At 36.1% G+C, this 72,089-nt stretch overlaps 3 protein-coding genes, 1 long non-coding RNA gene and 1 other non-coding gene across 9 annotated transcripts; 3 read left to right on the forward strand and 2 right to left on the reverse strand.

The window, feature by feature from the left end:
* Positions 1-2,358: 2,358 nt before the first annotated feature.
* LOC110938617 lies at positions 2,359-5,253 on the reverse strand. Of its 4 annotated transcripts, none has more exons than XR_004894237.1 (6): positions 4,884-5,253; positions 4,580-4,687; positions 3,790-3,971; positions 3,613-3,689; positions 2,696-3,532; positions 2,359-2,590 (listed from the first exon to the last, which is right to left on the reverse strand). It is a non-coding gene; the product is annotated as an uncharacterized LOC110938617 (long non-coding RNA). The 4 variants fall into 4 exon arrangements; XR_002591530.2 differs by having other exon boundaries at positions 2,696-2,977; positions 3,060-3,532; positions 4,580-5,253; XR_004894234.1 differs by having other exon boundaries at positions 4,580-5,253.
* A 22,418-nt stretch (positions 5,254-27,671) lies between these two features.
* On the forward strand, positions 27,672-29,394 carry LOC110940130 (BRCT domain-containing protein At4g02110). Of its 2 annotated transcripts, XM_035990684.1 has the most exons (3): positions 27,672-27,961; positions 28,433-28,648; positions 28,748-29,394. In XM_035990684.1, the coding sequence occupies exons 2-3, from the start codon at positions 28,505-28,507 to the stop codon at positions 29,279-29,281; spliced, it is 678 nt and encodes a 225-aa protein (XP_035846577.1). In that variant the 5' UTR covers positions 27,672-27,961; positions 28,433-28,504; the 3' UTR covers positions 29,282-29,394. The 2 variants fall into 2 exon arrangements, with proteins under 2 accessions (XP_035846577.1, XP_022037380.1); XM_022181688.2 differs by lacking the exon at positions 27,672-27,961 and having other exon boundaries at positions 28,345-28,648.
* A 5,251-nt stretch (positions 29,395-34,645) lies between these two features.
* Positions 34,646-34,731, forward strand: LOC118492597. Its single transcript, XR_004894603.1, has one exon. It is a non-coding gene; the product is annotated as a small nucleolar RNA SNORD25 (small nucleolar RNA).
* A 5,617-nt stretch (positions 34,732-40,348) lies between these two features.
* LOC110942766 (chitin biosynthesis protein CHS5-like) lies at positions 40,349-53,360 on the forward strand. The gene is made up of 8 exons (XM_022184531.1): positions 40,349-40,493; positions 48,468-48,570; positions 48,682-48,882; positions 48,994-49,073; positions 52,306-52,471; positions 52,581-52,665; positions 53,005-53,123; positions 53,234-53,360. Exons 1-8 carry the CDS (start codon positions 40,349-40,351, stop codon positions 53,358-53,360), a joined length of 1,026 nt encoding a protein of 341 aa, XP_022040223.1.
* An 8,895-nt stretch (positions 53,361-62,255) lies between these two features.
* LOC110938620 lies at positions 62,256-62,971 on the reverse strand. Its single transcript, XM_022180825.2, has 2 exons — positions 62,831-62,971; positions 62,256-62,688 (listed from the first exon to the last, which is right to left on the reverse strand). Exons 1-2 carry the CDS (start codon positions 62,912-62,914, stop codon positions 62,278-62,280), a joined length of 495 nt encoding a protein of 164 aa, XP_022036517.1. The 5' UTR covers positions 62,915-62,971; the 3' UTR covers positions 62,256-62,277.
* Positions 62,972-72,089: the final 9,118 nt, after the last annotated feature.

Consider the following 72,089-nt stretch of genomic DNA (forward strand, 5'->3'; position numbering starts at 1 on the left):
GCTTAACACATGTTATGGGTCTGTCTCTGTAAATCAAGCAACCCAACAAAAAAAAAAACAATTATTGTTAAGATCAAAAGCCCCAAACCAACAAAAAAACCCGTTCAAAATCTCATCCTAAAGTTTTGGATTTATTTAAATCCATCAAGCTTGTCAATTGAATATCTTTATGGGTTTGTTTCTATAAATTAACACACGTTATATAAGATTCTAACAGGGGGCTTAACACATGTTATGGGTCTGAGTCTGTGAATCAAGCAACCAAAAAAAAAAAAACACTTACTGTTCAGATCATAAACCCAAACAAGCAACCCAAACCAACATAAGAACAGCTACTGTTAAGATCAAAAGCCCCTAACAAGCAACCAAACCAACAAAAAAAACTCGTTCAAAATTTCATCCTAAAGTTTTTGATTTATTTAAAATACATGAACATTAACCATGGATACCCCATTAACCATTACTAAAACACTTTCAGCACATAAAAACATATTAACAACCATTTCAACAAAAAATCAAGTGTGAAATGATATTTCAAGAACACTTACCGGATCTATACCCGTCCGATGAACACGAAGAAGGGTCTTCAAACCTTCTTCTCTCACACACACTTGAACATTCAAATCTCTCTCTCTCTAAAAAAATAAAGATTATAGATGAACATGATGAAGATTGTTGTTTCTCTCTCTAAAACATCAACTTTCTCTCTCTAAAAACATTTATCTTGTCATCGTTCTCTCTCTAAAGGTTATTGTTTCTCTAATCAACAACACCTGAACACGAAGAAGGGTCTTCAAACCGTCCGGATAAGCTTTTATGGTTGTGGCTATGGTTGTCTTCAAGATCAGGGAAGAAGAAATGGGAAAGAGAAAGAGGAAAGAGAAAGAGGTAAGAGAAAGAGAAGCTTTTATGATGATTTGATGTTTATGTTACCTACCGAAAATGCCATTGGATGGTACAAGTTGGCAGTCTTTGTATTTCCTTTTATTTTTATTAACACCAAAATAATCATGGCCTTTGATCAACTTAGATGTAAGCTAATCAATGGTTCAGAACGGGTTTCCATAGTTTTCTTAAAAAGAAGGGGTTTCTTATCTAACCAAGCCCTATATATATATATATATATATATATATATATATATATATATATATTAAGGTGATGGTGATGGTGATGGTGATAAAATATGACTTTAGACGGTTTTCGTCACAAAAGTTGACCCGAAAACATTAAGAATTGTCAAGTTTGGGTGATTTTTAAGCAAATATATTTAATAATATTTTAATGACTAAAATGCAGTAAGTGTATATATTTTAATGTGATAAGGTGTTTATTTGGTAAAAAAAGGCAAATTTTAAACAATAAACGTTGTCGTTAAGGCGAAAACGGTGAAACCAGAAAAATAGACGTCAAAAACGTCAAGTTTACAAGTTCTAAGCTATATATATATATATATATAGGGGGAGGTTCATTTGAGAAGAAAAATTAATTGAGAAGAAAAAGAATAAAGGGTAAAATTGTAAAACATTAAATACTTTTTTCCATCTTATTTATTATTATCTTTGACTAATTAATTAGTCATAAAGACTATCATCCTCCACAATAAAAAATTTGCCTACACGCATCAAAATTTATTCTACACATTTCAAAATTTATCCTACATGTATTGAAATGTATCCTACACATATTGAAATTTATTATACACAACTCGTAATTTATCCTACACATCTCATAACTTATCCTACATTCTAAATTATTATTTTTTTAAATATATTTTTTTTGAAAATAAGTTACAAATTTAATGTAGTTAATTAAAGAGGAAGGCTACTAATTAATGATCTATTTAAATTTACCAATATGCCCTTACAATAATATTAAATACAAATATTAAATGAACCAAAATAAAGCATTCTTATTGGTTAAAAATTCTTCTTTCTTCTTCTTACAAAAAATTTCTTCTCATTTGAACTCTCCACTATATATATAAGTATATATATATATCAGTATATATATATCAGTAATATAAGTATTTGAGACTAAAATTGAAGATTTATAAGTAATTTTTATTAGTATAGCAATTTAAAAGACGAATTTTAAGATTAAGTATTTATCAACTTGTAGTTGAAATGGATTTTATGAGGCATAAGTCTAAAATTTTCATTTTTAGTATTATATACATATGTGTGTATGTATATATGTAGAGTAGGGATATTAAGAGACACTTACTATATCTGAGAAGCATTCTAAACCACATATTTTCTCTAACTCAATTTTTTTTTTTAAATTTCTAGTCACGTTTTTAGGAGTTTTTCTTTTGAATATATACATATACTAGGTTATAACCCAGAAATTTTTCGGGTAGGAAAATTTAATTTACAACAAATAAAAGTATAAAAATAACACTTTTAACATCTAAAGTATCATCTTTCCCTTTTCTCTACCATAAATTTTTAATTCGGTTTCTTAAACTTTTTCTTGTTGTAAAGAGCCATAATGAAAACCGTCTTTTTAGCTGACATCCCGTCCATTTCAGTCAAAAGTTGATTCAACACCCTATCAGTTGCACCTCCCGCATCTCCTTGACTACTTCCTCTGTGTAAGCAAAACAATAAAGTCAACAAAATGTAAAATTTTGTGAAAACTAACTTATTTTGAATGGGTTCGCTATATTATTATGAATAATATTATGATACAGACCTAGGTAGCAATAGAGTTGAGCTCATCGAAAAACAGAACACAAGGGGCGGACCCACGGGCCTTATCGAAGATCTCACGAATATTAGCTTCACTTTCACCGAACCACATGGTTATCAATTCTGGTCCCTTGATGCTAATGAAGTTAGCTTGGCATTCATTGGTTATAGCCTTGGCTAGAAGTGTTTTACCACACCCGGGTGGCCTGTAAAACAGAACTCCTTTAGATGGTGACATACCGAATTTCCCGAATTTTTCAGGGTGTTCAACCGGATATTGCACAATCTGCATGACAGATTAATAGATTTTAGATCACCGATCATTTATAAAAATAAAAATTTATCAAACAAATAAATAAGAATACTACCTCTTGGAGCTCTCGTTTAGCGTTACTCGTACCAAAGGCGGTTTGAAAATGCTCATTCGTAACCGCCATCGAATTAAGAATCTCAGCATCAATCGACTCATCTTCTAAATCGATCACATCCATATTCTCACGAATACACTGACAATACACAAAGCCGCCAGGTCAGCACTGACATATCCATGTGTCTCTTTCGAAATCTTCTCCAAGTCCACATCTTCAGCCAGCTTCATGTTCTTTGTATGAATGCGGAGCACCTCGAGCCAACACCGATTTCGATTTCACGGTGAAACTTGCCGAATCATCTCAGAGCTGGGTCAATGCTGTTGGGACGGTTGGTTACACCCATAATAATAATGTGAGCACGGGATTTCAACCCGTCCATCAGAATCAAAACTTGTGAGACGATTCTTCATTCAACTTCTCTGTGACGCATTCCTTTCAAATTAACCTTTCGGGAGTCACCATCTTCACCCCTACTAAAATTTAAAACCAAAATAACAGATGCAGAAAATGTTTAGGAAATTTTAAAACCAAAAACAATACAATTATTTACCATTTATGTTAACAGATAAACTTCTCCTGAATTTGAGGAAGATGGATGCTTTACGGTTCTCCCTCTTCGTACCAGATCTGCAAAGCAAAAGAAGATGTTGCCTAAATGTCATATTATATAATGCATACACCAGGGAAATAACCCAAAATCAAATGACAAAAGGATAGATCTGGTTACCGGAATCTAGCCAAACCCCCAGCCATGACCGGTTTCCACCACGGCTGCTGCCAGCTTCACCCCAACCACCAGCACGGTTGTAAACCACAACCAGTAATCCCCTTTACTTTTCCTTATGTTGACGTCGCACCGTTGTTTTCCTTAAATGGACTCACGATAATAGCCATGGCAAAGGTCAAATTCTGAAACAACCGGAAAAGTGATGTTACGTCGCCGGGAATCCACAAATCGAACCACATCAACCAACGACGCCAATATTGACATCGTCGGTGACGCAAACAACCACCGTCGTTGCCGTAAGATGAAGAGGTTAAAAAGCATCTAAATATCATTCACTACAAGAGAAGGATGCTAATATCAGTCATTTTACATGACCCCAAATGAACTGCCCCGAATCACAAAGATACCAATATCATTTGCGAATGACTACTGTGTATAATTACTCAATACATAATTATACGTACTATATCTAATTACCCAATGACCACATGTCGATAAACAGGACCGAATCATAAAAAGATACTTATGATCGATCCTGTGCGAGGAACTTATAGGTAAAAAAAGATTAATAATTTAAAAAATTCGAATAGAGTTAGCTTAGTAAAAAGGTTACTTGAAGTATGTACATACGAACGATCCTGTGCAGACATGGCCAATGAATCTAACTGGAAACGCCAAATCGTGCCTGACCATACAACCTCCCAGGGACTAATTTTTGTTTTATTTCAAAGAAAAGAACAAAAATTAATAATGAACAAATAATAAATGACAGTATAGGCGTATTTCAGACCTTTAGCCAATCTTCTAACATAACATCTCTTCTTGTCCTTCTTTAGAGATCCTCTGCTTGAGGATTCCACAACGGCACCTTAGTCCATATCCAACTTAGCTTGCATTTCTAACATCAGTTAACACAGAATTTTGATATAAACACATCAAATCTAGATTTAAAACAGCACTTATGCCTCCACAGTGGCCAAAGTCACCACTGATTTCACAAGACCGAATCAAGAGTTGTAAAAGAATGTTCACAAGAGTAGAGATATAACCCTAAAGCCATATCAAAAATCACATTCAAAGCCAAAATTGGTTACCGATGATTTGTAACGAAAGAGAGAGTGGTTGGACCCTATCGGGTTTCTGGCCAGGTAATCGTCGACGACGTTAGGGTTCCTTCACCAAACAGCCGTCGGAAAGCACCAAAATAGAGGGGAAAAAATGGTTCGGGTGAAGGATCGAACATGTACTGCCATATAACAATTAAGTTCATCACCTTCTTTCCCTCCTTAGACGTCCTATTACTCTCGAAATGTGCCACCACATCGTCCAAAGAACCGCAGTTTTGTGAACATCAGGATATTAGTCCATATGCATACCTGTGACCATACTTGCCTCGGTACCTGACAGTATCCAGACAAATAATACAAATATACAAACCACCATACACTTTCGTATGTTTCTCAAATGCAGCAGCCACTTCTCTTGTTTTATTAAAACAAATATCAGCAAAAGGATCAGGCAAGTAGAGTAAAAGGTGATCAAAATGGGTAATTTTGATTGCAAGACAAAATAGGCCAAACTAAGTTAACCCACAACACTTTTATGTCCAATTCATTTTACTAAAATACTTGGTGCTTGATATAATTACAAAAACTATCTTTATAATAATAATCTATATTTTATCTCACTCTTTAGACATGTTAAAAATCAAATATAACCCAAAATGATCCATTTGTAAGTAAAAGGTTCAGTCAAAATTGTTTAATTTGATAGAAAGTCAGAATGCATTATGTTGTTTTAACCAACAATACTATTTGTTATATTTTTTTCTTCTCAAATAAGTATGAGAAATGATAATAAAGACTATAGTATTACAACAATAATATGACTTTATATGCAATAATTTGAGAGTTAATCCAAACCATTCAACACGTAACTATATTGTACCCATTTGAAGTGTTAATGATATTGCATAATCCAAACTGAAACATTATTAATAAGCAAATGCATGGTCAAAAAGAGATCATTTAAATAGCAAATCAAAGTGGGCGTGGATCCATTTAAAAAAATGATTTAAAAGGTTGTATCCATTAAAAGTATAGGCGTACAAAATCCGGTTTGGGTCCAAACTGGTTCAGTTTGTAAATAGGCCATGTTTATTTTTGTTTGGTGTAAAACCAATTTGCCAAACCGGTTCGAGTTATAACCGGTTTTAGGGTTGAAAACCCCAACCGACCCAAACCGATTAGGGTTGGGATCAAAACCGCTTTTAGCGTTTAAACCAGTGTTTTTAGGCGGGCTCAAACTGATTCAGGTTGGAACCGATTTTTAACACAAAAACCTAAACCTATACCAAACCATCGGGTCAGGTTGGACCCAACCCCTTTTTTTGTACACCACTAGATAAAAGCACGTTGGCCGACTTTCAACCCACTTGACCCATTCTGCTATAACTATTTTTTATAATCATGCCCATTTGACTCATGAGAGATAAAACATAAACAAGATTGGCCCATTCATAAGTTCCATAATAAATAATACAACTCACCTTTGTTACTGAGATTGCATTTTACAATGATAGCAGATGGAAATTTTAATCCCGAGTGAAACTTGCGATTTTCTTTCTTTGCGATCAATGCTAAAGAGCTCTACCAGCATATCAAAAATACAGGAGTAGAATATGCTCTTGTAAAAAAATTAAATTTCAACGTTTTTTAGTCAAACCTACAAATTCAAGATTTTTACATATATAACAAAATATGTGGTTATATCAGCAGCATTTTGACATTATATGTAAAATAACGACTATCGGATCACAAAATTTAAAATAATAATGTTGTGATTATTATAAATATAACGGAAGTTTAGAAAACATGCCTTGTCCGAGCATTTAAGAGAGATAGTTTTAACATTAGCAGCAAACCAACCTTCGATTCTACACAAGTACCGCTGTAACACCTTGCAAGGAAGCCCCTCCAACCTATAATGTCACACCCCGGCCGCGTATAACATGCAACCGCGGCGGAAACGCCAGGGAGTGTTGGGACAGAATTAAATTGTTTCATAACCATGGCATACAAAGTTGTATTTTATTTATAAACAAGAGTGCTACATCGTTTCAAACAGGAAAACAAAGAGTTCAGAACACAATTAAACTAATTCAATCTTCATTTTTATTCTCTAAGGCACAGGTCCGCCCTAGTGTCATGATCATCATCCTATGGAATAGCTCCTGAAAACACATGTGAAAGTAGGTACGTCAGCATAAAAATGCCTGTGAGATACATAGTTTTTGTGAAAATGGGATTCATGACTTGAGTTTAAAGAAATGTTTAATAACAGTCAGTCATGAACCTTGTAATTTGTCTCGCTTTGTAAACCGTTTGAAAAACGATAATATCAGATGATATGTATAGATAAAAGTAAGGTTAAATGAATAACCTAGTAAAATGAGTTGAATAAGATAAGTTGTTTTGTAAGACAATGTTTTATGAAAAGTATGTTATTTGTATAAAATGTTATACGTCTAAACTGAAATGATTTAGATAACGCTAAGATATGTAATATTATACAAACATTTATATATAGGAAGTACCAGCGGCGTATCCACCATGTTTGCATCATATTAAATACTCCACGTTACTCAAACCATTTACCCAAACCAATCCACCATGTAAATTGTTCATGTATAAACCAAATGTCAAGTGTTATTGTGTAAACCATGTCAAACGTTTATGTTCAATGTAAACCACCAAATGTGTATGTCACTGTCAACGTGTTTATGTTCAATGTAAATCATGTAATGTGTATCCCAAAATGTATCATGTATGGTAAGCGAAATGTATCAACTTAAACCATATGTAAAATGCACAAAACAAGTCGTTGAAGTAACACGTGGTTTAAATCAACGTTATGTTCTGTGGAAAAATGCATGCTCTATTGATATTAACATTTATGCGGTATTGTAAACTATGCATACATCCAAGCCTTGAGACTGTGGCGATAAACCCTCAAACAAATTAAAGGTTTATCTAAGTTATGTATATCGAATTCGGTCATTCCTTCCAATCCTATCAAACCCACGATTTCAAAAACGGGAGTTGTCAATTCCTATGGTACCACTACCTACTAACGAACGGCGTGATCAATGTTAATGAATGTATTGTCCCATGTTAAACAAACCAAATGTCATAACAAAATGAAGGCATGTTCATGTAAATCAATGTGCCCATATGCTGAGTAAACATATGCAACAGAAATGTTCATGTAAATCAATGTGCCCATATGCTGAGTAAACATATGCAGCAGAAATGTTCATGTAAATCAATGTGTCCATATGCTGAGTAAACATATGCAACAGAAATGTTCATGTAAATCAATGTGTCCATATGCTGAGTAAACATATGCAACGGAAATGTAATGTAAATCAATGTACTAAGTACGCACACAATGGGCATACATAGCATGAAATGTAATGAAATCGTGTACTATAATGTACTAACAACATAGCAGGCATATGATGTGAAAACATGGAAAGCATGAAAGTAACAGATAGGCACATGTGTTTCACCCCAAAACAGTTTGGAAAACAGTAAAAGAGGGGTTCAATGTACTCACCTGAGATTGCTTTGGAGTTCTTGTATAATAACTAGATAATGCTAAAGATCACAGGATATCAAACGGCACCTAATAGGTAGCTATGTTAATATACCGGACCAAATCGGAAGGATCGGATAGTACGCGGGTTCGTAAACCAAACGAGTATGGAGACTCGTGTAATATGGTTTAACAAAGCCTACATACTAAAATGAAACTTAACCTAAGTGCTTACGGTCCATCACGACCCGTTTAGGTAGCTTATGCTACCCTAACACGTCGTTCGCGTAGAACGCGTTCGGAACGCCTAACATCGCGACCACAAGGTATAACCTCGGAAGGTTATAGCTATGGTCACCTAATGTGTTTGGTCGGATCCTAATGATCGACCAAATGGGTCGGGTTCGGAAGTATAAGCGATGGTTTAGATCGCTTACCTTACGACCCTATATAAGCACTAAACTAAAAGTGACGAGCTAAGCATGTTAAAACATGCTTAACTAAGTTTAGAAAACAGGTTTGGTATCAAAACAAACGGTTTTGATACTCACGAGTAGTTTGGTTACAAAATATGCAAGAATGCACATTTTGGCCGAAACTACGACTCGTCACTGAGCTTAGATAACGTGGTAATCAGTAGGTATAGTCACTACGGACTATAACCATCGTGATCACGCTCACGTTATGAAGTTCCATGAACTTCGTGTTGACCATAGGCTGGTCAATGCAGAAAGTCAACAAAACGTTGACTTTCGGACTCGAAAAGCGAATAAAAGAGCGAAAGAATACTTACGGAGGGTCCCCGAATGCTAATCTAGATCAAAATGGCTCAGGTATGAAACAAAGGTTCCAACTTAGAGCTCTTGATCAGATTGTGTGGGTTTTTGCAACAAAGGGGGGGGGGTATTTATAGGAAAAGCATAACCGTTAGGATCGTTATCGAATATCGTGCCACGATCTCGCCCGTACACTTGTCAAAAATGTGGTGGTTACTGAAAATGGCCTTTGGCCTTTGATTGGGTGAAAGGGCATTGCCCCTTGATCGAACGAAAGGCCAACTGCATTGAATGCAAACATTGAATCTGGTTTGACAGTCCCACGCGCCCCGCGTAAAGGTTGGCCTTACCTTTACGCGCCCCGCCTGAGGGTCACAGATCAGAATTTTCAATTTTGGTCCCTGCACTTCAGAAACACGTAATTTGGCCCATTTTTGGCACGTTTAAGCCTCGTTAACCTCATTTCAAGGCTCTAAGATGAAGTTAAAGTGTAGGGGACTTGAAATATGCTCAAAAATATTCCGGATGTCGGTTCGTTTGGCCGTACGATCGCGATGTTCGCTTAATTACGACGAAATGCGCATAAGCGCGAAAGACGATCCAAATGACGCGACGAATGGATTTTTCTCATGCCAAACACTAAGGCATAATATTATAATGCTTACATAAATTTTTGGATGTCCGGATGTATTCAGAACGTAAGTTATGCGCGAAAGTGCAAACTTGTGCACTTTTTGACACTTTTAGCCCCTCAATGATCCAAAAGTTTGTTTTAGCATACCAAACCCCTCAAAGCCTATTTCTAAGCTATGTAAAGGATATTTATGGTATGTTTAACTTATGGACATGTTCCGGAATGTTCGTTACAGTTCAAATTGGCATACTTTCGCAGTTTGTCAAGTTTAGCCCCTGTAAGCGAATTAACTTGTTTTTGCCATACCAAAGCCTTCAAAACTTATTTCTAAGTTATGTAAAGGTTATTTAAGGTATGTTGAGTATATGTTGATGTTCCGGAGTATTTGTCGCATTAAACTGAGTACGTTTTAGCACCAGTTAGCGTATAACTCTCTAGAAAGCGATGTAGAGTTTGAAATTGAACAAAAGTCAAAACATGAAAAATGTAAAACACAACCAAACAAACATTGGGATCAAATAACATTGTTTTATTGATAATTGAACTGTTCACAATGATTACAAGCACAAATGTTACAGTCTCCCCTACTTGTGGAAATTTCGTCCCGAAATTTATTTAGAGGAAACTCGTGGAAACAGATGCGGATATTTTGCCTTCATTTGATCTTCACGTTCCCAAGTAAACTCGGGTCCACGTTTAGATTCCCAGCGAACCTTGACCAAAGGAATGCGCTTGCGTTTAAGCCACTTGACTTCACGTTCCATTATTTCTACCGGTTTCTCAACAAATTTCAGAGTTTTATCAACACGAATCTCGTCAAGCGGTATGTGGAGGTTCTCATCAGCTAAACACCTCTTGAGATTGGACACGTGAAAAGTTGGATGAACATTTCCAAGTTCAGGGGGTAACTCAAGTCTGTAGGCAACCTTACCGATTCTTTCGACGATCTTGAATGGTCCAACGTATCTAGGTGCAAGTTTTCCTTTCTTTCCAAATCTGATCACACCTTTCCAAGGTGAGACCTTAAGTAATACACGATCACCGACTTGAAAATCCAAGGGTTTGCGTTTTAGGTCCGCGTAACTCTTCTGACGGCTTCTAGCTGTCTGAAGGTTATCACGTACTTTCTTAACCTTATCTGTTGTCTCTAAAATGAGGGCAGGTCCAGTAAGTTGAGCCTCGCCAATCTCATTCCAGCAGACTGGTGAACGACATTTTCGACCATAGAGAGCCTCGAAAGGAGCCATGTTGATGCTGGAGTGATAACTGTTGTTGTAGGAGAATTCAATCAACGGAAGATGTGAATCCCAACTACCACCAAAATCGATCACACAAGCTCTAAGCATATCCTCCAGTGTCTGGATTGTTCTTTCAGATTGACCATCCGTTTGCGGATGATAAGCTGTGCTCAAATTAAGTTGGGACCCCATAGCAGATTGCATGGTTCTCCAAAAATGAGAAGTGAAACGAGCATCTCTGTCAGAAATGATGTTCAAAGGAACACCATGTCGAGCTACAATTTCATCTACATATATTTGAGCAAGTTTGTCAGCCGAAAAATCCTCACGTATTGGCAAGAAATGCGCTGACTTGGTAAGACGATCCACGACTACCCAGATGGCATCGTGACCCTTCTTTGTGCGCGGGAGTTTAGTAATGAGATCCATAGTAATGTTTTCCCATTTCCAAACTGGGATCTCTGGTTGCTCCAATAATCCGGAAGGACGCTGATGTTCAGCCTTAACCTTAAGACAAGTAAGGCATTTGGACAAGTATAAGGCAATGTCTTTCTTCATACCAGGCCACCAATACTGTATACGAAGATCCTTATACATCTTATCTGAGCCAGGATGAATAGAATAACGAGACTTATGGGCTTCATCCATAAGCAAGGTACGAAGATTATCTTGGCTCGGGACCCACAAACGGTCCATGAAGTAATACGATCCATTGTCCTTCAGTTCAAGAGCAGGTGTTATGTGATAAGGAAATTCCTTATCCATCAAACCTTGTGAAACACAAGCTTGTTGAGCCTGAGAAATACGAGCTTGGATATCGGTTTGAATAACAGATTGGACACGTACACAATGAAGCTTAGTACGTTCCTTGCGACTCAATGCATCGGCTATGACATTCGCCTTACCAGGATGGTAGCGAATTTCGCAGTCATAGTCGTTTAGAAGTTCAACCCAACGTCTTTGCCTCATGTTGAGTTCCTTTTGATTGAAGATATGTTGAAGACTTTTGTGGTCAGTGAAAACCACACATTTTGTACCGTACAAATAGTGTCTCCAGATCTTAAGAGCGAAGACAACTGCACCCAACTCAAGATCATGAGTGGTGTAGTTTTTCTCATGTATCTTCAACTGCCTTGATGCGTATGCTATGACTTTGTTTCTTTGCATCAGGACGCAGCCAAGACCTAATTTAGATGCGTCGCAATAAACGACGAAATCATCATTGCCCTCAGGCAATGTTAGGACAGGCGCGTCGCAAAGCTTTTGTTTCAAAGTCAGAAATGCTTCCTCTTGTTTGACTCCCCAATCAAATGGCTTGTTCTTCTGAGTTAGAGCAGTTAGAGGAACTGCAATCTTTGAGAAGTTCTCAATGAAGCGGCGGTAATAACCCGCCAGACCAAGAAAAGAACGAACTTCAGTAGGAGTACTAGGTGTATCCCAATCCTTAATCGCACTGATCTTGGAGGGATCTACATGAATACCTTGTTCGTTGACAATGTGTCCCAAGAATTGAACCTCTTTAAGCCAGAATTCACACTTGGAGAATTTGGCGAAAAGCTGCTCTTTCTTTAGGAGTTCCAACGTAAGACGAAGATGTTATTCATGATCAGCTCGCGTCTTAGAATATATCAAAATGTCATCAATGAAAATGATGATGAACTTATCTAAATAAGGCTTGCAGACCCTATTCATCAAGTCCATGAAAACAGCAGGAGCATTAGTCAAACCGAATGGCATGACTGTGAACTCATAATGTCCATAACGAGTACGGAACGCTGTCTTGGGAATGTCTTCTTCATGCATACGAAGCTGATGATATCCAGATCGTAGATCAATCTTTGAAAAATAAGAAGCGCCTTGCAATTGATCAAAGAGATCATCAATGCGAGGTAGGGGATATCGATTCTTGATGGTGAGCTTGTTAAGCTCACGATAATCGATACACATCCTAAAAGATCCATCCTTCTTCTTTACAAAAAGAACGGGAGCACCCCGAGGTGAAAAGCTAGGACGGATAAAACCTTTGTCGGAGAGTTCCTGCAGCTGCTTAGACAACTCTTGCATCTCGGACGGTGCAAGATGATATGGAGCTCTGGCAATGGGATTTGCACCAGGTACGAGATCAATACGGAACTCGACTTGGCGTGCTGGAGGTAGACCAGGTAACTCTTCAGGGAAAACTTCAGAATAATCCTGAACGACAGGAATATCTGAAATAGACTTACCCTTGCCTTTATCTGCTGTAACATGTGCTAAGAAAGCCACATAGTGCTTTCGCAGATATTTCCGAGCTTTAAAACAAGACATGAGTTTGAGACCACCGGCAGGTTTCTCACCACGAACCTGTAGGATCTCGCCTGTCAACAGCGGCAGACGAACAATCTTCTCAGAACAAACTATCTCTGCGCGATGCTTAGATAACCAATCCATACCCACTATAACGTTGAAGCTTCCAAGTTGCATTGGCGTGAGGTCAATAGGAAAAATATGGTCGTTAAGGTTTAACTGGCAGTTGCGTAGAACAGAATTAAGAACAATGGGTTCACCACTGGCAACCTCTACTGTCAAAGGTTTACCTAGTTTCGTTCTAGACACGCGAAGCATTGTCTCAAAAGACAATGACACAAAGCTCTTGTCGGCACCCGAATCAAAAAGAACAGATGCTGGCTGATTATTAATAAAGAACGTACCGTTCACCACCTCGTTGTCTGCTTGTGCTTCTTGTGCATTCATGTTGAAGACTCGACCTCGAGCCTGTGCCTGATTCTGGTTTGCATTCTGGTTCTGGTTGACTAGTCTTGGACACCGATTTCTGTAGTGGGTCAGATCCCCACAGTTATAACAAGCACCTGGTGGGTAGTTTGGTCGTGCAGCCTGACCCTGTTGCTGAGCAACTTGTTGAGCAGGGTTCTGAACTGCGCGATTCTGAGCAAACCGACAAACATCGGCAAGATGACCCGACTTCCCACAGTTAGTACAGAAACGGCACTGATATTGCGGCTGATGGTGACTGTTGCATTGATTGCACAAAGGTGCACTTCCTGAATAGGGCTTCTTTGCTAGAGGCTGGTTGGGAGCTGCCTGGTTAGCTTGGGCAGTGACAGCATAGTTTTGGGAAGCCTTACGCTTCCTTGACCCCCTTGAGGAACCAGAATCCTTTCCCTTCTTGTTTTAACCTTTCTTGCTATCTTCCTTGTCAGCCGACTGTTTCTTGCCCTTGTCGCCCTTCCTGTGTAACTTATTCTTTCGAATCTGCGACTCAGTCAGTGTCGCTGATAACTCGATTGCCTGACGGAGTGTGGTAGGGTTGCTACCAGTGAGGATGTCTTGTACTGAGTCAGGTAGGCCGTCGATGTACCTTTCGATGGCCTTATCGAGTGGGGTAACCATAGTCGGGCAAAGCAGACTCAACTCTTCAAACCTATCAGTATAAGCCCTGTGCTCGCCACTATATTGCTTCAAAACATCAAATTCTTTCTCCAACGCTCGTTGTTCATGACGAGGACAAAACTCCCTCATCATAAGAGCTCTCAGTTCAGCCCATGTCTGAGCTAGAGCAACTTCTGCACCTTGATCTCTCATAACCCCATTCCACCATGTAAGAGCCCTCTTCTGAAACACGCTTGAAGAAAACTCGACCTTGCGATTATCCGGACACTGCACGTGGCGAAAAGTGTTCTCGATGCTCTCGAACCACTGAAGAAGCCCAGTTGCTCCTTCAGAACCACTGAACTTGAGTGGCTTAGCCGAGTTAAAATCCTTGTATTTTCATATACCATTGTTGTTGTTGTTGGCTTGGTTCCATTGAGCGAAGAGATTTGGGAATTGAGCAGCCATCTGCTGCGCAATAATCTCCGCCAGCTCGGCAGTAGCTATCTGGTTGTCTCGTCGAGGAGGCATTCTAGAAGAGAAAAACATGAAATGAAACGAGTGAGATGATTGGATGAAGAGAATGAGATGAAGCAAAATCAACAAAAGCAAAGATGGCGGTTATGCATCGCAAAGCAAACAAGCGACATGAAATGTCTAGTCAAAGTAAATGGGTCAGAATTAGTGTATCGCGAAGACATGCTCGCCTATAAGTGAACACTCACCCCAAGAGTTCCCAGGTAAGAGTGACTGGTCCGATTATGTGGATTTGTACGAACACTCTAGCCTTAGACAGAAAACTCAGGGTACAGGCATTCACCCTTCCAGTTCGCACGTGTTCACACTATTAAAACCCGAAAACCTTGACGAGACTTTTGAAATCCAAAGAGGTTCAAAACCATATAACAGAGGGTTCAAAACCTAGTAATCAATCATCCTCGAATAGACGATTAATTTTTTCAAAGCGGATTCGGAACCGAAGTTCCCGTTGTGGTTATCACCTAAGGGTAGGTGATGTGCATGTTTTAAACTCTAAACACAAGATAACTTGTGTTAGGGTCCTAGAAAGTTATAGTCTAGGTCAAAGCATTACTAATAACCTAATTCCCTATAACCATTGGCTCTGATACCAACTCTTCTGTCACACCCCGGCCGCGTATAACATGCAACTGCGGCGGAAACGCCGGGGAGTGTTGGGACAGAATTAAATTGTTTCATGACCATGGCATACAAAGTTGTATTTTATTTATAAACAAGAGTGCTACATCGTTTCAAACAGGAAAACAAAGAGTTCAGAACACAACTAAACTAATTCTATCTTCATTTTTATTCTCTAAGGCACAGGTCCGCCCTAGTGTCATGATCATCATCCTATGGAATAGCTCCTGAAAACACATGTGAAAGTAGGTACGTCAGCATAAAAATGCCTGTGAGATACATAGTTTTTGTGAAAATGGGATTCATGACTTGAGTTTAAAGAAATGTTTAATAACAGTCAGTCATGAACCTTGTAATTTGTCTCGCTTTGTAAACCGTTTGAAAAACGATAATATCAGATGATATGTATAGATAAAAGTAAGGTTAAATGAATAACCTAGTAAAATGAGTTGAATAAGATAAGTTGTTTTGTAAGACAATGTTTTATGAAAAGTATGTTATTTGTATAAAATGTTATACGTCTAAACTGAAATGATTTAGATAACGCTAAGATATGTAATATTATACAAACATTTATATATAGGAAGTACCAGCGGCGTATCCACCATGTTTGCATCATATTAAATACTCCACGTTACTCAAACCATTTACCCAAACCAATCCACCATGTAAATTGTTCATGTATAAACCAAATGTCAAGTGTTATTGTGTAAACCATGTCAAACGTTTATGTTCAATGTAAACCACCAAATGTGTATGTCACTGTCAACGTGTTTATGTTCAATGTAAATCATGTAATGTGTATCCCAAAATATATCATGTATGGTAAGCGAAATGTATCAACTTAAACCATATGTAAAATGCACAAAACAAGTCGTTGAAGTAACACGTGGTTTAAATCAACGTTATGTTCTGTGGAAAAATGCATGCTCTATTGATATTAACATTTATGCGGTATTGTAAACTATGCATACATCCAAGCCTTGAGACTGTGGCGATAAACCCTCAAACAAATTAAAGGTTTATCTAAGTTATGTATATCGAATTCGGTCATTCCTTCCAATCCTATCAAACCCAGGATTTCAGAAACGGGAGTTGTCAATTCCTATGGTACCACTACCTACTAATGAACGGCGTGATCAATGTTAATGAATGTATTGTCCCATGTTAAACAAACCAAATGTCATAACAAAATGAAGGCATGTTCATGTAAATCAATGTGCCCATATGCTGAGTAAACATATGCAGCAGAAATGTTCATGTAAATCAATGTGCCCATATGCTGAGTAAACATATGCAGCAGAAATGTTCATGTAAATCAATGTGTCCATATGCTGAGTAAACATATGCAACAGAAATGTTCATGTAAATCAATGTGTCCATATGCTGAGTAAACATATGCAACGGAAATGTAATGTAAATCAATGTACTAAGTACGCACACAATGGGCATACATAGCATGAAATGTAATGAAATCGTGTACTATAATGTACTAACAACATAGCAGGCATATGATGTGAAAACATGGAAAGCATGAAAGTAACAGATAGGCACATGTGTTTCACCCCAAAACAGTTTGGAAAACAGTAAAAGAGGGGTTCAATGTACTCACCTGAGATTGCTTTGGAGTTCTTGTATAATAACCAGATAATGCTAAAGATCACGGGATATCAAACGGCACCTAATAGGTAGCTATGTTAATATACCGGACCAAATCGGAAGGATCGGATAGTACGCGGGTTCGTAAACCAAACGAGTGTGGAGACTCGTGTAATATGGTTTAACAAAGCCTACATACTAAAATGAAACTTAACCTAAGTGCTTACGGTCCATCACGACCCGTTTAGGTAGCTTATGCTACCCTAACGCGTCGTTCGCGTAGAACGCGTTCGGAACGCCTAACATCGCGACCACAAGGTATAACCTCGGAAGGTTATAGCTATGGTCACCTAATGTGTTTGGTCGGATCCTAATGATCGACCAAATGGGTCGGGTTCGAAAGTATAAGCGATGGTTTAGATCGCTTACCTTACGACCCTATATAAGCACTAAACTAAAAGTGACGAGCTAAGCATGTTAAAACATGCTTAACTAAGTTTAGAAAACAGGTTTGGTATCAAAACAAACGGTTTTGATACTCACGAGTAGTTTGGTTACAAAATATGCAAGAATGCACATTTTGGCCGAAACTACGACTCGTCACTGAGCCTAGATAACGTGGTAATCAGTAGGTATAGTCACTACGGACTATAACCATCGTGATCACGCTCACGTTATGAAGTTCCATGAAATTCGTGTTGACCATAGGCTGGTCAATGCAGAAAGTCAACAAAACGTTGACTTTCGGACTCGAAAAGCAAATAAAAGAGCGAAAGAATACTTACGGAGGGTCCCCGAATGCTAATCTAGATCAAAATGGCTCAGGTATGAAACAAAGGTTCCAACTTAGAGCTCTTGATCAGATTGTGTGGGTTTTTGCAACAAAGGGGGGGGGTATTTATAGGAAAAGCATAACCGTTAGGATCGTTTATTGAATATCGTGCCACGATCTCGCCCGTACACTTGTCAAAAATGTGGTGGTTACTGAAAATGGCCTTTGGCCTTTGATTAGGTGAAAGGGCATTGCCCCTTGATCGAACGAAAGGCCAACTGCATTGAATGCAAACATTGAATCTGGTCTGACAGTCCCACGCGCCCCGCATAAAGGTTGGCCTTACCTTTACGCGCCCCGCCTGAGGGTCACAGATCAGAATTTTCAATTTTGGTCCCTGCACTTCAGAAACACGTAATTTGGCCCATTTTTGGCACGTTTAAGCCCTGTTAACCTCATTTCAAGGCTCTAAGATGAAGTTAAAGTGTAGGGGACTTGAAATATGCTCAAAAATATTCCGGATGTCGGTTCGTTTGGCCGTACGATCGCGATGTTCGCTTAATTACGACGGAATGCGCATAAGCGCGAAAGACGATCCAAATGACGTGACGAATGGATTTTTCTCATGCCAAACACTAAGGCATAATATTATAATGCTTACATAAATTTTTGGATGTCCGGATGTATTCAGAACGTAAGTTATGCGCGAAAGTGCAAACTTGTGCACTTTTTGACACTTTTAGCCCCTGAATGATCCAAAAGTTTGTTTTAGCATACCAACCCCTCAAAGCCTATTTCTAAGCTATGTAAAGGATATTTATGGTATGTTTAACTTATGGACATGTTCCGGAATGTTCGTTACAGTTCAAATTGGCATACTTTCGCAGTTTGTCAAGTTTAGTCCCTGTAAGCGAATTAACTTGTTTTTGCTATACCAAAGCCTTCAAAACTTATTTCTAAGAAAGGTTATTTAAGGTATGTTGAGTATATGTTGATGTTCCGGAGTATTTGTCGCATTAAACTGAGTACGTTTTAGCACCAGTTAGCGTATAACTCTCCAGAAAGCGATGTAGAGTTTGAAATTGAACAAAAGTCAAAACATGAAAAATGTAAAACACAACCAAACAAACATTGGGATCAAATAACATTGTTTTATTGATAATTGAACTGTTCACAATGATTACAAGCACAAATGTTACATATAAGAACAAAATAAATGCAGCCTTTGTAGCGTCATACGACAGATTTGAGAATTAGTTATTTAAATATACCTTAGTTTTGGATTTCTTTCAAACACAATTGATATTTCTTGTCGTATAGAATGTCTTCGGTGACTTCGTCCCTCACTTTATTAGTCTGCAAGATTGAAGAAAACAATAATGAATGAATGAACTTGTAAGCATGAACATATTTGTGTACATAACACGATATGCACATTATGGTTCTAAAAAGAAATTTTAAATTATGATTGGTAGCTTACAAACTAAAATAAATGTTACGAATTTATAGTAGTAGATATAGAGAAGTTGAGTGGATAAACTATAGGTGAAAGATGATGTTCTCTACATGTTGAAATGCAAAACCAGACCTGATTGCGTACAGTGACTTTTATTTCTGTATGTAAACTATGTATACACATTCTAACTCTAGGAATCTTTACAAGAAATGGCATCATTCTAATTTTGGTTAATATTTCAGTTTAGATACATATAATACAATGAGATGATGCATGATGATTGGTTTATACTAATAACACCTTTAAATTTAAGGAAATTTTAGACTCTGCAATGAGAAAACACATGAAACTCCCTTTTGAATAGGACTGGCAATTTTACACGACTACACGAATACACGACACGAACCTACACGAAGTTAACAGGTATCGTGTACCAAACAGGTAGACACGAGATTACCTGTTAATTTTCGTGTATAAATAGGTTAAATACCTGTTTACCTGTTAATACCCGTTAGTACACCATAAGAAATTAAATTAAATAAAACTCATCAGCCATGTGCGTGTGGGTTCCTTAATTCCTTTCCATTTTCATTCCTCATTCAATTAAAAAAAATAAAACCATAAACTCCCTCTGTAACTCTCAGATAGCATGTCTTGTTCGTGTTTTTGTTCGTGTTAACAGGTATTAACAGGTAATTTTCGCGTATAATAGTCGAATAGTCGTGTTAACAAATATTAACAGGTAATTTTCGTGTATATCGTGTCGTGTTCGTGTTCGTGTTTGAAAAAAAGGACACGATAAGTTATCGTGTCGTGTTCGTGTATGGGATTTCGTGTATCGTGTCTTATCGTGTCATGTCTTATCGTGTACGGGTATACACGTTATGCCAGCCTTACTTTTGAATGAGTGAAAAGGCTACTAAATTCGAACTCGCAACACATTTCCTTTCACCACTATAAACTCTATCAAAGTCCCTGTAAATTAAGCAAAACCCACAAATTTATTAACAAAACTATACTAAAAAACAAATGAAATAAACCTAAAAATACCTAGTACAGACCAGTTTGGCATGTTCATGACCCACTTGACCATTGATCGTTTTCCATCTTGTAGTTCCATCTCATCCATTAAAATCTCCAATCACTTGTGCTTTCCTGCTCATGAAATCTTCCATCCGTCAAACCATTTAGCGATAAATAATAGTCTCCCATTGTTTTACCTTGGCCTTTACTAAACACCCATTGGGTTACCTTTAATCAGTGGGGTTGAGAAACTAATTTGAGATGGACATTGACGAATCAAACATTCTTCAAAGATTAAAAATGAAGAACATACCTGTAATGAACATTGACGAATCGCTGGAGGAAGAACATCATCTAAGTAATCTCATAACGGTGAACCTAAACCCTGGTAAGATGTTGGTGATCGAAAATCAAACATTAACGATAAAAAATGAAAAAAAAAACAAAGTAGATAAAATGGATAGAAAAATTTCGTACCTGCAAGTGAATCGGTGAAAGAAACTAGTGTTTCTCCTACACAACTAAAGGTAAATAACAATGGTAGTATCAGATTGTGTAGATGACAACGAAAAGATTAGGTTAAATTCAGGATAAAATGCGTAGGGGATAAACATACTTCAAAGAATTGAATAAGCGGCTTCAATGGAGTGAAGAAAATTAGAAAACACAGAGATGGATTCAGAAGAATGAAAGCGGCGATGAAGTTGTCTATTAGGGTTTACAAAGAAAAAAGTGAGAAAAATGACTTTTATATGGATCCGAATTCATGGTAAGGGATGACCCAAACTCAAACGGATCCCACGTTCAAATTTGTGTAGGTTAGAAATTTAGAATGGATTCCCTCCCAAACTCACAATACACCTCAACCATAGGTTGCCACATCATCAAAAAGCTCCAAAATCACATGCCACATGACCCAAATCCATCTCATTTATATATATACTAGGTTAGTTCCCCGTGTGTTACACGAGTTGAACAATTTAAACTATTTAATAAATATTTTGTGTAAATGCAAATCAAAGACGGAGATATTTATAAACCAAATTGACATAAATGAGTTAATATAAAGATGATTTATATTAGTATTATAAAATTTATCAAAGAAGCATGTAATCAAATTGTTGTTGAAAATAATATAAAAATAAATATATTATATAATACTTATTATTGTATTTACTTATAAATGTTAGTAAACTTAGAGAATACCGTATTTGAGTTGAGAGTTGAACACTTAAATAAAAGTATATAACCAATAATCATTGATTAATGTTTTTGTTTACCCCTTATAAACATTTATGAAATAGGTTTTACCCTTAACTACTTTAGTTTAATAAAATAAATAAATCATTTATATTATATTAATTTATATTTAGTGTACGTCTTTTGTTAATTTCAGAATAAATAATTTTGAAATCTAATAAATATTTCAAAATATTATATTATCTCCTATACGAATTGTTTAATTTATATTAAATTTAATTTTATAATTATCTTTTAATTAATACTAATTATCTATAATTAAGTAGGATATAGGGGAAAAAAACTAAAAAATAGATGACTTCAATGAATGACACGTGTCCTCTTATTGGTTTTTTTTATTATATAGTATAGAAGATTCAAATAAATAATATTATAAATGAGAAGGAGATTAAACTAAATAACAATTAGAGTTAATTGCCAAAATCGTCCATAAGGTTTGGGTATGTTTGTCATTTTCATCCAAAATGATTTTTTGTACCAAATAGGCCCCAACGTTTGTAACAACTTTTTTCGATTTTCATCCAAATGCCTAACTGGGTTAGAAACAACCGTTTGATGAGGGTTTTTTTTTTTTTTTTTTTTTTGAAATTTCACAAGTACAGGGCCTGAAATGTAATTTATTTTTAAACTCTAACTTTATAAAAGTAAAGATTTACATGTAAAACAAATTGTAGAATTATATATAGGCCTATTATGGTATCTTTAACTTCTATTTTGATGAATTATACTTATATGCTCTGGAGTATTACAGTTATATGCCTATTTTTAACATATTTATCCTTTTTGCTTGTTGATAAGTCATTTTGGATGAAAATGACAAACATGCCCAAACCCCAGGGACGATTTTGGCAATTAACTCTAATAATTATCCATAAGATATTAAACTAATAATATTTAGTAGGAGGATTATCTATAATATAAGATATTAAACTAAATAATATTTAGTATGATGGTTATCTATAATTAATTAGAAGAGATTAAACTAAAATTATAATTATCTATAAGAGATGGTCTAATATGATGACACGTGTCCCAAAACTGGTTTCTTTTATTATATAGTATAGATATAGATATATAGATGTACATTGTCAATTTTGAATTATACACATATGTCTATAGTCAAATTTTAAACTATATATATGTGTATATTATGAAACATATATATCCGTAACCTAGAAAGTATAGGAAACCGGGTCAAACGAACTCCTATTGGGCTCATTCCAACGGTGTTAGGACTAGCTCGTCGAACGCTAACCAGAAACTCTAACCATTTAACCCTAATTCTAAACCTTAAACCCTAAGGCTAAACCCTACGCTAAAACTTGAAAACTAAACTATAAACCCTAAAGGTTGAACCTAAACTAAACCCTGGATATTAATGCTAAACATTAAAACTAAATGCTAAATACTAATGTTAAATCCTAAATTCTAAAGCTAAACACAAACCCCTAAAGCTAAAACCCTAAACCCTAAAAGCTAAATCCTAAAGCTAAAACTAGTACAATACTTATGTTTCAATTTTAAACACGTATACGTATACATATATATATATACTTAATTAAAGCGTTTTCATTTGTTTGAATATCATAAATTGGGTGGACAATTTAGAAAATATAATATTAGTATAGACGATAAAGTGTTACTTATGAATATGACACGAGTCGTCTAAACTTAATTGTAGGCATTTTTAGAAATAATTGTTAGGACTAACGCTCTCTAAGATGAGTTTCACATCCCCTTTTTATTGTTTTCAGGTTTTGGGGAACGACATGCTTATATTACATTATAGTATTATTCTATGCTTTACTCGTGAGTTTCCACAGCCCCATTTTTAAATAATGTTTTATTTGCGTTTTGCGAGAAGAACACATTGTTTGATAAGTAGCAAACCGCACTAAAAGGTAGGGCATTTCCCATTTTTATAGGAACTTCTGTATCAGAAACAATGGTATCTCCAATTATAGCCCCCCTGTGTTTTTGACATACGTAAGTGGAATATGTTAGACGTAAGTAAGGCAAATTCATGTACCTTGAGATAGTACGTCCATGGAACCTTCCCGTCGCCATAATCATTAGCCTTGTATAGGGAGAGATAAATATTGATAGAACTATCGGGTTTGACCATCCAGGCTGCCGACCAGTTGCTTTGGTCAAAGTGCGGGGAATATATTCAAAATCGTTAGAGGAAGCTAAAACTAGTACACAATAACATTTTTTAAACGGTGATCTATACATTTTAAAACGGTTGGACAATCGCTTTAATTAAGATGCAACTGTTTTAAAAGGCTTGCACAAAAAATCACGTTTACAGTGTTTGTGGAGATCATGAGTGTTTTAAAAAAACAATACAACTGTTTTAAAAAGTGGTCTTCTCAAAAAATTATCCACCACTACCCGTCAAATGAGGATATCCGCCACCTGCAACTCCGGCTACCAAAGGAGCACAACCGCCACCACCTTGCAATATGGTAATCCATCGAAAATACCAAATTTGTGGTGGTGTCGTTTAGATATAGCTGGAAGATGTGGTTTAGATATCGCTGAAAATACCCTATTTGTTTAAGGATTATCGGCTAAATATGTTGTCGGTGATCGGAAACATGAAGAAGAGAAGGCTGTGAAGGAGGGTTGGGGTAGGTGGGGGTTGCAGGTGCTTAGGGTAGGTGGGGGATGGTGGCAGCGGCTTGGGGCGTTCGCCGACAGTGGTGTTCGCCGGCGGTGGTGTGGGGTGGTTGACGAATAGTGGTGTAGGGTGGAGAGTTTGTGGTTGGTTGTGGTGTAATAATAATAAGTTTAAAAAATTGAAAAATAAAAAAACCTATCTAAAATGACCTATTTACCCTTGAGCTAACTGAGTTTTTTAATTGGGGTTAGTTTTTTGGATTGAAATGGCACGTTTCAAGTATGTTAGGGAGGAAAATGGCGCAGTTTTGAAAATTGGCCCGAAATGACAAAAGTGGACAAATCACAGTGACGTAAATGACACTTAACTCTATAAATTAACATCGGCATTTACATTGACACTTCACAACGTTCTAAAATATAAAATCATATTGAGGACGGATTACGTTGTAAGACAAGGATCACAAGCTCATTAGTTACAGTACCTTAGAATCTTGAATATGTACTTAGCTAGTTAGTTCATCCCATGGTTGATATTTGGTATCGAACATAGATCTTCTATTAGCAAATCAATGGTTTTTAGTGAGGTTGTTGCTTATTTGGTTATTCAAACCTAGCTAAGACAAGACAATGTTTGTACACACTGTTTTGATGACATGTACAATATAAATAAGGGTTGTAAGTTTACTAATTTAGGGTGAGAGTATATCGTTTCGCTTCTAAACCCATATTATTTTTCTCTTGGTCACAGTAAGGGTGTCAATCGTGTCGAGTTGCGGATTGAAATTGTTCAACCCAAACATGACCAGATCTTTATTCGTATTATGTCGTGTTTTACTCACTTGTATGCTTGTCGTGTTTGACCCACTTGTACAAGTTTTTTGAGTACATATAAACAAATTGATACGACTCAAATTAATTTGACAAACTTGTATTGTAATATGGATAAAAACAAGTATGCCATCATGACATATCCGGCATGTATAAATGAGAATAGAATCTTTTTAGAAATAGTCTTGTTTGTAACATTTGTACAACGAGACTAGCTAGACGAGCCCGGGCTCGCCCAAACTTAAGCTCAGCCCATTAATTTAAGAGGGTTCGGGCTTGATCCCTTTCAAGCTCCATATCTAATGTCCGTGCTCAACTTGTTAATAATTTTAATCTCGAGTTCGGCATCGATTCGTCTCGTTTATTATTTATTAAATGTTTATAACATTATATATACACACATGGCTATATATATAGTAAAACATATATTATTTACTTATTTTTATCGTAACTTAAATACATATTAATATTTACTCCATTTTAGGCTCACCTCGCTTCGCTTAAGTTTGACTTGATTTGAGTTTTTTAACATGGAGATTTTAAGTTGCTCAGGAACGGTTCGGCCTTTTTACACCCATAACCCATGTTAAGTCTCCCAAGATGAAATTTGTGCCTATAGAGGGATTAGGATTGTTGTGATTAATCATTGACTTTAGGCTGTAGCATTGGCAGAAGTATATATGTTTTGAGGATTCTAACAGCTCATCAGCCTATATAATTAATAACTGTACACGATAAAGAAATATGGTATGCTCATCAGCCTATATAATTAATAACTGTATGTTTTGTACTACAATGGTGATCTTACATCAGTGGTTTACTTCTTGTAGGGTTCTCAAGTCCATTAATCGCATGTCGTGGCTTTGGTGGACCTCCATATAACTTACATGTCACATGTGGGCATGATGGTGCTCAAGCGTGTAATGTAGGAGTCATGTTATTTTGGTAAAATTTAGACATTAATATTCTTATGACTTGAAGAGTGATTTCCATGGAATCTTGTAGTTGTCATAAATTGAATTTGAAGATTGCAACCGCACCCAAAAACCCAATTCTGAATAACTAAAATAAATGGGTTTTAAGCCCAATATCTTTAAATAAAGAGTAAACTGCCATTTTGGTCCCTGTGGTTTGGTCAATTTTGCCACTTTAGTCCAAAACTTAAACTTTTTGCATTTGGGTCCCTGTGGTTTCAGTTTTATTGCCATTTTGGTCCAAAAATGAAATCAGACCATATTTGTCTTATAAAATCCTGTTATTTTGTCATTTTCTGCAGGGGCAAAATGATCATTTCTTTTTTTATAAATAAACACCACATTTTATAAGACAAATATGACCTGATTTGCCCCTAAGGAAAATAACAAAATTGCAGGATTTTATAAGATAAGTATGACCTGATTTCATTTTTGGACCAAAATGGCAATAAAACTGAAACCACAAGGACCCAGATGCAAAAGGTTTGAGTTTTGTACTAAAGTGGCGAAAGTAACCAAATCTCAGGGACCAAAATGGCAGTTTACTCTTAAATAAAAACACTTTTTGTCCAAAAAAATCGAAATATAAAGAGTAAATTAGTCCTTTATGTATGTATCGGATTACAAAGTGTCTTCTTTGTCTTTAAAATTGATGAGATTCATATTTTATGTTTGCAAACCGTAACACGTTATGTTTTTTACCCCAAACTCAATTACATTTTAATGTTAAATCAGGGTATATTAGTAATTTCACTAATTTATTTAAAATATTTCTAATAAGTAAAAAAAAAAAAGAATTTTAAACATTAAATAAACAAATTAATTTGATCTTCTCTCTCATAACTCCCTCCTCTTTCTCTCTCTTAACTCTCTCTCTTAACTCTCTCTCTCTATGTTCCCACCACCACTCCTCAGCACCACCACACCATAAACCACATTCTTCTCCATGTTCTTCACGACCACCACCGGCCATCGCCACCTGACTACCATCACCACCCGACCACCGCCACTCATCTTCTCCAATATCAGATTTGTAACACCTCCGCCACCACCTCCCCGTAAACACCTCCACCACTGCCTCCCTTTAACACCCCCGGCACCCCCCCCCCCCCTTAAATGCCTCTGCCACCAGATTAGATGAGGTCATGAAATTCTTACACACTAAATTACTCTCCAGTTTTTAGAATTTTAAAGAATGTGAAATTGGTCAATTTGTGCCTGAAATTGGTCAATTTGGGATAAATTGAAACACCAAACTACATGATTAGATGTATGATTATGCAAGTTCCATATGATTCAATCTCTTTTTTGTTTATTTAATATGCTCTCGTCCCTCTGGTTCTACAAGTTTCTATATGAAATCCATATTATACAATCTTTATGGCCTAATGTGATGAATGTTTCAGGTAAGTATCTCAAGATGTTCTCATTGAGTGCAAGTGTGATTCCCGGTTCTGGGTTTGATTTTTGGGTTTGAATGGATCGGTTTATGTGGGTTTGATTTTTGGGTTCGTTTAAAAAAGAACCAGATCTTTTAGACCTTCAACAGCACCAATGATGGTGTAAAAGAGGTAAAAGTAAAAGGTTTGATTTTTTTATTTTTTTTTTGTGAGTAATTGTTTAATTTTTGTAGGTTTTGTTGGTTTATTACTTGGGTTTCGAATGGTTGTGGTGTAGCTGTGGCCGGATTTGAAAAGGGAAGAAGTGATGATGGATGTGGTGGTTATGGGAGGTGGTCGTTGCGGCATATTGTGGTGGTGGTGTTTTAATAAAGGGAAATCAAAAGGACAGTGGAAAAGACAATAATGCCCTCATGTTGGTCCCATTTAATCAGACTTAACTGTAAAAATAAACTGAGTTTGAGGTAAAGGACATAACATGTTACGGTTTGCAAACATAAAGTATGAATCTCATTAATTTTAAAGAACAAAGGACACACTTTGCAATCCGATACATCATAAAGGATAATTTTTGTAATTTACTCAAATATAAATTATGATAAGCACATTTGATGTTCGTTATGAAGTTCAACCCAACACAACTCTTTAAGATGTGTTGATAGAGCGAGAGTAAGCTTTGCATCTATATCCTTCCAAGTGAACGTGTCGTTGTCGGACATACTTAGAATCGTGTGGTGTTGGTGGACCTTTTATTGTTCATTTCCCAATTTCAATAAAACTTAGTGACTTGGAAGTGATTTAAACCACCAACGTCTCCAATCCAATTAAACATTTTGTAATTTTAGATATTTAGCTCGACAGGAATTAAATTGAAACTAGCGCCACACAATTAACTTGAAGCTCAGAAACTGAAAGTCAAACGCTTCAAAATGCAGGTGGATTTTGAAGACTGATTACTTATCCGCAAGTAACCAGGCAGGGAAATTTCTACCGGAGGAGACTTATGAATGGCACAAAATGGCCTAAGCGAAGACGGTCAAATTAACTTAGAAGCACCAAGAAAATGGCGGCTTTTGAAAGAAAAAACCGGTCACGGTGCATTTCACGGAATGAAAATAGTCATATACGGGGAATGCATTGCCCCATCTTTGGTATATTAATATCATTTTATGAGCTATGATTTTCCTTGTGTTAACATATCAACATTATTTTAGTTTTCAAATGTTCTACTCATGATTTTAATTTTTCAGGACACTCTTAAACGTGCGGTGAAGGCTGGAGACGGGACCATATTGGCGACATCGCCGCCATACACTCGCTTCTTAAACACAGGTATTGACTTTGCGGTCGTTAGCCCTGGGATGCCACCTGTCGACGTGTGGGTGCAGGAATTTTTGAAACACGAGATACCATGTGTGACGGCTGATTACCTTGTGGAATATGTGTGTAAGCCTGGATACCCCCTTGAAAGACATGTTCAGTATGCTACAAATGTTTGGGCGGAGAAATCGTATAACGGTTTGAAGAACCGGTTAGAAGAAGAGATTTCTGATCCTAGAACTCCTGAAAGCACTGATGTGGCATGTGAGGTGTGCGGGGCACGTGACAGAGGTGACGAAATGTTGATATGTGGGGATGAAGGTGGTTCGATTGGGTGTGGTGTCGGCACGCATATTGATTGTTGTGATCCGCCACTTGCGGATGTTCCGGAAGAGGATTGGTTTTGTTCAAAGTGTAGGAAGAAGCCCAAGAACAGCAAGGGTAAAAAAGGTAGCAAAAAATAAGGTTCTGCACCTAGAGGCAAGTAACACTAGTCATTTTATCATGGTGTGAATTGGTACATATTTAGTAAACTAATTATGCTTGTTAGCTGCCAAATTAATTATGAATTTTTGCATGTCTTTATGAGCCCAAAAGAGATTTTCTATTGGATCACTTTTGTGCTGGTTCATGGGCTTTGAAAAGTTAAAGAGAACTGTTGTTGAATCTTGATTGTTGAATCAGAACAGGCCCATGACATAGGGTGTGCGTGGGTCGGTTTTGGCCCAAAACCATAACCATAACCGATTGTTTATGGTGGTTTTAGTTAATTGGTTTTGAAGGTTATAGCGTGTTGGTTATGGGTGATTAACCGTTAAATTTTGGCATGGTTAAAAGTAGCTCAATTTTTTTAAACATAAAATAAATTATTATTACATATTTCTATATATTAGCATATTACATAGTATTAAAAATACATATAATCTATAATATTAATATCGGTCATTGCCGAGTATTCAAACAAAGTGGTATGATATATTACATAAATTCATAAAACATTCAACCAAAATGATTGAAATAACCCATAACTACTAAAAACGTTTAATCAAAAACATCAAATATTAAAAAAAAAATGGTGAAAAGTCCTAAATTCGACAAAGATTTTACGATCTGTCGGTTTGGTAAGGTTATGGTGGGTATAGAAACATTGATAATCGTTACTTTTGGTTTTCAGAAAAAAAATTAACCGACCCACCAGTTTTTGTTTTAGTTCGGTTTTGTCGGTTAATTTGGTTATGACTTACGAGTCGGTTAATTCAGTTTTTTGCACACCGATGACGTTCACAAACCGGTTATTTTTAACTAGTTTGGTTAACTACTTTAACCGGTTCGGTTAATTAACCGGTTATTTTCAGTTAATAACCGGTTTTTTTCTTTTTTTTAATTAAATTTTCGGTTAACTGGTTAAAAAGCGCTTTCTATACTAACTATTTATAATCAGTCATAATTGTCGGTTTAAATTAACCACTTACTGGTTTTGGTTAATAACCGGTTCCGGTTAATTAACTTGTTTTTTTGCCCACCTCTAATTATAATACTGAGTAAATGACTAAATATAGTGGTGTACTTAGTAATCTAATAATATCCGAAACCAATCTAAACTGTCATTTTATTTAAATCTAAGAAAATGATGGTTCAAATCTTAGTATTTCATTGGTTATTCTCCAACATAAGTGACCTCGCTCGTCTTCCAACAAATTCACATTACAGTCATGTTAACAAGTGTTTTTATTTTTATTGGTTATTCTCCAACTTGTGCATAGGTTTTTACTTTTTAGTAAAACTATTAGATACTAAAGTCAACTAAAAAGATTAATTAATAATATCAAACCTCAATCAAGCCTTCCATTGAATTGTAGAATACTAGTATTAAGTATCCCTGCGTTGCGGCGGGGGCGTAAAACCATGCCAAATAACATCAATGACACATCACCGTCAATATTCACCAACACTGGAATTGCGCCGTATCAATGCGAAGAAATTAGACCGAAGCGTAAAACATAGAAAATAATAAATAAATCGATCTAGGACCTACACGTTATAACGAACTTGTCAAACAAGAAAAATGGATGACATAAAAACGTTGAACCACACACGCACGTTGCGCCGTGTTAACTCTCAAAATTTAGAACGAAGCGTAAAATGAAACGTAAAAACATTGAACCACACACGCACGTTGCGCTGTATTAACTCTGAAAATTTAGAAAAAAAGCGTAAAACGAAAAATTTACGAAAGATGAATAGTATAGATGATCAAAGTTGAAGGTGTATAGATGATCAAAGTTGAAGGTAAAAAAGTTGTGAGTTTAAATTACAAAAGTAAAAAAATCAAAAAGTTTTAGGTTGAAAGTAATTTATCAAATACTTATGGATTAAAAGTAAAAAAAATCAATTTTTTTGAAAAAACCTCTAAGCACTAAGTACAACACTTATATGCATAAAATTGTTAATAATTTATAGTGTTTAAATATTGGAGAACAGGTACTTAGAATTAAAGACTAAAATTGTTGGAGATGAAGAGTTCATAAAGAGTTCAGGAGAGATGGTTTTTTTTTTTTTTTTTTTTTTTTTTAAGAATTGAACAGTGCTTGAGAAAATTAAAACTCAATATATCAAACATCATTTTTTACGTTTTTTAATACAACTTTCTTTAAAATCTAGATAGGTAAAGGTTCACCAACCTAATTTCTGTTTATTAAAGTCCCTAAACATGATAAAAAAGCATGAAAAAAAATCTCCCAACAATATTTGTTACACTAAGGTCCCTAAAACCTATGTAAAATGCACGTAGTTGTTCCAAATATATAAAATAATAAATTGTTACCTTTAAAACTTAGATAAAAACCCATGTTTGAATTGAAAAGTTCATCCCTTCTAAATTAGATAGATTTATATCTAAAAGAAGTTGACAATAAGTTCTATCAAAACTGACTGGTTGTTACTCTTTTAGAGGCGTTCTAGAAATGTTTGTGACCAAGTAAATAGGTGTACGAACGAATATATTGAATCAATGTTGGGTACCGAATCTAGCAAATAAATATAAAATAAACCTACTTGACACACTATAAATAGTAGAAATGGAAGTCCGGTTCGTGTCCATAGAGATACAGATTAAATAGATTATACCAAATTGTTTTAAACACAAATACAGTTATTTTACAAGGAGGATTTTGATTTCTCTTAAAATTGACAACGAAAATTATATAAAAAAAGTCAATTAAAGTGGTTATGAAATTTAAATGTTAAAAGTTAATTTCAATACCAGGGAAATTTCTTGATTCGGTTTGACTTACAATCATTAATGTTCACGGTGCAATAATTCTTTCTTAAATAATAGTTTGTATAAATACTAGATGTCACGCAGTTTGGACATCCATTCCATCTAATGTCTAACCAAGCGCAGTTTGTCGATTAGAGCCAACCCGCTACTCTAAGCGGTAGCACCGTTCGGATTTTAGTGTACGAATTGCGTAAAATAAGTATCAATTATAATCAAACACACACGCCGTTCGGAATGTTTAATTATATTATATGATTCTATAATAGTTGGGGTTCATAAACAAACTCAAAATATTATTTTGTTCCTAGTATCAAAAGTTAAAACTTGATTAAGGTTCCTTTGATTGAACTTTATTAGAAAAGTTAATAACTTGATCAAGTTTACTAACAATCTATTTTTCCGGATTAATCCGTAGTAAAAACAAGAATCACACAAATAAACCACTAAAATAATCGGGATCAAAAGTGCGCGTTTTACATAAATTTATGAACCGTATCAAAGAAACTAAATAAGGTCTAGCCCGACATGGTGGCAAAAACAATCAAGTTAAGTACTAAACAAAACATCCCAAAAATTAAAACTTACGAAACAAAGACTTCTTCAACAGCAAAAAAGTATGCCTTCTTCGACCTCAGATTCCAGCCGTCAAAAGTCGTCCCCAAGAAATCGTCCAGGTTGTTGTGACTTGTGATATATTGTCGAATACCGTTTTTTTAACTCCAGCCAACAATTCCTCATGGGCCTTTGTATTTTTTTCTCTCTTGTGGGCTGCTATTTTCTCCTTTTCCATTTACGTTTTCCTTAGCCCAATTTGTTTGATTCTATGAGATCTTTTCTTTCCTTTTGAGAAAAATGCTCGGATAGTCCTGGTTTGCTCATTTTTCACCTTTAGTCCCTAACTTTCTAAAATTACAGCTATAGTCCCCAACTTTTGCAATTTCGTTCCCGGATAGTCCCTGACGTGGATGAGAGTTAGTTTTCTCAGTTAAGTAGTTAAGTGAGTGTGAAATGACTATAATACCCTCTCTAATAAACAAATATTATTAAATCATTATAAGAATATAAATTATATTACCAATCCCTTCCAACCTTTATGGGACCCACCCACAACCCACCACCATCTTCAACCTATCTTCAACCCCACCCCCAATCTCACCCCACCATCAAACACCCATCCTCTGATCCTAATCTAACAAGATCAACCACCAACCTCCACTGCCATGGCCCTTCCGTCAGCACGTTAATGAGGACATTTGAGGTTTTTCCGAAGTTGATGGGGAGCTATAGTTAAAACATGGGCTTTAAATCATACCATGAAAGTTAAAGGAAGGGGCTTGTGTAATGTGATGGTAAGATGGCGCTAAGGTGGCGTGATAAAGCCCCCAAATGCTTTATACCACTATCTTCAGTCTAATGATGAATTGAAAGGTTTCTTTTTTTCCTGAAGTGATTTAAATCAAATAAATATGATGCAGTATAAATTGAAGTGATTTAGATAAAAAAATTTCTTATGCAGATTAAATTTTGGTTATCAATCAAATAACAAGAGGCAGATTAATATAAATATCTCGTTTTCATGAAGGGATAATAGGTTTGCTTTTTTTTTTTTTTTTTTTTTTTTTTTGCATCGTTTAAGAACTTAAAATAGATTCAATTTAAAAAAAAAAAAATACAAAACAAAAGGTTAAACTCAAAGAGAGGAGTACAACTAGTAAAAATTAGAAAAAAAGAGTATATTTAGCAAGACTCCTTAAAAAACAACACTCTGTAATTTACTAATCTAACGACTATCGTGAATTCGTGATTTGATTTAATATACTTAGACCGTGGGGCGTGGGTTGGGGCGGAGAAGCCAAGCAACGCCAGTTCAGCCACACCGGGCCAACGTGGGTTGCGGCATTGCCCACTGACGTGGCTATGAAGCCTGTCGTGGGGCGGGGGGAGATGACGTGGATGGCTGGGACTGGCTGGACATATTTGACCCAAAAAAGCCACGCCACCCCACAAAAAAAACAACGCCACCCCACACCCAAAAAACGCCACGCCCAGCCAAGCCACACCATGTGGAGCCCACCTCCGTCACATGTCAAGCTGTCAACCCAAACCCCCACAGCCTGCAGTCTTATACATATAACTAGTCATGATGCTTTGGTTGTTCTTTTTGCCTTTGAAAGCAGGCCCATAATTAACTCTCTGGGCTCACGGTCTAATCCCAATTGTCTCAGACACAGCCCATTAGGGTTAAAAAGTTGTTAAAATCCAAGGCGTCCATCTCTATATAAACCCATAGTAGTCGCAATAAACTTGAGCAGCATAGCATCTCCATTCATTTAGGTATATTATATTTTATCTTGAAATTTCCATCGGTTATGATGTAAGGCTTCGCTATCTGGTCGGCGTGAATTTGTTCAGTTTCCGCCCGACTCGTTCCCTAGAAGCAACATTAATCGTGCTGCTCTATATTTTATTAAATATCTCTTTCGATTTTCGTTTGAGATCAGTAGAGCAGCTACATTCATATGCAATTTGATTTTGTTATTGGAGAGTGATTGGTGATGATGAGCCAATACAGACCTGTAATGATTTGCGAGCATGATCGCAATTTATTATCAACATCTAAGGGACTGAGCCTTGTATCATTCTCCATCTACTATTAACTCTTGTCAAATGTTTTCAACCAGTTAGATTCTTTTGTGACCACAATGGATAGAAAATAATGTTTTCAACAGTATCGGTTTTAATAAAACACAAGTCACAAACATAAAGATGTGAGACATGTGCTGAAAAATCTCAAAAATAATTGAAGTCGATTCGGTAAGAACAAGTGGGAAACTTGGTCGGAGATGGTGAAATTCCGGCGAGTAGATATATAGAAACAAAGTGCGATATTGAAAGTGTAATTTGGTTGTAACCGGTTGCAATCGCATCCATGAGTCTCTATTTATGCTTATCGAAGGTGGTTTAGGTGGTAGAGGCGTAATATGAGTCGGGGGGTTTAAGTGAATTAACGGATAAGCACCAAAACGAATGAAAAACAGGATGAAATTGAGGGGTTGTTAAGATGGGATTGGAGATAAGGATTTATACAAAAAAGTCAAATCGAATCCGTCTAGAAACAGGATTCCGGCTCACCGGAATCTCCGCCGGAAAGACGTAGAAGATGAAGCTTTGTTTTGTTTGAAAGTTTGAGACTTTACACATTTGGTCCCTGAGTTTTGTTGATAATTACAAATGGCTTTTAAACTTTTAAATGCTTTGTTTCTAAATTAAAAAAAAATGACAATTATGGTCCCTGTTGTTACAACCTGTCGCTGCCCCCTTACACCGGCACCACCGGCGCTGCCGAACATCGTCACCGAACACCGGTGCCACCACCACCAACCATCGAGCACTGCCACCAGAATCCACCACCGTCGCCACCATACATCGGCGCCACCATCACCAACACTGGCACCACCTCAACCACCCCTGCCACCCTCCGCCACTGAACATCGGCGTCACCCTGCCCACCACCACTGCTGCCACTACTGCTACCGACCGCCACCGCCATCGACTACCACCACCACCCTGCCAATTTTATTCCTTTTTCTTTTCCTGTCTACCAAACACTACAAGGTAGGGATGAGCTCGGTACCGTCCGGTACCAATGGTACTGGTACCGAAAGAACCGGTACCGAAAATCCTCAAAAGTGGGTACCGATACCGAATATACCCGGTTCGGTATGGTTCGGTACCGGTTCGGTACGGTACCGGTATTTGAGGGTAAAAACCGGTAAATACCGGTACCGAACCGGTACCGTACCGGACCGGTACCGAAAATGTTAAAAGTCGGTAAATTCGGTACCGGTACCGGGTCCATTTTGCTCATCCCTACTACAAGGTAATGATTCATTTCATTCCCACAGGGTAACCAAACAAGTCCATTGAATGAAATAATCCATTTTATTACCTCGTCTATTCCTTTCATCCGTCCATTCCATTACCAGATACAAACAGATGGCTAAAAATTGTTCTCAACGTTTTTACACTTTGACACGTTTTCTTCTGATCTTGTCTCTCTCTCTCTATATATATAATATGATTTTCTTTTCTTAAAATGCAGATTATCATGTGTTTCCTGTGTAAATAAGAATGATTAGAAATTACAAGCTTGACAATATAAATAACACAATACTACTAGTATTTTTAAGGAAGACCGGCAAGTGACAAGATGGATTAACAAAGATAAACATAACTAAAGTAGAGTTGCAAGTGCTAATGACTAGCAGGTAAAATCAAAGTCAATTAAATGGTTACTAAGGTGGTTTTGCTTTTTCTAAAAAAGATATGCACAGACTCTTTTGTCTGCACCGCGCAGACCACGCGCGAACATTGCCATCTGCAAATTGTTTGTTTTTCAAAGATGTTTCATTAAAAATTGTTTGCACGAGCTCTTTTTGGTGCAAACTTGGTCTAACCACTTTTAAGATCTTCTAAGGTCTGCAGTGGGTTAAACATCATCACCACCGTCCACCATCCACCACCGCCACCCACCGTCCACGTCCACCACCCACCACCACAGTCCGTACACCACCACCAGTTTATTTTAGAAGTCTACATACATTAAAAACAAACAGTTTCTTCTTGCAGGCTATAGAGGTTTGGTGCACCTCTTTTCCTACAGATGTGGTCCACAGATTTCAGACATTTTACCTCTTAAAAAACAAATTGTACCTAAATGAAAACTAAAATAAATGAGACATTTAAATACCTCTGAGTATCTATGATAAGGAAGTTTATTCGAAATGTATTTTTTTTTGGATAAAAGCTTATAATAAATACAATTAATTATCTTAAAATCAAAGTGAACTAGAAGGATTCTAAAATGAAATAGTCAACCTGTTACTATTTACACTAGTGACTTGCTTATATTTTTAATTTGCTAATATTGCTTAATGGTTAAGCGTGTAAATGAATAGAACCGACGATAAGCCGCTAGTAATCGTTCGGCAAAAAGTTCGTTTATATTCGTTTATTCAATAACAAGCAAACATGAAGAACACAATCTTTTGTTCATTTAATTAAAGAAAAACAAACACGAATATATATCTTATTAGTTTATTAGTGTTCGTGATTTTGTTCTTTCTTTTTTGTTGGTTAAAATATTTATTCAACTTTATTTATTATTATTATACATATTAAAATGAAGTTGTGATGAACATGTAGAAACTATATTTAAGTATTTATTTTATTTTTATGTATTTATTTTATGGTTTTTTGATTTTGATAGTATCTTATTTATACAACCTTGTCTGTGACAACGATTAATAGTAATAGTAGATAACTTTTGTGTTAAGTATTTATTTTATCTTTTAATAATGTTGGTATCAGTGCCCGTATTCATTTTTATGATTTTTGATTTTGATAGTATCTTATTTATACAAACCTGTCTGCGACAATATATGAATACCAGTATTGGTGTTCGTTTTTTTGGTTTTTGATTGATCTTAAACACGTGCTGATTATTATACGTGTACCCATATCGATATTGATACCATGACGAAACGAACAAGTAACGCCCGAACAACATCAGTACCAGTGTGGGTTTTTATGGTTTCCGATTGATGTAAAACACGTGTTGATAGTATACCGAGTATCTATATCATACCGATAGTGTAACAAACCGAACCAACACTGATTGAAAACTCGCCACGATAGCGCGGGAAATCCCTACTAGTTAATATAAATTTGAATTCATTTTGATGTCACACCCAATGTTTTAAATACCGGTATGAACCGGCTGGTTATACCGGTTAAACTGATATCAGACACGAGTCTGGTACGATAAAGACCGGTAAAACCTGAATACGGTATGTCTTATGTACCGGCGGTAAATCCGGATCTACCGGTTAAAACCGTTGAACCGGTTTGCATTATCTTAAGATTTGTTTTCTTAATTTTAATAACATACGATATTAAGGTAATATTGATCTTCCAATGTTTTCGGTAATTACTTAGTGCCTTCAATTCCAATATTTCATTGTTGTTGAAACTGCTACTCACCTAGTACAATGCAATATTGTTTATAACTAATAAAAATATTCTTAAAATGCTTAATAGTTTACAATAAAAGTAATTGTTTTTAGATAAAACTATGATGAGTTACATAAATCATAGTTAAGATTTGATTGTTTTTTTGAGATGAATTTGTATTTTATGGAATATAGGCTTAATTAGTAACCCGGTTTAATCGCCCGATAGAACCCGGTTCAACCGGTTGAACCATTTTAGAGCTCAAACCGGTATGACTTAAAAACCGTTTTTTAAAACATTGGTCACACCCCGATTTCCTGTGGGCCCGGTTGGTGGGTTTATGCGTGACGATTGCTAATAGTTTCACAATAAGCAACAAAAGATAGGATGATAAACTAATAGTTTAAAAGTTCAAAATTTATTAAATAAAATTTGTAAGCGTACGATACAATGACCCACAAGAAGGACAATATAGGCCTTAAAGCTTAGGAGTCGCAAATTCCTAAGCTTTTCCCTTGACCGAGTTATTCCACCCTATATTCAGGGCTCGTTACCTGCGGTTTAATATTTTGAAAATACGTCAGTTTTCACTGGTAAATACAATTAACCAACTCGTTTAAAAATCATTTTCATAAATCATTTTGATACATATTATGATAACCCGTGGGTTAATCATTCAGTATTCTTTTGGGATAGATTTCTTGTCACCAGTTTTACATGCTTGTCAATACAGATGGGTACCAGAAATCTATGTCGGTATGTGATGATGGTACACACCACCTTTAATACACGTCTACTGGGAGTATGCCTACTACCCTGCGCGTATTTTATATGGCCATTCGTATTTGATGAGTCGGGACGCCCGGACACGGTACCATTACCCCCCTAGTGTTTAATGTTATTCAAGCAATACAGATTAAACCAGATTCTTATATTTATGAAAGTATTTGTCCATTTATATAATGCCCGTTCCAAGCGGCTAATTCCGTATCCCAAGTTTTCAAATAAAACTAGGCTAAGAGTATTTACCTTTGCTTAGCAAATTTTCTGTTTTAGTAAGTTGTTTGAAGCAAAGTCGTATTTCAGGTTGTATATCCTAGGCACAATTATCTGGAATGCTCTATAGTCCAGAATGAAACAGATATAAATATCCATTAGAATGTTCACGAGTCTTTTTGTAAATTATTTTAGAGTAAATTACAAGTTTTGTCCTTTATGTTTGTCCCAAATTTCAGGCGTTGTCCTTTACCTTTAAAATTGATGAGTTTTGTCCTTAATGTTTCCAAATCCTGCACGTTATGTCCTTTAGGCCAAACCCAGTTAGATTTTTTGGTTAAATCTGGTCACCCAGGGGTATTTTAGTCTTTTTACCATGTTTACTTAGTATTATTAAAAAATAAAACAAAATGATTTTAAAAAATATTATTATTATTATTATTATTATTATTGTTGTTGTTGTTGTTGTTGTTATTATTATTATTATAAGTGTATATATATATATATACCATATATCTTTAACAATTACCACAACCCGTCACCGCCATCTCCACCACCCTCCACCGTCACCGTCACCACCACCACCCTCAATCGCCACCGTCACTACGGCCACCATCACCCCCACCCTCCACCCTTCACCGACATCATCACCACCTTCCATCAAACACCCACAAAACCCCTAAATTCCCACTCTCTCTCTTCTCTCCCGTTATCTGCAGACCCACCACCACCATCGATTAACCCACCGCCACCATCGATTCTTTGTCTCTTTCCTTCACCCACCTCCGGTACAATGTGTTCACGTTTCCCATTTCGTGGTCAAACCTACCACCAAGTGCTCCAGCAACAAGTATGCACAGCTGTCACACGCCACAACGCAAGAAACATTACAACTTTGAATACTGCAAGAATCCAATATGATAAAATCTTATCTACAATCTTTGTTCCCTGCATTTGATTAGGAATCAAGAACACAGGTTATTCAACCAATTACTTAATAAAACGACCCGACCTGTTTTGTTCCATCCTACATGATTACTCAATAGTGCAACCCCACCCACACAACCCACCACCGTCTCCACCATCACCACCCCCACTAGAACCCTAACCCCAACCTGTAACAACCCAAACTAGCAACAAACACCATTAAACCCACCACCCCCACCTGTAACAACCCAAACCAGACTAGAACCCTAACCCCAACCTGTAACAACCCAAACAAGATTAGAGCGATTTACCGTTGATGTCGCCGGAGAAGACGGAGGAGACGGTGATGTCGCCGGAGAAGACGGAGGAGACAGTGATGTTGTCGGAGAAGACGGTGATGTTGCCGGAGAAGACGGAGGAGCAGATCGCCGGGATGGTGGTGGTGTGGGAGGTGCCGACAGGTGAGAAAGAGGGGAGAGAAGAGAGAGAGTGACGGTGTGGATGGGAGGGATGGTTTTGTTTTTATATATATTTTTTAGAGTAAATATCTTTTTATTATTACACAATAGTCCATGAAGACAAGTTCTTTTACACATAATGGTCCCTGATGAGATGAAATGACAACAATGCCCTCATGTGCAAGGCACATGATCAGATTTAACAAAAAAAATTAACTGGGTTTGCCTTAAAGGACATAACGTGCAAGATTTGGAAACATTAAGGACAAAACTCATCAATTTTAAAGGTAAAGGACAGCGCCTGAAATTTGGGACAACATAAAGGACAAAACTTATAATTTACTCATTATTTTATTTGACTCGCTACTTAGAATATTATTAGGTTTCGCTAAATTAAGCGTTGACCGGTTAGAATGTGGTTTATGCCCTTTCGAGTGCGGAGCCTCGTTAAATACGGGTTATTTAACCAAACATTCCAATTTGGAATGATTTTTAAAGGTTTAAACCCATTTCGACTAGTTTATATAATCTATATATATATTATAAACTAGTCATTTGCGTAAACGCGGCATTGGATGGTTGAAAGGGTCTATGACAAGTTCATTATGTCAAAACATATTTGCAGATGTTATATAATCATGTTTGAGGTCAATTTACATGCCTCGTTGGTATTAAAACCATTCTACGCTAAAAGGGTGTTTTTGACATTTTTTTAAAAAGTATAAATAGTGGACTTGTCGATTTACCCTTTAAATAGTGTGACCATAAGGTATAATCTCACAGGGTTATTCCCTATAATATTATGGTCACAAAATATGCCTTGATTGGGTTTCAAAGTAGACCATACGGGTCGGAATCAAAAGTTAAAGCAAAAGTCAAACTGCTTGACTTTCGATAGAGAGTAGAGGTCTAAACTGAGTATGATGAGTTGAGCATGTCAAAATATGTTATATTAATTTATACTACTGATATAATGTTAAACTTTGAGTTTCGATAGCTTAAAGTTCAATTAGCGTGAAATGCACATTTACTAGTTTTGACTTTATATATATATATATATAAGCTCGACTTATCATTTCACCTATCAAACGTGATTGTCGGAAGGTATGATCACATGAGAATCATACCAACATTATTATGATAACATAGGAAAGTTCAGATTGAACTTAGACTTGACCAAAATGGTCAGAACTGAAAGTCAAACGAAAAGTCAAACTGTTTGACTTTCAGTTGATTACTAGCTAAATTAATGAAATTGAACAAGGGAGAATGACTTACTAGACTTGAGGACTCCTAAGAACTTCACGGGGCTGCCCCAAACTCCAGAGGAAGCTCCAAGTATTAGATTAAGAGTGAATTGAAAGGTGTAAGTTGAATGTGAACCATGATCACCTATTTATACTAATCCAAAATCTCCCAAATCATGCCAAGTGTGAGTTGGAGCTTTAGGAGAGGGATTAGTGTCATTTTAGGTGTCACAAGGAGGTGAGTTTGAGACAATTTCGCGAGATTGGTGACAACAAGGCATTAGGGAATTGCCAATTGCCATTATGCTATCTCTGCACCTCTTACGGTCCGTATGTGGTTGGTTCACTGCCTTTACAGGTTTTTAACCCCTTACGGTACGTAAAGGGCCTTCAGAAATGGAATTTTGGCATTTTTTTCCAATTTAGTCCTTGGACTTTGTTTCTATTTCCATTTTGACATAATTGGTCTCTCTCCTTCCACAAATCGAAAATAAACGGAGAGTTTGGACACGTGTCGCGTTATTATATGATATAAATTTGCGAGGTATTACAAGAAATCATCCCCTTAAAAGAAATCTCGTCCTCGAGATTTTATTAAAAAAATAGGGGTATTTTCGTCTCATATCTGATTCAACTTCCCACGTGTATTATGGGCCATGACGAGAATCCCATTTTACTTTCACGGTAGGAATTTTTTTCTTTCGGAGCTTTTTAACCTATGGATCGTCGATCGATAAAGGTTTCTCAATGAACCTCAGGTTTTCATCAATTTGCAGCTCATGGTGTGGCATTGCTAGCGATTCATCAGCTAGACATTTCTTCAGATTTGATATGTGTAATACATCGTGGATTCCACTCATTTCCTCGGGTAGTTTAAGCTTATAAGCTACCGAACCGACACTTTCAATTTTTTCGAAAGGTCCTATATATCTTGGGCTTAACTTGCCCTTTTTTCCAAATCTTATTACACTTTTCCAAGGTGATACTTTTAACATAACTTTGTCTCCGATTTGGAATTCAAGAGGTTTTCTTCTTTTGTCAGCGTAGCTCTTTTGTCTATCACGAGCTGCTTTACGTCTGTCACGGATTTGTACTATTTTATCCGTGGTTTCCAGAACTATCCCAGGTCCGGATAATTGATTCTCTCCAATTTCTGCCCAACAAATAGGCGTTCTACACTTTCTTCCGTAGAAAGCCTCGAATGGTACAACTTTTATACTAGTGTGATAACTGTTGTTGTAGGAGAATTCGATTAGGGGTAGATAATCATCCTAACTACCTCCTAAATCGATCACACATGCCCTTAGCATGTCTTCCAAAGTCTAAATAGTACGCTCACTCTGAGTATCGTTTTGAGGATGGTAAGGTGTACTAAAATTTAGGCGAGTGCCTAAAGCTTGTTGGAAACTTTTCCAAAAGTGAGATGTGTATCGAGTATCATGGTCGGATACTATTGTCAATGGTACACCATGCAGGGATACTATATTGTCAACGTATAACTTGGCCAATTTGTCTAAACTATACGTCTCTTTTATTGGCAAAAAATTGGATAACTTAGTCAGTTTGTCGACTATAACCCAAATAGTATCGTTTCCACGAAATGTATTTTTGGTTAAAAGCTTATAATAAATTGTCACACCCTGATTTTCCGGTGGGCCCGGACTTGGGGTTTATGCATGACCAGGGGCGTAGCTTAGTGTGAAGTGGGGGGTGTACCCGCCTCCCCCAATGTTTCGGTTAGAAGTGTAAAATTTCCTATTTTTCGCCCGAAAATTTTAAAATTATATAGGATCGTCCCCCCAATTATTTTGTCTAAATATTTATACAATATATAAATCGGGTCCCATGACTTTCCGCCCCCTCGGAACTTTTGGTCAAGCTCCACCACTGTGCGTGACGATTGATATAGATATTCACATTTAACACAGCAGAAGTCTTGGGATTATAAAATAAATATTACAAAGTACAAATGTCTAAAAGTTCAAAATAGTATACAGACCGAGAGTGTACTAAAGATCCACAGGCGGATCGAAATTTACAAACTGATTACATAAGACTACTAGGCTTTTTGCTTAGAGTCGCAAATTCCAATATACAATTACCGAGCAGCTCCAGCCTATTCCGTACTTGCTAACCTGTGCTTAGTCTTTTGAAAATACGTCAATTTTCACTGGTAAATACAATTAACAAACACGTTTTGATAATCTTTTCAAAACCATTTTTATACCGTTTGGTATATCATTTTCATAAATAACTTGGGACAAACTATATCTCTTGTTACTAGTATTACATGCTTGTCAATACATATGGGGCCCGTAACTAAACTTCGATACATGATTAACCGACACACCACTTTAATCCCCATATGGGTAAGAAAAATATTTTATCATAGCATTAGCGCCTGTCAGGTGTATGCCTACACCCCACGCTTAAGTTGTGGCCACTTGCAACTAAATGAGCCGTAAAATCCAAGACACGGTCGCCTTAACCCCAATGTTTAAGTTATTAATCATAACGGATTAAAACGAGTTATTTGGATTTTGGACTCATTGGTCATTGATCCCATACCCGACCAAGCGGCAAATAATTTTACCATATCCCAAGCCCGTATAGGGAAAATAGATTAAGAGTATTTACCCGAGCTTTATCTTTAGAACCCAAAGATATATTGAGCACAACCGTTAAATCAAAATAACTAACACAGGTGCAATTTAATGGAGGCTACTAGTCTGGAATGAATGGAACTATGATCTGTTAGAATTTTAACTGGTCTTATTCAAGTCATATGACTTAGACTGGTTAACTTTATAATAAAATCGGTATGGTTCTCTAGATTAAGCGGAGACGAGATAGAATATGGTTTGCACCCTCACGAGTCTATGACTCGTATAATATGGGTCAAACAATCATACATTCTGATAAGAACTGATTTGGAAAGATTTTGACCCAATTCGGCTAACTTATATAAACTAGGCTATATAAGTCAACCGTACGCGCATAGGCGGCATCGGGTCATCGGATGGGTCTATATCAAGTCCAATATGCCAAAACATGTTTAATATTATGTTACATCAGTTACAAACTCAGTTTAGATGTTCATTATGACTTAAAATCGTTCTATGTACAAAAAGGGCATTTTAGTTATTATTTAAGCATATTATATGGACTTGTATAAAAAAACCCGACAAATGATATGATCAAATGGTATAACCTCAGAGGGTTATTCCATACATTAATATGATCATAATACAACTTCAAATCAGTAGCTAACTTAACTTAAACGGGTCAGAATCGAAAGTCAAAGTAGAAGTCAAATTGTTTGACTTCTTAGCAGAAAATGACGGGTTGGACATGATCTAACATATCCTAATATGTTATAAAAACTGATATAACGTCAAAAGTTGATGTTTCGATACTTAGAAGCTCATTTAACGTAATTTACGAAAATCTGTGTTTTGACTTTTATTTAATAAAATTTTAAACCCGTCATTTGACCAACTTAACGTGATCTTCAGGAGGTGCCCTCATAGGGGATTAACACCTACATTATTACGATCATGTAGCCATGTTGGATTCAAATATTGGCTTGACTGAAAAGGTCATAACTGAAAGTCAAAGCAAAAATCATTTTGTTTGACTTTCGTCTAATAACTAACCTAGTATGAAAAAGGACTGAGGATGAACACTTACAAGTGTTCAAGGAAGCTTAGAACTTCGGATAGGAGGCCTCAATAAGCAGAATCAATCTCCAAAAGAAGAGAGAATGAAATTGAGAAAGATGCAAGTTCAAATGAGCATGAAGGGTGCCTATTTATACTTGAACAAGACTCACAAGATGATGCCACTTGTTCACAAGGCTCCTCTGGTGTTGATTAGTGTCCACATAGGTGGAAGAAGCAAAGTAATGGTGCCAATTCATGAGAGAAGTGGCAGGGAACAGTTGCTGCCATTGCCAGCTGCATTCTGCGAGCGCACTCCTTACGGACTGTAAAGGGTGGTGGCTTACGGTCCGTAAGGACCTCAGTGCGCCCACAGAGTTTAAATACCTTACGGTCCGTAAGGCATAAGCTTTGCGGTCCACAAGGGACTATCAAAAATATAATAATAACAAATGCCTTACAGTCCGTAAGGCATATACCTTGCGGTCCGTAAGGAACCTTCAGAAGCCAAAATTTGGCATTTTGTCACAAATGACCCCTCCACATCCAAACTTCCACATTTTTGCATATATAGTCCCTCTCGTCCAAATAATTTGGCATATTTGAGAGTTGATTGGACACGTGTTGCCATATTATTTGTCATAAATTTTCCGAGGTGTTACATAAATACAATTAATTAACTTAAAATCAAAGTCAACTAAAAGGATTCTAAAATGAAAGAGTCAACCCGTTACTATTTACACTAGTGACTCGCTTTTATTTTTAATTTGCCAGTATTGCTTAATCGTTAAGCGTGTAAATGAATAGAATCTTCGATGAGCCGCTAGTAATTGTTTGGCGAAAAATTCGTTTATATTTGTTCATTCAATAACAAGAAAACATGAATACAATCTTTTGTTCATTTAGTTAAAGAAAAACAAACATGAATATATATCTCGTTAGTTTATTAGTGTTCATAATTTTGTTCTTTGTTTTATGTTGGTTAAAATATCCATTCAGCATTATTTATTATTATTATACATATTAAAATGAACTTGTGAGCAACTATATTTAAGTATTTATTTTATTTTTAAGTATTCATTTTATGGTTTTTCAGTTTTGATAATATCTTATTTATACAACCTTGTCTGCGACAACGATCAATAGTAGCAGGGGAAGACCTATAATGTTACAAGGGGTAACATCCGTTGCCCTTAGATGCACCAGTGACGCTTCGACGCTGGTGTAAATTTTGGAAAATTTGACGTTTTCCCATTTCGTTACCTTTTTTTGAAATGTTACCCATATGCGGATTTTCTAGATCCGCCGATGAATAGTAGATAACTTTTGTTAAGTATTTATTTTATCTTTTAGTAATGTCGGTATCGGTGCCCATATTCATTTTTATGATTTTTGGTTTTAATAGTATCTTATTTATACAACCCTGTCTGCGACAATATATGAATACCAGTATTGGTGATCGTTTTTTTGGTTTTTGATTGATGTAAAACACGTGCTGATTATTAGATGGGTACACATATGATATAAATACCATGATGAAACGAACAAGTAGTGCCCGAACAACATTAGTACCGATGTGGGTTTTTATGATTTCTGATTGATGTAAAACACGTGTTGATAGTATACTGAGTATCTGTATCATACTGATAGTGTAACAAACCAAACCAGCATAGATTGAAAAGCCGCCACGATAGCACGGGAACTCCCTACTAGTTAATATAAATTTGAAATCATTTTGATTTCATATTATACAACTTTTTGTTTAAATATGTCTGTTTAAAGGATAAGAGATCATGTACAATAGAGGAATTTCGTACGAAGTGTAGCAGACAATCATGACCACACATTTGTTTTTCTCAATTTAAGAAGGGAAGGGTATGATTGTCTTTTCTCCCTTTAACTAGTTTCCTCCTTGATTTTCAAATGGATATAACTTTTTCGTACGTTAATATTTTGAAAAAAAATTACACCGTATTAATGAGCATTTCGTTCTCATTAATTTGAGCAGCCTATTGCTATAGTGTTTTTAAAAATAATTTACAGGACTTTGAATACCCAATATGTGATTACGTGATTTTGAATACCAAGTACCCATTACGTGATTTTGAATACCCGATACATGACTACATGATTTTTGAATACCCATTACGTGATTATACATTCAACATAAATCATTACACTTTCAATGTAAATTCATTATGTGATTACTCATTCAATATGATTTGTTATAACTAATTTCACATTCAATAATAAGAACTTGATTGTTTATGTTTTATTAAGTGGTTAAATCTCTAATATACGACATTATGTTGCTATTATAGGTTGGTTTGGCAAATGTTTTGTATATAATTTATCCTTAATACGTGATTATACCAGAAATATTAGGTATTCTATATGAAATATTATGTATTACATGTTTTGTTTATACATAATTACGTAATCACTCAGTAGGGTTTCACATAAATACTAAAATGAAATTACGTAATCATGAAATGTGTATTTAAAATCATGTAGTCATGTAATAGTACATAGTCAACTATTGTTACGTAGTTACGTAACCACTTAGTGGGGTTTCACATAAAATACTATATAGAAATCAAGTAATCACGTAATGGGTATTCAAAATCTCGTAGTCAATTACTGGGTATTCAAAATCACGTAATGGGTATTTGGAACCGGTTTTTGAGGGGCGAAAAAGATCTAGTTTCGTTCACCTTTAACCAGTTTCCAAATTAGATTTACAAACCCTAAGCTGTTTTAATATGGATTTGGTGAAACCGTTTTTATGTTTATTTGAAAAAAATTTAAAATCACTATCCAAATCCAAATCCAAATCCGAAAATTTGGATATCCGAATTTTGGATATTCGAATTTTTGGATATTTCGGATTCGGATATCGGATATTTTGGATCGGATATTTGGATACAGATAGTTTTGAACACCCCTAGTAAACACATATCATTATGGCTTTACATGCTCTTAACCTAAGTTTTTACATTATCTCAAGTTTTTTCATGCATGTTTAATATGTCTTTTATGTTTTTCTTTTCCAAGGGACGTGGAAATGTTAGAAATTATTGAAGTGGAAGAAGAAGAAGGTTCTAAACCACATGAACAACTCGAAGATCAATACTTTTCTTCAACATCGGACTTAGAAGAAGATGAAGAACATGGGTGCGTATTTTATGTATAAAAAATGGAAAATATAGAAACTGTTGTAGTTGTTGAAATATGTATCTTCATATTTCTTTTAAACTTTTAATTGGCATTTTTTTTCATTGAAAGGGTTGAGATTGTGATCCACATTCTAGAAGATGCTCCATCACCACCGGTGTTACCTAGTGATCAACCTGTTAAAGAACCTGAAGATAATGAAGAATCCGATGAAGATGAAAATGAACCTGCTGAAGAACATGGAAATGAAGATGATAAAGAACATGGAAATGAAGATGATGAACCCGCTGGAGTTGTTCAGGTTGATCAAGTGTAAGTGTTATTCTTGTTCATCATCAAACTGCATATTTGGCAATGATTCAATTTGGTGACATTTGTAGAGGTGCACATTTAGTTTTTTTTTTTTTTTTTTTTGCCAAATAGGTTCAATTTGGGTACAAAATCGGTTATTCGTGAAACTGGTTCGGATTTGGAACCGGTTTTTGAGGGGCGAAAAAGATCTAGTTTGGTTCGCCTTTAGCCAATTTCCAAATTAGATTTACAAACCCTAAGCTGTTTGAATATGGGTTTGGTGAAACCGTTTTTATGTTTATTGGAAAATTTTTAAAATCACTATCCAAATCTAAATCCAAATCCGAAAATTTGGATATCTGAATTTTTGGATATTTCCGATTCGTATATCGGATATTTCGGATCGGATTTTGGGATACGGATAGTTTTGAACACCTCTAGTAAACACATATCATTCTGGCTTTACATGCTCCTAACCTAAGTTTTTACATTATCTCAAGTTTTTTCATGCATGTTTAATATGTCTTTTATGTTTTTCTTTTCCAAGGGACGTGGAAATGTTAGAAATCATTGAAGAGGAAGAAGAAGAAGGTTCTAAACCACATGAACAACTCGAAGATCAATACTTTTCTTCAACATCGGACTTAGAAGAAGATGGGTGCATATTTTATGTATAAAGAATGGAAAATATAGAAACTGTTGTAGTTGTTGAAATATGTATCTTCATACTTCTCTTAAACTTTTAATTGACATTTTTTTACATTGAAAGGGCTGAGATTGTGATCCACATTCCAGAAGATGCTCCATCACCACCGGTTGTAACACCCTGAAAATATAAAACTTTATATTAGAATTATAAAGTATAAAATAAACAAGAATTAACTAACTAGGAATTTATAACCTAGTTAACTACACGTCTTGAAGTAACTTATAATAGGGTTAAAACAACCAAACTATAAGTTAAACAAAAGTTGAGGGACCAAATTAATAAAAACTAAAACTTAAATGATTAAATAAGAAATATCTCACCAAACACACACATGTGTGTGTGCTGGGATCGATCATAAGAGGAGGGCGACCAGGGGTTTCCTTCAAACCCTAAAATTCTCATAAAATTCACAAATTGAAGCCTCTAATCTGCTCTAAATCAAGTTTCAAACATAAATTAGTGATCACCTCGTTGCAGGGATCAAAAGGTATGCAAAATTGTGGTATTTTGTTGCATCTTGAATTCTAGGTTAAATGTGAAAAACGAAAATTTAGGTTGATTACTTGATGCATGGATGAAATTAGAAGCAACATGATGTTTAGGGATAAAACCCTAGATGAATTCTTGTAGAAATTTAGTATGATAATTCTAGAGATTTTAATCACCATTGTAGGTGATTATTGAGTTAGTAGAAACTAGATAAACACTAGGATTGTGAATACTATTCTAGTGAAAACTGAATTCATGTGTTAAAATTCGGTATTATTGATGTTGAAATTTAGTGCAAATCGCCTAATCGAAGTAAATGTAGGTGAAACTAACATGTCAAGAACCTAGTAATGATTATGTAATGTTGGACCGTCGTGTGACCCTAAATAGTCAGTATGAGTAGTTCATCATCAAGTACAAAGGCGGAATCAATGTAAAAGATGTCAACACAGCTTGTTCCTTTCTAATCTTTATCTATTACTGATTTCCTGAGCTTCTACACGTTTAAATGACAAACGGACAGCACCTCGGCTCAGAACATATGACCTGATTTCGCTCCAAATGATACAACACATGGCTATATATAGTTGTGATGATTCCGCTTGAAACATCTTCAAGCGAAACCTGATTTCGCTCCAAATGAGTTCAAGCAAAATCATCCTGTAAACTTCAAGCGGAATTAAAAACATTTGATTTCGCTTGAAATGGCCTAGTGTCATTTCAAGCGGAATTACCTCTAATACACACTTTCTTGATTTCCGAACCCTGATCTATCTAGTTCTAGACATAAGACTCGATAAAGACGAAGTTAACAGACACTAGATGCACCAACATGTAAGAATTTGACCCGCTAGGTGTTTGTAGAAACGCCTAAGTGAGGAATAAAATGTTTAGAATTGAATAAAAACGCAGATTTGAATATCATAATGAATTGTCCATTATGGATTATGAAAGAGTTCTAAATTGATGATGAATGGAACTCTTTAGGTAAAGCATCCGGATCGTCAAGTGGACAAGCCGGAAGTGATACACGCTTGAAGGGCACACTTTGAAGGTACGCGACTTAAAGTTTCGTTACATTATGTTTAATTGTTGGTTTTACGTTGTTATATTGATAATTGGTAAACAAGAAAAACCGTTAAGTCACGGAAGTGACAAAGTGCATTAGACAAGTAAAACGGGTCAAAACATGAGTTAGAAATAGAGTTTGGATGTGTTTAGCAATGGGGATACCCATTCGGCATCCAAACGGGTCAAAACAAGTTGTGTTACAAACATAGAAACTAATAGCCATCACTTTTGATTGGTTATGTATCAAACGTAGGTCGTGTAACGGACACGCAAATCCGTTGCCAAAAGCATGAGCCCTTGTAGAGGGATTATAGTTCGGAACATTCACTTGGAATGATTCCGAAAGGCATGGTTAAATTCTTAAAAATAAGCATAATGATTATTGCACAAGCAACCCTCGGGAGGGGAGCAAAAGCTCATACTTGGTAAACGTAGAAATGGGTGCATTGGCCTAAAGTTTATGTGATAATAATACATGGTATGGAACTTGTAAACAAATGGGTCAAATAAATTAGAGACAAATTATAGAACAATTGTTTTTGAAATAATATTTTATGCAAAACGTGTTGATAAACGCGTCCGTAATTAAATTACGGTCTCGTAGGAAAAAGAATCGGTTAAATCGGACTTACGGATCCAAAGTTATGACCATTTGAAGTTGAATATAGTGAAAATCCGGAGCTGGCAGAAAATGCAGGTCTAGAAACTGGACCTGCTGGAAAACGTGTTCCCCCGCGCCACGCAACGGGGGTGAGTGAATCTGGCGCGACACGCGGGGCTACCCGCGCCACGCAAGGATCCTTCGCGACACGCGACAGGATGAAAAGTTAAATTTTATTTTATTTTTGATGGTTCGATACTAGAACTCGTTTAAAAGCATTGTATATATGTCATATCTAACCTTTTAAGTGGTTTTGACTCTAGGTACTAATGGGGTCTTTCCGAATGGTGATCAAGCATGTTACAAGAACCGAACATAAATTTTGGATGCTTCCGCGTTAACTTAATCTTGTCTAGACAATGTTTTTGATGTAGATGATTTGCTAATCATGTAATCAATGTTTTAAAGTAGTCGGTAGTTGTCTAGTAGGTGTTACTTAAGACTTTGCTTTTGTACTTATTATGAATATGTACGGTCTTAAAACTTGAAACTTTTTGTAAACTCAAAATTTCAGTACGAGATTCATGTAATATATTATTAAATCCCGTTGAAGAACCTGAAGATAATGAAGAATCCGTTGAAGATGAAGATGAACCTGCTGAAGAACATGGAAATGAAGATGATGAAGAACATGGAAATGAAGATGATGAAACCACTGGAGTTGTTCAGGTTGATCAAGTGTAAGTGTTATTCTTGTTCATCATCAAACAACATATTTGGCAATGATTCAATTTGGTGACATTTGACTATGTTTGTAGTGGTGCACATTAATTGTTTTTTTCCAAATAGGTTAAGTTTGGGTACAAAATCGGTTATTCGTGAAACAGGTTCGGATTTGGAACCGGTTTTTGAGGGGCGAAAAAGATCTAGTTTGGTTCGCCTTTAACCAGTTTCCAAATTAGATTTACAAACCCTAAGTTGTTTCAATATGGCTTTGGTGAAACCGTTTTTATGTTTATAGGAAAAATTTTAAAATCGCTATCCAAATCCAAATCCGAAAATTTAGATATCCGAATTTAGGATATCCGAATTTTTGGATATTTCGGATTCGGATATCGGATATTTCAGATCAGATTTTTGGATACGGATAGTTTTGAACACCCCTAGTAAACACATATCATTCTGGCTTTACATGCTCCTAACCTAAGTTTTTACATTATCTCAAGTTTTTTCATGCATGTTTAATATGTCTTTTATATTGTTTTTTCCAAAGGACGTGGAAATGTTAGAAATCATTGCAGTGGAAGAAGAAGAAGGTTCTAACCCACATGAACAACTCGAAGATCATTACTTTTCTTCAACATCGGACTTAGAAGAAGATGAAGAACATGGGTGCGTATTTTATGTATAAAAAATGGAAAATATAGAAATTGTTGTAGTTGTTGAAATATGTATCTTCATACATCTCTTAAACTTTTAATTGGCAATTTTTTCATTGAAAGGGAAGAGATTGTGATCTGTTGGCCCCAAAATGGATCTTTGATCTCTAGACATGAATCGAACTTGAATATAAAACCGAATATCTTTACATGTGATTCTGAATGTGTACAGGGATTGTATTATAATTGAAATCTACAAGCCTATTTATACTAATTGAATAGATGCGAGTGAAAGGACGTGTCTCCTCTTGAAACATCGCGTCTGATGATCTTGTGGTGTAGGAGTCGATTGGGAAGAGATGCGTCCCTTGGATGTGTCGCTCCATCTAGTTGTAGGTTATAGACTTTCAATTTGCCACTTTCAGTCCCCGAACTTATCTTTCTAATCTTATTACAATACAAACTATCTATTAACTGTTTACCGAACAACCCTCGAACTTAAGGATGTGTAGGGATTATAACTTTCATTCACCCCCTAATCACGAACATCCTTGAGTTGTTGTAGATCTTGAACTCCGAGTAGCTTTATCTTCACGAATCTCATCGGTATCCAACACTTCACATGTATCTTCTCATTCACCAACCTTGCTCCTCACGAACCATGTTTCACTTGAACTCGCTTCACACGAACATTTTGCTTCACACGAACATTTTGCTTCACACTTGTCTTGACCGCACTTGATTTATATCACACGAATCTTTTCTTGTGTAGTTGTCTCAACACGAACTCCACTCGGTCTTGATTAACTCCCTACCATCACATCACATGATCGGAATCCATCTCGCATAGATTTTGCTGAACTGACTCACTCAGATCTCTCTTGCGGTTGTATCACACAACAATTTTTTCTGACCCAGTCACAGGATACGCGTGTCTTCTTCTTGATTTATCTTCTTCACGGTTGTCTCTCACAACGGGTTCTTCATCATTGATTGCTTCACTCACGGATTCTTCACTTTTTCTTGATCCACTCACTGGATTATTTTATTGCATATTACTATATCAAATTCTGCATTCACTGCATGTATTTCCCAGCGTTCACGGCTTCATTTTCCTCTGCATCCACTGCACCTTTTCTGCACTTTGTTTCTTTACAACCCTTCTATCGCTTCTCTCGACTTTTGTTTCTGAAGTCGATTTTTCTGAGTATCTTGAACCGAGACTGAATCGATTTGATTTTCTTCTTACTCTGAATCGATTTAACCTGAATCGATTTTTTATTTATTCTCTGATGCATTCTTTCTTCGTGGCTCTGGTTCTGAATCGATGTTATACCGAATCGGTTTTCCTTCTCCTTTAATACTGATTCGATGTTGACTGAATCGAATTATGTAAATCAATTTTCTTCTGAATCGATTTGGTTTCTGATTGATCACGAGTTGAAGAACGAATTGGATTTTAACCCTAGGCTTTTTTGGTTCATCTCGGACAGAATCACCTGTTTCTTTTAAATAGCGATCATCGCTTTTCTTCGAATTACTTGATCTTAACAACACACTTCGAATTACTCGAACGATTCCTTCTTCACTGGCTTCTTCTTCCGGATCGACTCGCTCGATGTTTTTTAAACTTTGAATAACCACCGGATTAAATTCTGATTCTTCCTAGCACTCCAACGAAACAAGAAAACAACCATGTTTTGTGCTCCTGTACTCGGTTTCATTCACTCACGAACCCTAGTCTGATTGCTAACTTAGAATTCTCACAACCCTTACTTTCTTGTTTCTAAAATTTCCTGACCACCAATACGAACCACTGAAATTCAATTCCCTTGAATTCAACAAACTCTCAAATCTTTAACCCGCGAATAACCACAACGCGTATTAATTGAATTCCTGACAATCTAATTCGCACTATAACCCCGAAATCAAAACCCTAGATTTCGAACAGAACCCTGGTTCGACAACCTTGAACCGAAAAAACTAAAACTTGCGAATTGAAACATTAGAATGATGAAACCTGATCGTGAATGACTTTGCGATTCGATGCCTTGCGATTCCTGTGCCTAGAGCCTGGCGCTCTGATACCAATTGTTGGCCCCAAAATGGATCTTTGATCTCTAGACATGAATTGAACTTGAATATAAAACCGAATATCTTTACATGTGATTCTGAATGTGTACAGGGATTGTATTACAATTGAAATCTACAAGCCTATTTATACTAATTGAATAGATGCGAGTGAAAGGACGTGTCTCCTCTTGAAACATCGCGTCTGATGATCTTGTGGTGTAGGAGACGATTGGGAAGAGATGCGTCCCTTGGATGTGTCGCTCCATCTAGTTGTAGGTTATAGACTTTCAATTTGCCACTTTCAGTCCCCGAACTTATCTTTCTAATCTTATTACAATACGAACTATCTATTAACTATTTACCGAACAACCCTCGAACTTAAGGATGTGTAGGGATTATAACTTTCATGATCCACATTCCAGAAGATGCTCCATCACCACCGGTGTTACCTAGTGATCAACCTGTTGAAGGACCTGAAGATAATGAAGAATCCGTTGAAGATGAAGATGAACCTGCTGAAGAACATGGAAATGAAGATGATGAAGAACATGGAAATGAAGATGATGAACCCGTTGGGGTTGTTCAGGTTGATCAAGTGTAAGTGTTAATCCTTTTCATCGTCAAATTGCATATTTAGCAATAATTCAATTTGGTGACATTTGACTATGTTTGTAGAGGTGCACATTTAGTTATTTTTTTGGAAGATAGGTTCAGTTTGGGTACAAAATCGGTTATTCGTGAAACTGGTTCGGATTTGGAACCGGTTTTTGACGGGAGAAAAAGGTCTAGTTTGGTTCGCCTTTAACCAGTATCCAAATTAGATTTACAAACCCTAAGCTGTTTCAAGATGGCTTTGGTGAAACCGTTTTTATGTTTATTCGAAAATTTTTAAAATCACTATCCAAATCCAAATCTGAAAATTTGGATATCCGAATTTTTGGATATTTCGGATTCGGATATCGGATATTTCGGATCGGATTTTTGGATACGGATTGTTTTGAACACCCCTAGTAAACACATATCATTCTGGCTTTACATGCTCCTAACCTAAGTTTTTACATTATCTCAAGTTTTTTTCATGCATGTTTAATATGTCTTTTCTGTTTTTCTTTTCCAAGGGACGTGGAAATGTTAGAAATCATTGAAGTGGAAGAAGAAGAAGGTTCTAAACCACATGAACAACTCGAAGATCAACACTTTTCTTCAACATCGGACTTAGAAGAAGATGAAGAACATGGGTGCGTATTTTATGTATAAAAATGGAAAATATAGAAACTATTGTAGTTGTTGAAATATGTATCTTCATACTTCCCTTAAACTTTTAATTGACATTTTTTTTCATTGAAAGGCCTGAGATTGTGATCCACATTCCAGAAGATGCTCCATCACCACCGGTGTTACCTAGTGATCAACCTGTTGAAGAACCTGAAGATAACGAAGAATCCATTTAAGATGAAGATGAACCTGCTGAAGAACATGGAAATGAAGATGATGAAGAACATGGAGATGAAGTTGAAGAACCCGCTGGAGTTGTTCAGGTTGATCAATTGTAAGTGTTATTCTTGTTCATCATCAAACTGCATATTTGGCAATGATTATATTTTGGTGACATTTGACTATGTTTGTAGAGGTGCACATTTAGTTTTTTTTTTTTGCCAAATAGGTTCAGTTTGGGTACAAAATCGGTTATTCATGAAACTGGTTCGCATTTGGAACCGGTTTTTGAGGGGTGAAAAAGATCCAGTTTGGTTCGCCTTTAACCAGTTTCTAAATTAGATTTACAAACCCTAAGCTGTTTCAATATGGCTTTGGTGAAACCGTTTTTATGTTCACATCTATTTGTTTATAATCACTCACTTAACATATATACATCTATGGATTAGGTTTTGGGGGTGGGGGGTTTAGGTTTTTAGGTGGTGGTGGGGTGGGGTAGGGCGGGGGTGGATGTTTAGGTTTTGGATGGTGGTGTAGTTGGTTTAGGTTTTAGGTTCTTGGACACTTGTCACTCTATAAAGCCTTCTTACACTTCTTACTTTTAGAAGCCTTTGTAGAATAATTTAACCCATTATTAATATGATGAGCTGTTTGGCTTTGTGTTTTGGTTCATGTACATTTGAGTGGATCATGCAAGTGTTAATTATCTAACATTCTGTTGTTATCTTTTGTACCATATAATATATACTTGCCTAAATGTTTATATATGCCTCATTTATCTGGGATTTCTATTTACTAATAAGATTTCATTCTTTGTAACAGTTCCGGACAGGTTATGGTTATGATGGGGCTCTTCGCCATTTTTTTTGGCATTGACTGGGTCAACGCCCCAGGTCTGCGTGTGGTTATCATACCGGCACTGCTGGTTTTCTCTACTAGCATCTTAGCTCGCGGTTTCCTCCCATGTATTAAAAACAAAAGGTTTCGTTTAGTCTTACATTATGCTACATACACCTTTGCCGGTTTGGCACTGAATGCGGTAGCAGCAGTTATGATTTTCGTTCGTGTAAAGAAGGGGAAAGGCTTTAACCCCCCGCCACCGCCAATGCCACCACCCCCGCCTCCACCACTATTATTCCCACCCCCATCCCCGTCCCCACCCATGCCACCGCCACAACAACTGCCACTGCCATAGCCACCGTCACTGCCACTGCCACAGCCACAACCACCATCACCAACCCACCACTCTCACCCCCACCCCGACGAGTACCACCCTAGCTGCTGCAAATAATGATCGGTATCTAATAATCAATATATTAGGAAGAAAGGGAAGCGAAGCAACATCTAGACAGTTTATAGTAGGGGTGTTCAAAACTATCCGTATCCGAAAATCTGATATCCAAATCCGATATCCAAATCCGAAATATCCGAAAAAACGGATACCCGAAATTCGGAAATCCGAATTTTTCGGATTCGGATTCGGATAGTGATTTTCAAAATTTTCGGATATTTCGGATATCCAAATATCCGAAAATTTAATTTTCATTTTTTTCGGATATCTGAATATCCGAAAATATCCCAAAAATATCCGAAATATGCGAAAAATATCCAAAAACTTATATTCGGATATCCGAAACTATCCATTTCCGAACATGAAAAAAATAATAAAAAAATAAAAACTAAATAAAAAGTTGGATTTTCGGATATCCGATTCACTATCCGAATCCGTATCCGAAATTTCGGATACGGATTCTGATAGTGAAAGGTATCCGAAAATTTCGGATATCCGAATTTCGGATATCCGGTTTTGAACACTCCTAGTTCATAGTGACTGACTACTAAACTAAGCTTCATGGCGGTTGTAAACTTCTCTCCCCCACAAAGTTATCCGGTTACATATCTACTATTCATAGATTCTTATGGATGAATGGAAAGAATAGGGATAATTTACTAGGATTTTAATGTTTCACGTTTAAACTAGGATTTTATATAAACTTTGCTTTGAATTTTTTTAATACTAATTTAACTTATTATTGACCAATTCCATTGTTATGAATTTACATCGAGATAGATGGTGTTGCTTTTCTTGAAGTTTAGACGTGAATTATTTCGGCAATTCAAGAAGATTTTATTAGCTTTTATTGAAGCAATGATTTACATAGAAATAAAATCAAAACAGAGAAAAATAAGAAGCGAGGGGATGCATACAGTTCATTAGCTGCAAACAACTGACCCCGTCCTTTGGCATGCTGTAAAACGAGTGTAAACGTTAGCTTTCCGAAAGCATACAACAAACCAAACGTTAGGAAGAAGAGAAGAGAAAATCTCAAAAAAAGCTATCTTGCGGCGATAAATAAAGAAAAACTTAGACGCCTTGTGCCGGTTAAAACATAATTTGGTATGTTTGGTTTTAATATCTACTACATCTATACAAGTTTCATGCATCAAAAACATGAAAAAAGTCAACCTGTCTGACTTGTGCTTCTAGATTATTTGGTATTGTTTCAAATGGGGTATCAAATTCAGCTAAAACTTGAACACTAAACCTTTCTCAAGAATTCCAAATTCATCGCATCACCATAGTCCCCACTGTAACAAGACACAAAAAAATCTAACAATTGAAGTTTTTAATTGTTTTCTTCAAAATCCTGAGTTTGCACTAAAAAATTTTAAAATGATACACAATGTGGTTCATGAATATAACATAATCGCATATATTCCGAAAGTGATTAAAATGCTGGTTGGTTCTGAATTCCAAACCATATAATAAATATTAAACAGGTCGACTTGCTTCGGTTTGGAGGTTTAATCAGTTTGATGAAAATATATATAACAAAAGACTTCCGCAGTTCCCGCTAAGTCCAACACTATTTAACCCATAATGTCAATCCTTCAAACACATTTATCCGTTATATCCAACAGCTTAACATATGTTCCCTTAACCGCCGCACCTGCAGCACTAGACTCATCTTGTAACACTTCCAATGACCCGGGTGTTGTGTTGTCACATGTACCTCCAGTGTTCCATTCTCGAAATGTCTAGGTGAAATCAACCTTAAGAAAGCCTTCAGACCTGAGTGCTATTGGTAATTCTAGTGTTATCAATGTTCGTAGTGATATTGGATTATCTTATCGACTAAGTTAATCTTATTTTTATTAATCTAGTTAGGTGATACAGGAGTGCGAGCTCGATTTCTAAATAAGATATAATGTATTGGGCTAGTTACTTAATAATATTAGCGGACCGATTATTTATGCATATTATTCTAAATATGTGGGCGGATTATTTATATTTGTTTCACTAAACATATGGGCCAAAACTAGGGGTGGCAAAATGGGTAGGTTGGGCAGGTTTGGGTAATGGGTTAGGATGAGTTTGGGTAAGGATGGTTTTATTAAGAAATGGGTTAGGATGAGTTTAGGTCAAGATGGGTTTTTGTCAAGATGGATTTGGGCATGATAGGCTAAAAATATAAATAAATAAAAAAATTAAAAAAAATTAAAAAATCAAAAAAATTAAAAAAAATAAAAATATATATATATAAATAAAAAAATTAAAAAAAAATCCACCATGCTTTATTTTACGTTCTTAATACAATAACTTGTTGCATAATTTACAAAAGATACAAAATGGATTAGGGGTGTTTATGAGCCGATCCGATCCGATCGAGGGCCTGCTCATACTCGGATTGAATTACAACCAATCCGATCCGATTGGATCGAATTTGCAAAACCGAGCAAAGTGATGCTCATGCTCGGATTGAATTTGAATCGATCGGATCATTTTCGCTCGGTTTTTATCAAATCCTAAAAAAAATCGAGCGGATCGTTTTCGCTCGGTTTCGCTCGATTGAATTATAAGGCTGCAATCAACAAAAACAAATCCTAACTTAATTAAAACATGTCCAACACTTTACTAACAAAAGCAATACATAACTAAAATCATGATTCTAAAAATGTTGTTAACAATATCAAGAAGCACAAAATAAAGGGCAAAATACAAATTGTCATTTAGTTCAAAAGCCGTAAACTTCTTCTTCAAGCTTGATGTGTGCCAGCGACGATGAGAACAATATGGAGATCTTCGAACAATATGCAGGCTTGTTTTAGGAATTTAGGAATTTAGGGTTAGATTTTGGTGTGTTTGTGGAGCGGCGATATGCAGATCTTCACACAATCAAATTTTGACTATGTGAATATTGTTTTAGGAATAGGGATTTAGGGTTAGATTTTGATATTAACTATTAAGTTGGGCTAAATATCTTTTGAGCTTTTAATTTTTTTGGGCTAGTATATTTTATGGTTTTTAATCCTTAAAATCTATAATATAATATATATATATATATATATATATATATATATATATATATATATATATATATATGTATATATAGGTAGAGGATCCTGTAAAAAAGACCAAAAGTGTGAGAAGGGTAAGAAAGAATATCAGTCATTAGATCTTTCCCTATTCATTTTATTAGATCAAGGATATAATGGTAATTGTACTAATAATTCTAATTAAGTATTAAATTAATGTAACCGAATTTAGGGAGTTATTTTAGGATTAAATAAATGTAACCGAATTTAGGTAGTTATTTTAGGAATTGGAATTTTGAATTTCAATCTGATTAGTTTTCTAATGAATATGGTTTTTGCCCATTTGATGTTACAGTGTATGGTGTTTTTTGCATGAGTGATTTTTGTTCAGTATATGAGTTTATTTAATGACACCATGTGTAATCCTTCCAATTTTGTTTTTACATGTACATGGTGTTTTGATGTATCCTATTGAAATTGAATGGTGTTTTTTATACCAGTTGTTTCTTTTCTACAGTTTGATTAGTTGCGTATGGTGTTATGTTGTAGATATTATGCTGCAGTGTCTTTTTTTTTTTGCACATCGTTAGTTTTGTATGGTGTTTTCTGCATTAGTTGTATATTTCTATATGGTGTTTTACTGTAAAACACAACGACTTGAATCACAATACAATGAAAACACCATTGTATGAAAATAGAAAAAAGACCATGGACTAAAACATCCAATCGAAACATAATTTTTTTTATCTACATAAGTATAACAATATGGTACTCATATTAAAGATAAGAAAACACTCGTTGTTATTATGGTGTAATTTTTTTTAAAAGAGTTACGTATAAAAAGTTATTGACGTTTAAAAAAGAAGGGGGGAACTTGCATGTGGATTACATATGACTTTCTAAATTTAAAAATGTTAATTTTACCTTTATACCCTTAATCTAGAAAATTAATTTATTTAATTGTTACACTATTTACAAGATTGCCATCAAGATCTCAACCATTATATTAAAGATCTAATAGTTTAGATTCTTTCTTACCCTTCTCACAAAAAACACTTTTTTACAATAACCTCATATGTATATTAATTATTAATAAAAATAATTCGAGCGAAACCGAGCGTTCGACGAGCGAGCGGACCTTTGCTCATGCTTGGATTGAATTTGAATCGAACCGATTTGTGCGGCTCATTTACAAACTGAGCAGGAATCGAACGAGCATTTTTCGAGCGATCCTCGATCGTCGAGCAGTTTGGACAGCCCTAAAATGGATGAGGGTACAAAGCCTCATTGACACAAGTTTTCATCCTATAATATTATGTGAGCACAACCCGCCCACGATAGGTCTAACGATAGATATGAGAAAACACGCCAATAGTAACGGCAACACAGACTCCAACACGTGCCCTCGTGGGCTCGGTGCGATCATTAGCCATGGTGATCCTCTGCTCAATAGCAGCAATCCTCTGCATAAGAACAACAATCAGATGCTTATAAGCAGCAACCTCCTGCTCAGAAGTGGCAACCGACTGACACGAAGTGAAGATATCATGGTCGAGGAGCAGCTGCAACTCCTGTAAGTTCATGAAGCTAGCCTTCAAAGCCTCAATCTGCTCGTCATGTTGATGCTGCTCCAGTAAGCTCATCAAGTCAGCCTTCAAAGCCTCAACCATTTTGCCATGCTGGTGCCACTCCTCCAGTAAGCTCATCAAAATAGCCTTCGTAGCCTTAACATGCTCCTCGACGAGCTGCAGCTTCTGTAATTATTATTATAACAACATGAAATATGTAAAAATATAATTGGCATGCTAGAATAAAACAACAAAACTTAACCACCTGTGCTATCCAACCCACCCATTTCGCCACCTCAAATCTAACAAACTTAACTATGATGAGTACCTTTCGGCCATCTGCAACTGGATGCCCAGCAGAAGCAGTAGCATCTTCCGAGACTGCCAGACCCATGGCTTCACCCACTTTCATTAGAACATCTTCATCATTCCAGTACCTTGTTTCTAATTGATCGTATTACAACAAATTAAAAAAAATAAAAAAAATCAGAAAAAAAAATAACCACCTGTGCTCCAGTGGCAATTTTAATCCTTGTACCCCATGGAAGTGGTTCGGACCTATTGCAATATCCAAAACATCTAATTTAGATACATAGCTATAGTATTATTTTTCATATTAGAAAAAGAACATACTTTTGAAAAGATGATTTTCAAGACTACCCTTTTACATATATTCATATACCAGAAGAAATTATCTGTCTTCTAAGCAATATCCCACTAGTTTAACAAGATTTGGATGGCTGAATTTTCCCAAAAAAAATCACTTCTGCCTACCTGCATACAAAACAATTCATGTTTAACAAAAATTTCTTGAACCATCCCATGAAACATGCTCAACATCACAATTATCCCCATGCAACATTGTAATTTAAATTGTGACATCTTGGCTACCACTTCGTAACCCAAGAGTACAAACCCATGGTTCAAATATAAAATATTATCACCATATTCTTATTCTAACCTTGAACTTTTTAACTTATAATCTTGCATCACCTTTTGAACTTATAAGCTTGCAGGCTATAATACACATCACCCATGTCATTAGTAACCATCATCAGGAATTGTACTCTTTAATCCTCTTTTCTCGGATTTGCTCTTTACTTTTCTTAATAATCATACTCCTTTTCCTAGGGGAAAGCGGTTTCTCATATTGTGCTTTTCGCACAAATATTCCTTCTTCAGGAATTGTAGGGAGTTTAAAAGATTTGTTTCGGGATGAATTTCCCTCTTCGTAGACTGACCTATCTAATTTAAGATAGATATTTTGCAGCTTTTGCTTATCCATACTGTAACTAACAAATAGTCAGTTTAATAAAACACATAATCACATAATAGTAATCAGGAAAAATTAAGTATTTCTAAAATACTTAATTAGCTTAACTCAGTGGCTCTGATACCACCTCATTCCTGTCACGGCCCCCGACCCGGTTTGACCCGTTTCAGGAGCCGCGGGACAGAAATCCCGTGATATTTATTTAATTGAGTTTAACAGCGGAAGTTTATCATCAGGATCGTTGTAAAGCTAAAAACTTTTCCCGATTATTTTATTTCACCATTCGGGATAAAATCCCGGTAATTTACAATAACATAATTTTACTGATAAATCTTTATTTTTAGAAAACATATTTCTCTATTTTATAATGAGCCACTTTCTTAAGCTTGAAATGCTCCCCAGCACTTTTCCTGAATTACAATAGATCACCTGAAACATGTTTGAAAAAGGTTTTGTCAGCGGGAAATACTGAGTGAATCATTCAGTTTACTAGAATGACTCATTTATTTTAATTTACAGTATTAAGAGTTTTTACATATGTTTCTGATATCTACCAACTACCCACAGTATTTGTCACTCGACCGGATCTGTGACTGTGGTCATATCACCATTGGCTGCCCCAATGAATGACGTATATCACTTAATTTTAGGTTCGCCCACCTAAAGTGATAAAAACAGCACTAATGTGCACAATACCCCACATACTGGCTGTAATTTGGTGATTACATAAACTTAATCACTGTAATTATAATTCTGAAATAATTTGGAGTATTGTAAAACATTTTGATAAAAAGAGAATGACTCACATTGCAGATTTAACACGGACAGAATATGGTTTTAGCCTTGTTAACCTAATTTAAATAGCAATGCACACAAAACCGGGTTAGTAATCAATACAGCATTTACGATAACTCACGAGATCAAATTCTCACAACGAACGACAAAGTGCGATACTTAAACATTCATCGATTTAACGACGAACGACAAAGTATAACCCTATGTGGGCGGCACTTAAACATCCATTGGATATATTGATCAGTCGGAAAATGAATCGTAATAGCAATCGAGTTATTACCCTGAATTGTGGCAGCACTTCATGATCAGTGTGTGTATTTATAGTATTTCGACTATATCTCAGCGAACATTTAGAATTTTAACGTCGAAGTAAGCAATCTGATTCAATCCCAGACCCCCCTATATATACCCGAATTTGGTATCTCCCGCGTGTCGCGGGAGATGTCTCTGGTCCTGTCGCGACTCGCCTGGGGTAGCAATCTACCCTAGGGTAGCCTTGTGTCCCGTTTAGGCTTGCTGAGTTGGTTTCGTGTTATTTCGAATTTTTGACAACGTTTTCTGTAGATAATTATAACTAGGGTTTACCCCCCCTTAGTTTTAGGGGCCCTGATCCTGATTCTGATTGTTTCGAAAATTTTAGGGTTAGTGTAGAATTACTTGGGTGTCTCAATTAGGGTTTCCTTATTGAGTAATTATCATTCTAATTACGGATTTTAATTAGAGTTATTACATTCTCCCCACCTTAAGAAAAATCTCATCCTCGAGATTCACTAAAATAGATGAGGGTATTTCCGCTTCATTTCTGACTCCAGTTCCCAAGTATATTCTGGTCCTCTCTTTGAATTCCATTTGACGTTTACCAGCACTAGTCGCTTGTGTTTGAGAAACTTGACTTTCCGATCTTCTATTTGTAAGGGTTTCTCTATAAATTTCAGCTTTTCATTTACCTCCACATCTTGAAGAGGTACTACCAGGGATTCGTCTGATAGACATTTCTTGAGATTGGATACATGAAATACATCATGTACTCCAGCTAATTCTTCTGGTAGTTGTAAACGATAAGCTACTGGTCCTATCCGTTAGATCACTGGGAATGGTCCAACATATCTTGGACTCAGTTTTCCTTTCTTACCGAATCGTACTACTCCTTTCCAAGGAGATACTTTCAAAAGTACTTTGTCTCCTATCTGGAATTCTAGTGGCTTGCGGCGATTATCTGCATAGCTTTTCTGACGATCTCTGGCTGTTTTCAATCTTTCCTTGATTTGAGTTATTTTGTCTGTGGTTTCTTGTACGATTTCTGGACCTGATAATTGACTTTCTCCTATTTCTGCCCAACAAACCGGAGTTCTGCACTTGCGTCCATACAGTGCTTCGAATGGAGCGGCTTCGATGCTTGAGTGATAACTATTGTTATAGGAGAATTCGATTAATGGTAAATGGTTATCCCAATTACCACCAAAGTCAATTACACATGCTCGGAGCATGTCTTCTAGAGTTTGGATCGTCCTTTCACTTTGCCCGTCTGTTTGTGGATGATATGCAGTACTTAGATTGAGTCGGGTTCCCATTGCTTCTTGGAAGCTTGTCCAGAAACGGGAAGTGAAACGACTATCTCTATCCGATACAATGGAGAGTGGAACTCCATGTAAGGATACTATTTCATCTACGTACAACTTGGCTAACCTTTCCACACTAAAGGTTTCTTTTATTGGTAGAAAATTAGCAGATTTGGTTAATCGATCCACAATTACCCAAATCGCATCATTACCTTTTCTGGTTTTGGGTAACTTAGTAACAAAGTCCATTGTTATGAGTTCCCATTTCCATACAGGCATTTCTAACTGTTGTAGCAGACCTGAAGGTTTCTGATGTTCGGCTTTAACTTGTGAACAGGTTAGACACTTAGATACGTATTCGGCTATATCCTTTTTCATTCCTATCCACCAGAAATTCTTTCTTAAATCTTGGTACATCTTATTGTTTCCTGGGTGTACAGTATACCTAGATTTATGAGCTTCCTCTAAAATCTTTGATCTTAAATTTCCCTGTTTAGATACCCAAATTCTGCTGTTGTGGAATTTCCAAATTCCATCATTTCCTTGTTTCAATTCTTTTAGGTAACCTTTCATTCCTTCACTATCATCCTTGATTGCTGTTTCCTGAATTTCCTTCAATTGTTCCATTAAATCTACTTGTAGATTTATTCTAAGAGCACGGACTCGCCTTTGCTTCTCATGATACTTACGACTTAAGGCATCTGCGACTACGTTTGCCTTTCCTTCGAGATATTGAATATCACAGTCGTAATCACTCAGGATTTCCATCCATCTTCTTTGCCTCATATTTAACTCTTTTTGCCCAAATATATACCTTAAACTTTTATGATCTGTATAAACAGTAAACTTACTTCCATACAGATAATGTCTCCATATCTTAAGGGCAAAAACTATAGCTCCTAATTCTAAGTCATGAGTCGTATAGTTTTCCTCGTGCTTTTTCAATTGTCTGGAAGCATACGCAATTACCTTCTTGCGTTGCATTAACACACCTCCGAATCCTAATTTTGAAGCATCACAATATACTTCAAAATCTTCTGTTCCTTCTGGTAAGGCTAAGATTGGAGCATTGGTTAATTTCTGCTTTAAGATTCTGAAGGCTTCTTCTTGTTTAGGTCCCCATTCAAACTTAATGGCTTTACAGGTTAGCTTAGTTAATGGTACAGCTATCTTGGAAAAATCCTTAATAAATCGTCTATAATATCCGGCTAAACCTATAAAACTTCTAATTTCCATTGCGGTTTGCAGAACCTTCCAATTAGTAATTGCTTCTATCTTAGCAGGATCTACGTGAATACCTTCATGATTCACCATGTGTCCTAAAAATTGCACTTCTTGTAGCCAAAATTCACACTTCGAAAATTTGGCGTACAACTTTTCTTTTCTTAACAAAGTTAAGAGTGCATGCAAGTACTGACAATGTTCGTCCTGACTTTTTGAATAAATAAGTATATCGTCTATGAAAACAATTACAAATTTATCCAAATATGGTTTATAGATCCTGTTCATCATGTCAATAAATGCTGCAGGTGCATTAGTTAATCCGAAGGGCATGACTGTAAACTCATAGTGTCCATACCTAGTTCTAAAAGCAGTTTTAGGTATGTCTTCTTCTTGAACCTTTAATTGATGATATCCGGAGCGCAAGTCTATCTTAGAAAAGTACTTAGCGCCTTGCAATTGATCAAAAAGATCATCAATCCTAGGTAATGGGTATCGATTCTTAATTGTAACCTTATTTAGCTCTCTATAATCGATACACATTCTCATTGATCCATCTTTCTTTTTCACAAACAACACTGGTGCACCCCAAGGGGATGAACTAGGTTGTATAAATCCTTTACTTAGTAATTCATCTAATTGCTTCTTCAATTCTAGCATTTCGGTAGGAGCTAATCGATAAGGTGCTTTGGCTATCAGTGTAGTTCCTGGAATTAGATGAATCCTAAATTCTACATCCCTATCTGGTGGTAATCCGGGTAATCTTCTGGGAATATATCTGGGTATTCTGAGACTACAGGAATTTCCTTAAGTTCTTTACCTTTAGTACTAATGATTACTGAAATCATATATACTATTCCTTGTTTTCGTTCATAATTAGCAACTTTCATTGCTGATATGAACTTCAGTGGCTTTCGAGGTTTATCTCCTGTAATCATGATTACTTCTCCAGCAGGTGCTTGAATTTCTATAGAGTTTTTATCACAAATGATTTGAGCATGGTTGGCTATTAACCAATCCATTCCTAATACAACATCAAATTCAGCTAATTTCATAGGCAATAGGTTTGCAGCAAATTTATGACCTGAAAGTTCTATTTCTACTTTTTGCAAAACCTGATTGATTTTTACTGAATTCCCATCTGCAGTTTCGACTGTAAAAATCTGCCTAATGGTAGTTAAGGGTAACTTAAGAGCTTGGCAGAATGAAGTATTTATAAAACTTTGGTTTGCACCAGAGTCAAATAATACTTTTGCATAAACGTCGTGAACTAAAAACGTACCGGCTATCACATCCGGGATGAGCTCTGCTTCTTGAGTGGTTAGCTGGAATGCTCTGGCATTCTTCTTAGTAGCTCCTTCGGTCGCCTTGGTTTCGTTGTCCACTGGTTTGACTAACTTAGGACATTCTGTTTTGAAATGTCCGGCTTCCCCACAATTGTAACAAATTATGGATTTCTTTCTGCAGTTTTCTTCACGATGTCCTATCGTTTTGCAAAAATTGCAAATTTTATTACATTTTCCAAAATGTTTCTTTTTGCAAATTTTGCAGAATGGCAAAGTTGAAGATTGCCCTGCTCCTCTTTTCTTGAAATTACTACTATTACCCACCCTAAATCCTTGGGTAATTTTCTGAGCTAGTTCCTTCTTCTTATCTTCATCTCTTGTGCGTATCAGTTCATCAGTTAAGGTGTTAGCTAATTCTACGGCATCGTCAATAGTGCGAGGTCTCGCAGCCTTAACGATATTGCGAATTTCGCTAATTAATCCCCAAATATAGCGAGAAATGAGTACCGGTTCTGGCGAAGCCAGTGTTGGTACCACTCTAGCATATTCAAAGAATGTCGAAGTATAACCACGACAATCCACACCTATCATCCGATGAGTTAGGAACTTATTTGCCATTTGTTCCTTTTCATACTCAGGACAGAACATAAGCCCTATTTCTTCCTTTAGCTTGTAACACAGTGTTCCACCATTCAAGTGCTCCTTCTTTAAATAGATTTGATGTGTACATGACCTGATCAGCTTTGGCACACTTACTTATTGCAATTACTGCTTCGGTTTTCTCTAACCAACGCAGCGATGCAGTTGCCCCTTCATTGCCTGCAAATTCAGTGGGTTAACAAGCAAGGAATTCTTTGAAAGTGCAACCAGATGTTGCAGCTTTCCGTTTCTTAGGGAACGGCGTGTGCTGGGATTCATTATCATGATTAACATGATCATTGCCCCCGTTTATACTATTACTGAAGTTATCTTCAGAAGTACGTTTACTAGGAACGATATGTTGCGGTTCGATTGGACTTTTTATAGCAGCAACGAATGCTGGAATAGCATTGGCTATCCCTTGAGCAACAATATTTTCAATATCTTGTCTAGTCATATATTGATCCCCTGGATGTTGCTCCGACTGATTAACCTCATTTACCGGTTCATTACCAATATTTTCCATCTGATAATATATATATTTTTTATTAGTATCTGATAAATAGCAATTATACACAAACAATCAGACAATTTACAATACACGTATAGTCAAAACTATCGATTTCTCGATTTCATTTTATATTGGTTATAGTATGCATCAATACACACCAATATGTTACAAAGTTTTATTCGTAGTTATGTTACAGACTGATTTCACTATTACTTTTACTATTACACAACTATAGTTTTACCATCCTCCTATCTCTCGTCACATGTCGTCCTAAAAACGAAGTTCCCTTTCATCATACTTCCAGGCAATTTGTCCCCCTATCTCCCTGATTCTATTTCCTGCATCCATCAATTCTTCACCGTAATGGCGAAGTTCAGCCATATTTTCGTTACTCATTGGTGGATTAGGTAGGGGTTCTGGATCAAATTGTGGAAGAAAGGAATAAGGGTCGTTGACAATATTTTGAAATTGCCAATCATTCGTCCACCATTCGTCCATTCCTACAGGTTGAGAGTGGACTATTGGTTCTGGGATTGCTGGTTCAAGATTCATAGGGAGTGGATTTTCACAAGGATAGGTAAAAACATTAGTATTGACAGGCTGAATAGTTTCACAGCTTGCCAATAGGAAATCTATTTCTTCCTGAAAAGTTATTCCCTGGTTTTGGTTGGAGCTCTCTCCAATTTCTATCTGAGTTGGTCTAGAACCTTGTCCTACTTCCATTTCTATTTCTTTAGAATATTCCCCAAACTGTATTTCCATTTGCCTAGAATCTTTCTTAACTTCAGTTTCCATCTCTTGTTGTTTGGAACTTTCTTTGATTACAATTCCTTTTCCTTTTTCTAAAGGGTTGTTTATTTTAGGAAGTTTTGGAACTGGCTTTTTCCTACGTATACGACTTCCCCACACATAATTCTTTCTTTTCTTTCGTTTTGGCTTTGTCAAAGGTGGAGCATTGAATTCTACAGGTTGTTCCACATCAGCAAAGTATCCAGTGAAATCTTTGGAAACTTCTACATTCACCGGGTAAAGATTGAGGTTCTGAAAAGCTTCAGATATCTCACTCATGCTGTGTAGCATATATGCAAAATGCACAAAAATACTAAGTTAAAACTTTGGAACAAAGTTTAACAAATAAACATTGAAGTTTTATTGCACACTATTTGTACAAAATAACAGGAAAGAACACACTCGGGTTTATTTATTTATTTATTTACTGGGAAGTGCTATTACTAGCCTTAGGGTATTTAAAGATTTACAGTGGCTAGCATATACAAATTTGCCCATTTTTCATCTAACTTGTCTTCCCAAGGTGATTTATTGATTAATTCCTGGGTTTCCTTTTTAATCCTCTTTTCTCGGATTTGCTCTTTACGTTTCTTAATAATCATACTCCTTTTCCTAGGGGAAAGCGGTTTCTCATATTGTGCTTTTCGCACAAATATTCCTTCTTCAGGAATTGAGGGAGTTTAAAGGATTTGTTTCGGGATGAACTTCCCTCTTCGTAGACTGACCTATCTAATTTAAGATAGATATTTTGCAGCTTTTGCTTATCCATACTGTAACTAACAAATAGTCAGTTTAATAAAACACATAATCACATAATAGTAATCAGGAAAAATTAAGTATTTCTAAAATACTTAATTAGCTTAACTCAGTGGCTCTGATACCACCTCATTTCTGTCACGGCCCCCGACCCGGTTTGACCCGTTTCAGGAGCCGCGGGACAGAAATCCCGTGATATTTATTTAATTGAGTTTAACAGCGGAAGTTTATCATCAGGATCGTTGTAAAGCTAAAAACTTTTCCCGATTATTTTATTTCACCATTCGGGATAAAATCCCGGTAATTTACAATAACATAATTTTACTGATAAATCTTTATTTTTAGAAAACATATTTCTCTATTTTATAATGAGCCACTTTCTTAAGCTTGAAATGCTCCCCAACACTTTTCCTGAATTACAATAGATCACCTGAAACATGTTTGAAAAAGGTTTTGTCAGCGGGAAATACTGAGTGAATCATTCAGTTTACTAAAATGACTCATTTATTATAATTTACAGTATTAAGAGTTTTTACATATGTTTCTGATATCTACCAACTACCCACAGTATTTGTCACTCGACCGGATCTGTGACTGTGGTCATATCACCATTGGCTGCCCCAATGAATGACGTATATCACTTAATTTTAGGTTCGCCCACCTAAAGTGATAAAAACAGTAGTAATGTGCACAATACCCCACATACTGGCTGTAATTTGGTGATTACATAAACTTAATCACTGTAATTATAATTCTGA

Source organism: Helianthus annuus, chromosome 5, assembly GCF_002127325.2.
Source record: "Helianthus annuus cultivar XRQ/B chromosome 5, HanXRQr2.0-SUNRISE, whole genome shotgun sequence".
In the NCBI taxonomy this organism is placed as follows: domain Eukaryota; kingdom Viridiplantae; phylum Streptophyta; class Magnoliopsida; order Asterales; family Asteraceae; genus Helianthus; species Helianthus annuus.

What these genes read in the sequence shown, in the direction of transcription:
- LOC110940130 (XM_035990684.1), top strand. Translation starts at nt 28,505, where the DNA reads ATGGCACAAAATGGCCTAAGCGAAGACGGTCAAATTAACTTAGAAGCA. An exon ending in AATGCATTGCCCCATCTTTG is followed by an intron (nt 28,649 to 28,747) that starts GTATATTAATAT and finishes TTAATTTTTCAG; the next exon opens with GACACTCTTAAACGTGCGGT.
- LOC110938620 (XM_022180825.2), bottom strand. Translation starts at nt 62,914, where the DNA reads ATGAAAGTGGGTGAAGCCATGGGTCTGGCAGTCTCGGAAGATGCTACT. An exon ending in CAGTTGCAGATGGCCGAAAG is followed by an intron (nt 62,689 to 62,830) that starts GTACTCATCATA and finishes TAATAATTACAG; the next exon opens with AAGCTGCAGCTCGTCGAGGA.
- LOC110942766 (XM_022184531.1), top strand. Translation starts at nt 40,349, where the DNA reads ATGTCGCCGGAGAAGACGGAGGAGACGGTGATGTCGCCGGAGAAGACG. An exon ending in GGTGTGGGAGGTGCCGACAG is followed by an intron (nt 40,494 to 48,467) that starts GTGAGAAAGAGG and finishes TGGAAATGTTAG; the next exon opens with AAATTATTGAAGTGGAAGAA. An exon ending in GAAGAAGATGAAGAACATGG is followed by an intron (nt 53,124 to 53,233) that starts GTGCGTATTTTA and finishes TTTCATTGAAAG; the next exon opens with GGAAGAGATTGTGATCTGTT.